Source organism: Lactuca saligna, chromosome 5 (assembly GCF_052625555.1).
Source record: "Lactuca saligna cultivar CGN05327 chromosome 5, ASM5262555v1, whole genome shotgun sequence".
In the NCBI taxonomy this organism is placed as follows: domain Eukaryota; kingdom Viridiplantae; phylum Streptophyta; class Magnoliopsida; order Asterales; family Asteraceae; genus Lactuca; species Lactuca saligna.
Window position 1 is genome coordinate 54,343,629 of NC_136421.1, and position 72,089 is coordinate 54,415,717.

Sequence of the window (72,089 nt, forward strand, 5' to 3'; positions counted from 1 at the left end):
TAACAATTGTGTTGTTGCAACGTTCATGAGTACTTTAAAAATGGAGATTTGAGTATTGGATAAACTCACACTCATAGAATTACTTCATGGATTATATCATGAGCAATTCTGAGATGATAATATCTTATATTCTTAAAATAGAGATTTATGAGTTTTACTTTGCAAGTCAGCTGTACAATGGTATTGCGAAACCACATCAGTAACTTGATGTCATAAAATTTTGTGTCATGTACGATTTGGTGAGTAAATGATACATGCATATTAGTCAAATTTTATTCATTCATTTTGCCCTGATGGGAAAAGTGATATCTTTGGGCCCCTCATTGATTTGGTGTTGACTCATAGTGTTGGGCTCAACCATGACTAAATTGATGTGTTCAATTAGAAGTCATATGACGTCATCACAAATTGGAAATCAAGAAACAACGTTTGGACAATGAGATTGATTCTATGTCCACATGATATCTTGAAGAACAGAGGAAAATTTGATCATTTATCTATGGACCAATATCTGATCGGATCAGAGATCGACAGTTGCTTTGGAAAACACACTTTGTTGGTTGATTTAGAAGTTATACCTGTAATTTAATTTTAGACTTATCCAATTGGGAGACTATTGGATTAGGTGTCTAAGCCAATAACTAAATTAGTATAATCTTGAATTATTAACAAAGTCCTTTTGGGTTACCCTTACACCTAGTAATTGATTGGAATGCTTTTTGGAGAGATGTTGATTTATTGATTTATTATATGACTTATAAATTAATTATAAATAAAAATAAATGATTTATTAATATAATATGAGAATTATATATTAATTAGAAAGAGTATTATTTAATTAAGAATTAATAAGAAATTAATTTGAATTGATTTTAAGATTAATTTAATTAATTAAAGGTAGAAGGACTAAAGGTAACAATGTTCAAAAGTTGAATATTGACCGATTCTAGAACCTCCCAAGAGGGGGACGGTTCTAGAGGCTGATTCCAGAGCTTTTCTTTGGATTTAAGGAAGATTAGAATGTCTCAGTGAGCAATAAAATGGATAAGGGTTATCCAAGGAAACTCGTCCTATCCTACCTTCCTTACTCACCAATATAAACCTCTTATGGGATTCATATTTTTGGTTATCCCTTCTCTAAGATCTTAGAGCCAAAAATTCATTCCCTCTCCTTGTAACAACCCAAAATTTTGTTCCCTCGTCGTAACTATTTCGTTAATAAAATTCATCTTAAGCGAGTTGATCCAATTTTGTCTTCGAGCTAGGTCAATTAAGTTAAAACTTTTATTTTGACCTCGTAAGTATCCAAACATGTTGGAAACATGTGAAAACGTCCCAAACTAGTAATTTGAAAAATTTTAGTTTCGACCATATCGTGTAACGACAACTTAATCGAGTGCGACCCAAAGCATCGGTTAACGTCGGTATCGGGTAGAATTCCACCGTGTATCCAATTCAAACCATATTTAAAGTGAATTAAGACTCATTTGGAGCCTTTTCACTCTCTCTCTAACCTCTCTCCTCAATTCAAGAATTTGGTCCAAAAATCATCCATTTCAAGCCTTAGAACACCAAGGTAATCATCCTAGCTCCTAGTATAACATCCTTAGCCTTCATTTTCATGTTCAAATCATGGAATAGGACCATAAAAATGTGTTTATGGCCCTGGAACAGCCTTAGGCCGTGAACACATGTAAATGGGGTTTTTGAGCCTTAAAACCCATCCAAATCACCATAGGAGCTTAGATATGGCTTAAGGACTTATTGGATTGGACTTAGAACACCTTGAATATCATTTTTGAGGAGTAAACATGAGTTTACTGCCCAAGAACAAGCTTGGGCCGTAAACACCATTTCATGGGGAGTAAACTCCTTTTTGGGTGTTAAAATGCAACTTACACACCTCATAAGCCTTGAAATAAATCCTAGAACCAACCAAAAATTATTTGGGGGCCTTAAACATAAAAAAACCCTCTATTTGAGAGTTTACGGCCATAGCATATGCTCTATGGCCGTAAACTCCTAAATATGGGTTATTTGATGCCTTTAAGTCACCCATTGGCTTGTAAATTGAGTAGAATCACTTGGAATAAATCAATGACCTTCAAAACAATTAAGAATGATGTGGGTGAGAGTTTACGGCTGTAAACACTTAGTTTACTGCCGTAAACTCATAAATTGGTCCATATGGTTGAGTTAATTCCTTGATAATGCCCTAGAACCAAACCTAGCAACACCCCTCATTTGATTTAAGGCCATTTAGCACATAAAACACCCCACCATGAGTTTACGGCCTTATGCTCATGGGTATGAGGTGTTTAAGGCCGTGAACACTCCCTAGAGTTTACTCTTGGAGAGTAAACTCCATTCCTTAGCCATTCATGTGCAGAAAAGTCACCCGGGTCACTCCAAACATTTAATTTGAAGTGTTTCGCGTCTTGGAGTGTATAATCGTATCTGATTAGTGTTTCAAAGTCTAATTAGATACACTTGTGTATCATCTAACATTACATAGGAACCTTGCACATATTCAAGCCTCGATCCGACGTTTAGCATCCCCATCGACACATTTCTCATCCGGTGAGTTCATACCCCTACCCTTTTTCAATGTTTTTCACTGTTTTCAGGGAGGGGGGGATACAAGCAAAGTACAAGTAAGACTTGTACTCAAAACTTATTTATAAGTGTTGTGTTTCATACTACATATGTTTTTAACACTGTTAATCATATCAGTTAACCGTTTGAACTTGCAGATTTCATTATCATAGTATTTGTGAAAAATGCTATAAATTGTTATATTTTATATTTTCACAAATGGTTTCCATATTATAAATAGTTAAAAACATAATCTTTGAACATTGAAATAGAAGCTTAGTATATCATTTTGTCCTCGGTAACACTCCACAGAGATACGCGAGTGGAGGATCGTCTTTGTAGATTTGTTATTCCTATAAATTGGAGACACGTCCACGGAGAACACTCCACAGAGATACGCAAGTGGAGGACCGCCTCTGTAACCAGAATCTCTTAGGTAGGGAGCGTGACTTGAGTGTATAGATATATACGGGACTGACTATCCCGCACCTGGCTGCTAGCTACAGCCGAACCGAAAGGTTCAAGGGTGACAAAAGTCATAGTGATATTAACTTATGACAAAAGTCATAAGTTAAACAAAAGAAAGACGTGACTTCCATTCGCTCCATCTTCTGCAAAAGGATGCGGGGTACCTGTCTAAGTAGAACCTAAGAATACAAGCATTTTAAAAATCAGCATAAAGCTGGTGAGTTCATAAGCGGTTTGTTTTTATGAAAATGTACAAGATTCCTTATGATTTCTGAAAATGTTACAACCCAAGGAAAATCCCATATTTTCCTAATGTGAAAGATGTATACTGAAAACCTGATTAACCCTGTAAAGTGTGTTTGTTTACCAACCCAAAAATGTAATGTAAAAGATGTATACTGAAAGTAAAGTTTAGTTGTTTTGTTATGTTACACTGTTCTGGTTATGAATTGTGATTACCCCAGGAAAATCCTATATTTTCCTAATGTGAAAGATGTATATTGAAAGCCTGGTTACCCTTGTAAAGTGTGTGTTAGTTTACCGACCCGAAAAGTAATGTAAAAGATGTATGCTGAAAATGTATTAGTTTTAACATGTTTATAAAACTAATATATACCTAGTAAACTAGTTACTTAACCCATTATTACTATAAAGTAAATCTCTGTTATCCAAATTGCGAGTTCTATAACCATACTAAAGAATAAAAACTTGTAACACTTTACTTTTCAACTGATGTAATGAAATCTATGTAATGTAATGTTTTGTGTTTTACTTCGCTTACTATGTACGTTGGTTATGATATTCTCATGAAGTCACCTCCGCCCCGAGATGTTTCCGCCTTCGGTTTCGGGGTGTGATAGATTGGTATCAGAGCCCTTGTTTATAGTGAACTGAGTATACCAAACCTTACATGGTATAAGACTATAAACATTAAGGGGCCTAATTGCTCTGAACTAAAAGTATATTTCAAAATATAAGTATTTTCAAAAACATACAAGTATACCTAACCGCCGAGATCCGTAACTACAAGTAGAACAAAACATAAGTAAATGGGTGTTGTATGCTGCAGTTAAACCTGGGCAGTTATGTAGTCGTGTCTAGGGTCAATATAGCCTGATCAACTATATTCATTCGAGACACGACCAACATGTGCCTGGGAGTGACTGTGGTGTTCAGCGTGCCTAAGACTCACCCAAATACCCCAAACAACGAACCTTCGTCGCAACAAATCATGAAATACTATGGGAGTATTTCTAGATCATTCCTTTAGCGATAGTTTATCTGCCCTGATAATTCATTCCTGCTTTTTCACTTAATAGAATTATATGTCTGTCATAAAGAGATATCCCTTGTATCATATCTCTTGATTTAATGTAGAGGACTTACCATCCTCTTTTTCCTAATCACTTTAGATCGAAATGTCTTTGAAGAAAGGATCCAGTTCAAGTAACAACAGCCCTCCATCGCCACCTCCTTCTCGATTCGACCCAGTGATGTTCCAGTTGGCTATTTCTGCTGCAGTGACATACTTCTGCCCCGACAGGTTCAGTGGACCAAGAAGTAACATCAACCTCCAAAATTATGAAAATGTTCAGGAGCATCAGAACAAGCGTAATAAGAGTAAGAAAAATTTCTGGAAAAAGAGAAAGGGTCAGAGTTCACAAGGACCCTCGAAGAGGCATGAAGCTATGGCAGTTCAAGATGCCGCTGCTCCTGTTGTTGTGTCTACAGTTCAAGCTACCACTACTCCATTTGTTGCGCCTACAGCTCAAGCGCCTACCACTAGATATGCGGGTAACCTCCCATGGTGCAACAAGTGCACATACCACCATTATACTTCTGGCCCATGCCTTGAGATGATCTGCAAAAGATGTGACAAAAAGGGCCACACTGCTCACAACTGCAAAACACCAGTTCATCTAATCAATCAAGCTTTCGGATCGAGTACTGTTCGAGCCTGCTATGGTTGTGGAGAGATTGGGAATTTCAAGCGAAACTGCCCAAAAATAGCAACCACCAACAACGTCAACAACGCCGAAATGGTTTTAGCTGTGAAGCAAGAGGAGGCAGCCGCTGATCCCACCACCGCCGCGGGTATATTTCTTCTCGACGATTCTTATGCCCATATTCTTTTCGAATCTATTACCAAGAAATTTTTATTAGTCATTCATTCAAACATCTTTGTAAACATAGCCCTCGTCTAATAACCGAAACATTTGCCGTCAATATGGTTACCAGTGAGAATGAGTGCACTAACGACTTATCCTCAAGCTATATCCTTACATTGAGTAATCATTCTTTCCTCATTGACCTGATGTCAGTTTCAATAAAGAGCTTTGATGTTATCTTGGGTATGTATCAGTTGAGTCCTGATCATACTGATACACTTTGTTATGAAAAAGTTATTCGTCTCAATTTCCTCTCTGACCGGACCCTCATGATATATGGTGTCAAGCATGGCCCAAATCTTCGCATCATTCCCTGTATCAAAGCTTGAAAACTTTTGTAGAAAGGAGTGTTAGGTATTCCTAGTCCATGCAATCAGCGAGAAACAAGAAGTTAAAGACCTCTAGAGCATCCCCGAAAACTGTAGTATTACTGATATATTCCTAAGAGCTCCTGAGAATTCCTCCCAAACGTCAAGTCGAGTCTCGTATCGACTTAATCCCTGGAACTACCTTCGCAGCCAAATCTCTGTACCATTTTTGCCCCAGCAAAAATGCAGGAGTTATCCATTCGACTTAATGAGTTGACTGTCAAAACCGATATCCTCTTTCACGAGTAGATGACTTCTTCGATAATATCCAGGAGCTGGTTACTCCTCGAAGATAGATCCTAGGTCAAAGCACCATCAGCTACGAGTTCGTGAGGATAATGCTTCCAAGACAGTATTTAGGACTCGATAGGATCACTAAGAGTTCGTATTGATATCCTTCGGTCAAACCATTTTCCCTTGGTCACGTAGTGAGTGATGAAGACATACGCGTGGATCCTCATAAGGTCAAAGCAATAGAGAATTGGTCGGCACCAAAGACACCCATAGAAAACCTGTTAATTCCTGGGTTTCGCCAACTATTATTGCAGACCTATTCAGAAAATTCTTCCAGAATCACCAAACCCCTAACCACTCTGACACAGAAAGGTGTACCCTTTTAATTGTAGTAAAAGGGTGAGATACATCATTCTAAGCATTGAAGTAAGACTAATACATCACACCTAACCTATCCCTGCCAGAAGAAACAAAGGACTTCATTGTCCTTTGCAGTACATCCAATCAGAGTTTAGATCATGTGCTTAGACAAGAAGGAAAAGTTGTCGTTCACGCTTAAAGACAAAATAGAGGCACACGAAGTTGACTATAGAACTCGCGACTTGGAATTTGGAGCAGCAGTCCCTGCACTGAAGAATGAGAGACATGATCTCAATGGAACCAAGTACACGAATTTCACTAACCTTGAGAGACTACAGCATAGCTTCGATCAGAAAGACATGAACATGAGGCACCCTTAGCCGAAAAGGAAAGCTTAGACAGCAAGACTAAGACATTAACAATGACCATCTAGACCCGTTTACTCGCTCAGACCTGAGAAGCCTAGTCAGAAACCCTCGGGACTGTCCCAGCAACCTAGATACCCAAATGGAAATAAAAGATGACCAACATGGACTTCACTATCAAGTTACCCAGCTTTCCCGAGTAATTACAATACCATGTGGAAATGGTCGATCCTTCGATAAAATCCGTTCACTTCCTTCCGATGAAAGAATCATTCAAGATGGAAAGACTCACACGAACCCACATCCAAGAAGTAGTCCGACTGCATAGTATACCTGCATCCATTATCTTTGGTTGAGATAGCAGGTTTACCTCAAGATTTAGGCAGATTCCTTCAGAAAACTCACGGAAACAAGCTAGACATGAGTACAACCTAACATCCTCAGACAATTGGACAGAGTAAAAGAGTTATTCAGGTAATGGAATACATGCTGGGAACATGTATCATAAATTACTGAGCGACTTGGGATACCCCTTTACCTTTGATCGAGCCCTCGTATAATAACAATTATCGCACCAGTATCCAGACTACACCATTTGGAACCCTCTACAGTCAAAAGTACAGATTCCTTTGTGTTAGGTCAAGATAAGAGACACGCAACTAACCTAGAGTCGATTCCCCCGGTAGTACCCACACTGGTTCTGAAATCATCCGCAAAACCTTCGAGAAGATCATCCAGACCCGAGAACAATTGAAAACTTCACTAGATCGACATAAGAATTAAGCCAATATATAATGAAAACCTCTGGAATTCCAAGTTGGATATCATTTCCAGTTAATGGTCTCGCTCTAGAAAGACATGACACACTATGGAAAGCACGAAAAGCTTAACTAGTGGTACATTAGACCCTTCGAGATCCTCATTAGGATCCACCCCGTAGCCTTCGAACTCTGAGTACCTTCAGAACTTAGAAACGTCCATCCTATCTCCAACGTTCCGAATCTTTAGAAGTACTTGTCCAATGAAACCTTAGTAATTCCTCTTGAACAAATCGAGACCATAGACCGAGAGATCAAACGTACAAAACAAAGCCATATCCTGTTAGTGAAGATTGGCTGGACTTTCAAGCGAGAACTTGAATTCACTTGGGAGCGCGAACACCCGATACAGTAGAAACATTTGCATCCTTTTCCATAAATTGTATCTTAATTCTTGAATTTCGGGACGAAATTCCCTCTAAGGGGGGATAATGTAACAACCTGAAATTTTGTTCCCTCGCCGTAACCGTTTCGTTAATAAAACTCGTCTTAAGCGAGTTGTTCCGATTTCGTCTTCGAGCTAGGTCAATTAAGTTAAAACTTTTATTTTGACCTTGTAAGTATCCAAACATGTTGGAAACATGTGAAAATGTTCTAAACTAGTAATTTGAAAAATTTTAGTTTCGACCATATCGGGTAACGACAACTTAATCGGGTGCGACCCAAAGCATCGGTTAACGTTGGTATTGGGTAGAATTCCACCGTGTATCCAATTCAAACCATATTTAAAGTGAATTAAGACTCATTTGGAGCCTTTTCACTCTCTCTCTAACCTCTCTCCTCAACTCAAGAATTTGGTCCAAAATCATCCATTTCAAGCCTCACAACACCAAGGTAATCATCCTAGCTCCTAGTATAACATCCTTAGCCTTCATTTTCATGTTCAAATCATGGAATAGGACCATAAAAATGTGTTTACAGCCCTGGAACATCCTTAGGCCGTGAACACATGTAAATGGGGTTTTTGAGCCTTAAAACCCATCCAAATCACCATAGGAGCTTAGATATGGCTTAAGGACTTATTCGACTGGACTTAGAACACCTTGAATATCATTTTTGAGGAGTAAACATGAGTTTACTGCTCAAGAACAAGCTTGGGCCGTAAACACCATTTCATGGGGAGTAAACTCCTTTTTGGGTGTTAAAATGCAACTTACACACCTCATAAGCCTTGAAATAAATCCTAGAACCAACCAAAAATTATTTGGGGGCCTTAAACATAACAAAAACCCTCTATTTGAGAGTTTACGGCCATAGCATATGCTCTAGGGTCGTAAACTCCTAAATATGGGTTATTTGATGCCTTTAACTCACCCATTGGCTTGTAAATTGAGTAGAATCACTTGGAATAAATCAATGACCTTCAAAACAATTAAGAATGATGTGGGTGAGAGTTTACGGCCGTAAACACTTAGTTTACTGCCGTAAACTCATAAATTGGTCCATATGGTTGAGTTAATTCCTTGATAATGCCCTAGAACCAAACCTAGCAACACCCCTCATTTGATTTAAGGCCATTTAGCACATAAAACACCCCACCATGAGTTTACGGCCGTAAACTCATGGGGATGAGGTGTTTAAGGCCGTGAACACTCCCTAGAGTTTACTCTTGGAGAGTAAACTCCATTCCTTAGCCATTCATGTGCAGAAAAGTCACCCGGGTCACTCCAAACATTTAATTTGAAGTGTTTCGCGTCTTGGAGTGTATAATCGTATCTGATTAGTGTTTTAAAGTCTAATTAGATACAATTGTGTATCATTTAACATTACATAGGAACCTCGCACGTATTCAAGCCTCGATCCGACGTTTAGCATCCCCATCGACACATTTCTCGTCCGGTGAGTTCATACCCCTACCCTTTTTCAATGTTTTTCACTGTTTTCAGGGGGGGGGGATACAAGCAAAGTACAAGTAAGACTTGTACTCAAAACTTATTTATAAGTGTTGTGTTTCATACTACATATGTTTTTAACACTGTTAATCATATCAGTTAACCGTTTGAACTTGCAGATTTCATTATCATAGTATTTGTGAAAAATGCTATAAATTGTTATATTTTATATTTTCACAAATGGTTTCCATATTATAAATAGTTAAAAACATAATCTTTGAACATTGAACTAGAAGCTTAGTATATCATTTTGTCCTCGGTAACATTCCACAGAGATACGCGAGTGGAGGATCGTCTTTGTAAATTTGTTATTCCTATAAATTGGAGACACGTCCTCGGAGAACACTCCACAGAGATACGCAAGTGGAGGACCGCCTCTGTAACCAGAATCTCTTAGGTAGGGAGCGTAACTTGAGTGTATAGATATATACGGGACTCACTATCCCGCACCTGACTGCTAGCTACAGCCGAACCGAAAGGTTCAAGGGTAACAAAAGTCATAGTGATATTGGCTTTCCTTTGCCATATTTAGTCTTCAGTATGGTTATAGAACTTGCAATTTGGATAACAGAGATTTACTTTATAGTAATAATGGGTTAAGTAACTAGTTTACTTGGTATATATTAGTTTTATAAACGTGTTAAAACTAATACATTTTCAACATACATCTTTTACATTACTTTTCGGGTCGGTAAACTAACACACACTTTACAAGGGTAACCAGGCTTTCAATATACATCTTTCACATTAGGAAAATATAGGATTTTCCTGGGGTAATCACAATTCATAACCAGAACAGTGTAACATAACAGAACAACTAAACTTTACTTTCAGTATACATGTTTTACATTACATTTTTGGGTTGGTAAACAAACACACTTTACAAGGTTAATCAGGTTCTCAGTATACATCTTTCACATTAGGAAAATATGGGATTTTCCTTGGGTTGTAACATTTTCAGAAATCATAAGGAATCTTGTACATTTTCATAAAAACAAACCGCTTATGAACTCACCAGCTTTATGTTGATTTTTAAAATGTTTGTATTCTCAGGTTCTACTTAGACTGGTACCCCGCGTCCTTTTGCAGAACTTGTAACACTTTACTTTTCAACTGATGTAATAAAATCTATGTAATGTAATGTTTTGTGTTTTACTTCGCTTACTACGTACATTGGTTATGATATTCTCATGAAGTCACCTCCGCCCCGAGATGTTTCCGCCTTCGGTTTCGGGGTGTGACACTCCTCCCTCCTCTTTAGCTTTTAATTGCTAAAGTTTGGGTGTAGACCATTAGAGGCACGAGACTTCTGTTGTTTGCTTTCTAAAGACCAATAAAAAAAAGGTATATTAATTTATTTGCTATAATAAACTAAAAGTATGTAATTTATAATATCCTTTTCTTAATTTCGAAAATAGCAATGTACTTTTAGGGTTCTTGATATTCAATTGTTTGTTGCACATCATAGTGAGAACATAGACCCTTTAGGTTGCATGTAAACTTAGGTTTTAAGTTTTTCCGCCAAAATAAGATTTTTGTAACCTATGAAACTCATCTGTTATATCCTCAACTACTGATCTCTTTCTCAATACTAGTGGTTAAACTTCAAATTTCTACTTGTTAAGTTCTTGATGACATATCTAAACAAACATATCACATACCTTTTTTTTTCTTTGACCTTGTTTGTTAATGGTAGTTATGGGTGAAAATTCTCGACACAACACGAGCCCGACATGCAAATAAAATGGTTTGAGTTGAGTTTTCCACCCACTATTATCCAACCCGTAACCAGCAACCTGCATAAGCTCTTTATTATAGAGGTTATGTCAACTCATTTATTTTATTAGATTAACAAGTAAAACATATTAATTAAACAAATGCCTAAGGGAGTTGAGTAAGGACTAATGACTAACATGTAATATCATACATCAGTAAACATAAGCAAGTGCGTTTCTCAGTTCATGGTTTCTTTTCCTTAGCCCGATGTGTTCATTTGTTGTGAGTTTGCATTAATGTTTTTAACTTATTATTTGGATTTGTTTATAAATTATTTTTCAAAATTTGGATGTGTTTAGTAGTTTCATTTTCTGGAATTTTCCCTAATTAAACAAACATGACCCACGAGCATGATTCTAACCCACGAATCCTTATAAATCAACGGGTTAGGCGGGTTGTGTTCAGATTTGATATATCTAGGTTACAGTTGAAAAATACAACACATTATTTATAGGGTTCATGCATGTCGGGCTTGAGCTTTATGGCCCACTAACCCGAATAGAACACAGTTGGCACACTAATGGTCAGTGACGGTTCCACTATGATGTCTGTAGTGGCACCAGCAACCCCTGTTTTTTTCGGATACAGTGTATAAAATTTGAAATTTTCGTTTTTTCTATATTTGTACCACTACGTAAAAGTAAAAATGTACCACTGGTAACACATACTAAGCAATCCTGGGTCCTTACCTGCTAATGGTAGTCATTTGGGGTCTTTTAGGTATACTATATTCGGTATAATCAGGAAGGTTGGACCTCATTTCTTAGCAAACGTCTGAGTATTTGCAAGGGTATGGCACATTGTTAATGCTACCTTTGACATTTTGAACTTGTAAAACCTCCATAGTCAAAGTCAACTATAGCTGCTATCATCCAATATTAATTTTATAATATAAAAAATAATATTGCGCATAACTCGATAAATATTAATTAAAAATTCCATATTAGATAATAAGCAATCTTGTGGATGGAAAAGGCTGTAGTATGAAGACCACACTTTTGTTTTTAGGTCGCCTTTGAGATTCTGCAACCGAAGAATCTCCATAGTCAATTTTATCTTAATTTTATAATATAAAACCTCTAGTCAACTCTAAAAATAATAACATTACTATAGATAATAATATTAAGATTAGGATAGTTAGAATTCCATGCTTGGAACCATATTATTGCTCATGCATCTTCCTTGCTGGCCTATTGCAGTTTTCTCATTCCACATCATGTCTAAGTTAGTAGAATTATTGTTCGGTATCCAAACAACTAGGATTATGTCCAAGATATGCAAGATTGTTAATTATATATTTAAAATATCATAAAATGAGAATGTCGTTGTGAAGGGGATGACATCTGTTAAATGCTACCTTTGACATTTTGGAAGTATAAAATCTCCATAGTCAACTATTGTTTGCCATCATCTTATCTTAATATTATAATATAAAAAAGAATATTGCCCATAACTCTACAAATAATATCAGTGTTTGCGAGGTATATTTGTACAAGAAATTCATATTAATTCGTTTTGGTTTCTTGAAACCAAATTCATCTCTCATGAATCTTCCTCTTTATTTGCTTTTCATTCTCATATTCAGCAATATCTATCTTGTTTCCTGTATCCATAGAAGAAACCATGCCCAAACAAGGTGCTCAGAGCGTGACCGGATGGCACTCTTGCAATTCAAAAAAGGGCTCGTGGACGATTACGCCCTTCTCAAGTCATGGAGAAATACCAACACTTCACGAGATTGTTGTAAATGGAGAGGTGTAGGATGCAGCAACAACACAGGCCAAGTCATTAGGCTTGATCTTCCTGCAGTTTGGTTAGAAGAAGCTGATCAATTGCTTGGTCTCAGTGGTGAAATCGGTTCTTCATTGCTTTCATTAAATTCTTTGACATATTTAGATTTGAGTGGAAACAGTTTCACTCGTATCCCAAACTTCCTTGGTTCCCTCAAGACACTACAACACCTCAAACTCACTAACATCGAGTTAACTTCATCAAAATTTCCGCATCAATTAGGCAATCTTTCCAGCTTACAAACTCTTGATCTTTCAGCTACATCGATCGTCTTAAAGACCACAGATTGGCTTTCCCATCTTTCCTCTCTCAAGTACCTAAATCTAAGTTATATAGACCTCAGTGACTCAGTTGGTTTACTGAGTAACGCAATCAAATTACCCTCCCTTGTAGATTTACGCCTTGTAAACTGTTTGCTTCCGAATAACACTGCCAAATCTTTCTTTCGCTCCATGACAAACTTATCCGATTCTTTTGCAGTTCTTGATATCAATTCTAACTATCTTCCAGCCTCTGAGATATACCCTTGGTTATTCAAGTTTAGTAGCAGCCTTACTGACATCAATCTTTCAGACAACGAGCTCCTTGGTATCATTCCTGAAGAATTTGGTACGTTTAAAAACCTTCAAACCCTAGATTTGACCAACAATGGCCTCGAAGGTGGTATCCCAGTTTCATTTAGAAACTTGGGCAAGATACGGGAACTTTCCCTATCTGGGAACAATCTCAACCAAGACCTTCCTAGTTTTTTCAGCAACTTGCCACAGATGTCGTTACAGGTTCTTGATTTATATGGGAATCAACTAAGCGGTTCTTTGCCTGATTTTACAACATTCACATCTCTCAAGGAACTGTACCTTGGACAAAATCAGTTGAACGGATCTTTCCCACGAAAATTTGAAAAAATCTCGAATCTATCGATCCTTGATTTGGCAGATAATAGTATCAACGGATTGCTTCCTGATTTTTCTGCCTTAGCTTCATTGCGGGAGTTGTATTTTGAAAGAAACCTATTAAATGGAACTCTAGCTGAAAAGTTAGATCCTCTCTCCATGCTCGAGTCTTTGGGAGCATCTTCGAATTTCTTTCAAGGAACGATATCTGAAACGCATGTAGCTAATCTTTCTCGTTTGAGATACCTTGATTTGTCGAATAACTCCCTGGCTATAGAAATCGGTTCCAATTTGTCTGCAACTTTTCAACTCGAAACCATCTCGTTGTCATCCTGCAAACTCGGGAGTTCTTTCCCGAGATGGCTAAGAACTCAAACAAACTTCTCCGTGCTTGATATATCTAATACCGGAATCAATGATTCCGTCCCCAATTGGTTTTGGGAATCGTTAATTCCAGGCATTCGATACTTAAATCTCTCCTCGAACCAGATCCATGGGATGATTCCGGATTTGGATTTTATATCCGGTAACCAACCTATAATCGATATGAGCTCAAATAACTTCTCGGGTAACTTACCATTGTTTCCTCTTGACGTCGTTACTCTAAAGCTCAATGGCAACATCTTATCCGGGTCGATTTCTTCCTTGTGTAACCTGACTACTTTAAGCCGTCTTGATCTTTCTAATAACAAACTCTCAGGAGAGCTTCCAAATTGCTGGAACACTCTTAATAACCTGGCTATTTTGAACCTTGAAGACAATGGATTTATTGGGGTAGTGCCTGAATCCATGGGGGCCCTGGAGTTTGTTTCTATGATAAGTATTCGAGGCAATAGTTTGACAGGGGAGCTGCCAGCATCCTTAAGAAACTGCACTTCGTTGCTACTTCTTGATCTTGGAGAAAACCAACTGTCGGGGAAGATACCGGAATGGTTAGGGGAAAGCTTGTCATTGCTGCTTGTTCTTAGCTTACAGTCGAATCAGTTTCATGGAGCCATTCCTACAAGCTTATGTAAGCTCGAGATGATTCAAATTTTGGACCTCTCTGTTAACAATATCTCGGGGAACATACCCAAATGCCTCAATAATATTACAGGGATGAGTATGAGGGATAGAGGTACCTTGCGATCAAGTTTTGAGTACAATGCAGTGGGGTTGGTACGAACAAGACTAGCTGTCAGAGCAAGGGTTGTGTTTAAAGTGTTACTGCAATGGAAAGGAAGGCGATCAGAGTATCAAAATACGTTGCGTCTTGTCGTTAGCCTTGATCTTTCTAGCAATAGACTAACAGGCGAAATCCCAGGTGAGATGACGAGTCTTTTGGGTCTCATTGCCTTGAATCTTTCGAGAAACTCGTTATCCGGATCAATACCTCAAGACATCGGTCGTCTGGGTCAGTTGGATTTTCTTGATCTATCGAGAAACAACCTGGGTGGAGGAATCCCTACAAGCCTTGCACAATTGAGCTATCTAGGGTTCTTGGATTTGTCCTTTAACAACTTGTCCGGAAGAATCCCAAAGAGCACGCAGTTACAGAGCTTCAACGGGTCGTCATATGCTGGAAATTCTAATCTTTGTGGGGTTCCGCTGCTGAACGTATGCCCTGGTGATGAGGCAAGAAGTACAAACCAAGATATTTCAGAACAAGAATCCGATGATGATAAGTTAGATAAGCGATTCATTGTTAGCGTTGTGGCTGGTGTTGCCTTTGGGTTTTGGGGTTTTTGTGGGTCGTTGATTCTCAAACATTCATGGAGACATGCCTATTTTGGGTTCTTGAATGTCGTCATTAACTCGTTTCTTCTAAGACTAGAGCTGAGTTTCGCTAGGCTCCGGAGGCAAACATCACCTTAAACATCTGCAAGAGTACAATTGGTTTCTTTTGGTGTAGAATTGTGGGACAGAACATTCGGAATATGTTTCTGAAATTATCAGGTAATTTCTATAGTCGTCTCTGTTTGTGCTTCCCTGCTGAGCATATCTTATCGTCAAGCAGCATGGGTTAAGCTAAAAGAATCAATATTCAGCACTATTATCCCTCATTGTTAATTTATATATAGAAATCTATGTTTTACATTCTTATATATGAAAATATGATTTGAGGATTATGAAAATATGATTTGGTTTTGACTTTTGAGCTTTCTTGTTGCACATTTTGTTTTGTTCCAATAAGGCTATGGGTATCAACACGCAAGAAAATCATTCTATATCATCCTTTATAGGTCTTCACAATTCATTTACTATTGATGGGGTGGTGTTCACTAGTGAACAAGAGTGGGACAGAAAAAAGAGAGAAAGAGAGACGGTTTTGATTGGGTGTGAGAACCTGTAATTAGCTTCAATCCACACCACCATTACTCCTATTGGGGGGCGGTGTTCACTAGTGAATATCTCCTCCATTTAGGCTCCACATAGAATTCTTACGCGTGAAAAAAAAACCATACCCCATTACCTAATACGCATATAGTCGTCATTGAATGTAACAAACCATCTTGAGCCAGAAATATTAATTCTTGAATCAATATGGTCACCATACATCACTAGTTAGAAGTTGTGAGATGCTTTAAAAGCATTTATTATTATTATTATCATTATTATTATTATTATAAAGGCAATAGGTTTGAGAAAATGATATTATGCTAGAACATAACATAATTTTTTTTACTAGAAGTAACATGGAACGAATAACCAAAGGGCTTATGTGGTTGTTCAACTTGCAGGAGATAAAGACCACCCCTCACCCTAGAAGTGCCAACTTCTTTCCCGAACTCGAATCCTGAAATCCAAATATTTTACGAAAAAGCTTAGTAAAATCATTAAACTACTAGGTAAGCCTACTAATCAACGGAATAATGTAATCAAGATTTGGGAAAAAGATTACCCAGTTCCCAATAACATCCTTAGAATATTAATATGAGAAATTAAATATACTTTTATTTTTTGTTTCTACAAATCTTTCTACCCATTTAAATGATGATACGTGTCATAATGATATACTAAAATATTATTAAATGAATATTAAATATTACACATGACACTATATATTTAATTTGATAGAAGAATTTGTAGGAAAAAAATAGAATTATATTTAATTCTCTAATAATATTACCAATACAATCAACAATTTCAATATCTCTCTCGAAATTTGGTTGAAAATCCTAAGAATCTGTAGATCTCATACCATGTGATTATTCAATGCTCATAGTTAACAATCTACAACTTATCTTGACGTCCAACAATTGTAGCTAAATAATCATAAACGGGACTGTATGTTTTTTGTTTGCAAAAATGGGGCCGTGGCCCCAATTCCTTGCATATGTTTTTTTATATAGTTACATAAATGGGTCTTTGTTGCTTTATGATACATTACATATTTATCATTTATATATATATATATATATATATATATATATATATATATATATATATATATATATATATATATATATATATATAATCATTTTATTATGAATATATTATTAAACTTTATATATAGTATTTAACAATTTATACAATATCTTATTAATATTTTCAAATCAATACTAATATTTAATATTACTAAAACTATACATACAACAAAATAAACACATAATTCTCATCATGATGATAACATTAAAAAATTACAAGACCAAATTAACATGAAATTATAAAAGTAAAATACATAAGTTTTACAATATCAAATAAACTTGAAATTTCGAGATCAATAAAAAAGACATGGTTTACATCACATTATACCTTGGTTAAGAATTCAAACAATTTTTCCGATTATGACTAGGCTGGTGACATTTCACATCTATGAGGTTCATCAGAATGACGAATTTCCATTTCATTACGAATACGATTTGTAGGCATCCGACCTCGAGCAGTGCAAAGTTTTTAGTAATGTGCTTCAATCGCGCAATTTGAATCCAACCAATATTCAACATGAGGAAGTGGTGCAAAACCAACATTATATTGTTGTTTATATGTAACACTAGTTCACACCACATTCACAATGGAAAAATTGCAAAATCATGTGAACATGGAAATCTTTCCATTTGCCACTTAGCACATGTGCACATATGTTCGAAATAAGGAATAGTATGCTAAAAAAATTGCAAAATCATGTGAACATGGAAATCTTTCCATTTGCCACTTAGCACATGTGCACATATGTTCGAAATAAGGAATAGTATGCTAAAATCCACTGCTTCTATTTATTTGTGGCCTTGTAATGAGCATGTACACACCTTCATTATAGTCAAAGTTTGACTTTGTGCTTGAGTGCCTCGCTTAAAAGAGACGTCACATACGTGATGGTAGATGTGTATTGCAATTTATTCCAATATCATTATGCTTTATAAATAGTTGCACGATTCTATTGAATGTAAGGTCAATACATGCCCTAATTGGTAATTATGTTGCTCCTCACAGTGTATTATTCATACTCTCAGATATATTTGTTGTTAAGAAACCCTATCAGTGATTTTTTTAATATAAAAGACACCCCTGAATTTTGTCAATTTGCCTTAAATATTGCCATGCCTCAAGACCGATTGCTTTCATTTTGTTGATACACTTAATAAATTTTCTTTTTTGTATATAAAGCTCTACAAGATTTATTAAGTCTCAATCTCTTTTATTTTTCATGAGATTACTTATGATGTGTCGCAGACAGAAGCGATGATCTGCTACCAATAATTCACCATTGCATGAATTATTCCTTGATGCATGTTGGAATAACGCATAATTGTCTATTTTGAGCAACAAAATTTCTAAATTGATCAAAAAAACAACACAAGGTGTGCACAATCTTCTCATTGATAATAGCATAAGCAATCGGTAATATATTATTGTTAGCATCTTTTGAGACATAAACTAACATTTTTCCTTTATACGAACCCTTAAAGTGAGTACTATCGATGGGAAATCACATATCTACACAATGACTTAAATTTCCCATTTGTCACATTATTTCAATAATTGGATGGTGTCACGACATATTGTGAACCATCGTGGATACGACTTATGTGATTTAGGCCTGGCAATTGTGTAGTGGAGATTCGTGTGTTTGGTTTGTTGGTCCTTTGGCATATGTGAGTGTTTGAGAAGTATGGAGATACTACCAGTGGCTTAATAAAAAGGCAATTTTGGTCAAGCATATGTAGAATGTTGACTTGTTAGAAATATTATCGGTGTGTATCAGTACTTCCTTGTTGGTTTTCTTCTTAGCGGACCCATGTAGTTCTATAAGAATCGTTTATAACATCCCAAAATTCAGGACCAAAAATTTCATTTTTAGTATAACTAAAACACTATTGTAACTTTGCTCACACATAGAAAAGCATTTCAACTAAAACATTTATCGGAGTTCATTCTCAAAAATCACACATTGCGGAAAAACACAGGTGTATGCACTACGATCGTCCCGAGCTCCTTTAATTGAAAATTGGAGGTACCTGAAACCAAAACTGAAAAACCGTAAGCACGAGGCTTAGTGGGTTCCCCAAATATCACATACTATACAATAAACATACTACCTAGAATATCCGGGTGTTGGCCTACCCCTTCAGTCTTTTTCAATCGGATACTACCATACATAACTGTGAGCCATACATATCATTCATATATAATAATCAAATAAAATGTTGTGTGCCACTACATAGTCTTACCATTATGCCACGGACCACCACGTGGCCTTTCTTGACAAGTCGGGGGCCACCCCCTCGGTCTTATAGACAAGTTCCAAGATCCACCTCTTGGTCTTCCATGTAAGCATCACAAAGACAACTAGCATACATACTAATCTACTTAGCCAATTAGTATACAGTATGCCAGGAGCCACCTCCTAGTCTTTCATACATAATTCCTAGGTCTAACCCATGGGTCTTCCTACCGTAGATAATAGCATACAATGTGCTAGGAGTGGCCTCCTGGTCTTTCATACATAATGCCTAGGGCTAACCCCCGCGTCTTCCTACAATACATAAACCAAATGGGCCGACAATGGTGCCTTTGACCCATAAAAACAGTGAGGAGACTCACCTCGCGCTGTTGAAGTCCCAGAGTTCAAACAATAGTTGCTGGCTGACAGATCCCCAAACTGTCAACATCAAAACAACATCCAATTAATAATAGGGTTCCAATGCATAACCATAACCCCACACTTGGGGTAAAGAGACTATTTTACCCTTAACCTAACTTGGTCCAAACCAAGGCCCAAAAGCAAAATTATGGCCCAATTTCCAAATTGGGCCCAAACCCCTCACATGGGCCTTACCCTAAAGCACATCCAATATTCTAGTCCATATACTTGTTCTTAGACGGCCCATCAATAGCCCAATCACCAAAGCCCAATAGAAGGCTCAACATGAAGCCCAAACATAATTAGGGTTTTCACATAAAATGATGATTAGGGTTAATTAAAACACTTAACCCATTAAGGACTTAATCCATTAATTCCATCATTCTACTATGTCAATCATGCGGTGTGGTCGGGCGTAATTCGTAATTCAATTCTAATCGTCCAAGATGCGGGTCCCGATACTCCAAAACTAACATATCCAAAATTAGGGTTTTCTAAACCCTAATTAGGGTTTTCAACCTAGTCACGTGCCAATTAGTCAAATGGTTAGGATTTTAGATCAATTAGGGTTTCATTAGGTCAACAGGGATTTCATTAGGTCGGGCACTACCCACTGCCACCTCAGGCGGTGGTGGTCGATGGTAGCTCACAGCGACATCCACCACCTCATAGTGGTGGTTATGATTCTAGTCCAAATCATGCCTAAGCATCCCAAATAGCCATCTAATCACTCATAAATGCACACCGCCACCCAACATGGGAGCTGGTGGCGGCAAAAGGCGGCAGCCACCACCTCACGAATTTCCTTGATTATTCCAGCCAAAAAATACAATTACAAAACATAATATCCAAAAAAACATGCACACACACAATAAAACACATGCATACACATAGCCACCCTCGTGGAAGTCGGTGGTGGTACAAGGTGGCAACACCATGGCTGGCCTTCATGGCGATTCCCTTACAACTTACAGCGAAAAGTAAACGCGCACACAATTGTACAACAACACCAAAACATGCCGCACACATGAACACATACTCAAATGTGTCAACAACAACCTTCTTCGGGGGTGGTATGACAATCGAAGCAGCGGATGGGAGGGTTGTACGAACGACGACAGTGGAAACTAGCTTTTGCGGAACATTAAGAAGGCAAGGGGCGGTCGGACTGCCGTGTTGTGGAGGATGAAAGAAAAGAAAAAGTGGTGAAGGAATGATGGCAATGATCGTTCACAGTCGTTCCGAGACCCGAAGACTTCCCTTGCAGCATTGGTCGTTGCTGGTAGAAGAATAGTTACAGTGGCGGTTCAATGAAGGGGATAACAAAGCTGGGATGGGAGAGATAAGGTTGCGGCGGTTGGAGTTTTAGGGTTAGGGTTTTGGGGTCACATGACCCTCAAAAACGGGAAGGAAAGTGACGAGTTCAATCTCGTGTTCTAAATGAATCCTTGATGCATTTTTACAAGTTTAGTCCCTCCTCCATAAAGGTTTTTCAATTTATATCCAGAATTCACCCTTTGGCCCCTGCCTCCAAAAATCCTTTCATAATAAGTCCAAAAATTACCAATCATACCCTGACTTTTGAAATCGTTTTCAAATTAAATCCATAATTTACCAAACAGTCCTCAACCTTCAAAATTCTTTAGAAACTAGTTCAAAAATTACACTCTTAACCCTAAAGTCCAGATTTTATCATTTAACCCCCAAAACCAACGCCTTGCTAAATTATTCCGAATTTAGGGCTACTATTCATTTATTAATTTTATCTATTTATTTATTGAATAAACGAAATGTTACATCATTCCATATGAGTTCAATTAGCAGTTATAGATCTCATTGTATGTCTCTTAAATGATTGTAAGATGGTTGTGCACTTCAGCTAGTATGAAAGTTTGTATGTCATGTGAGATTTTTTTGGATTGATAATGGTAACGTTGGTAAGAGCGGTTGGTTAGTGATGACATATCAGGAAGTAAAGTATGTATTTCAGGTCTTTTGGGCATAATTTTTGAATTTAGGATTGGTTGAAATTGACGATCGAGATGTTTTGAGTGTTTGTTATACACGGTTTGATAGTGTTCCTAGTTAGAGACTAGGGGTAGGTATGGCGAATGGATGGTCATCTGTGACACTCCAAAAATCACAATAAATTTAATTTTTTTTTTAAAACCAACCATGAATCAATATTGTTTACAAAAAGAGTCATTGTTTCAAATCATAGTTATCCCCAAGATCCAGTGACAAAACAGGAAGTTGTGTACAATTACACATTTTCCTTCCCATGATCCTCTGAAGTACCTAAAACCATAAACTAAAACTATAAGCCAAAGATTAGTGAGTTTCCCCAAAGTACCAACACACCCTAACAAGTAAGCATATAATATGAACAACCAACCTAACTGGACCGCCTCACAGGGGCTACAGCCTACCTAGACCGCTCTACGAGCCTTCGGCATGACCAGACTGCCTCGTAGGCCCTAAAACTTATCCAGACAGCTCTACAGGTTGTCGGCGTGACTAGACCACCTTGCAGGGCCTAAATCCTATTCGGTCATGCCCGAGTGTCTTGGCCTACAACACAAAGCAGAATCGCCTCAACCCAACACAACCTGTCGACATATAAAACAAACAAACATAAACACAGAACCAACAAATACAAATAATCATATGGATCTACTAAATAGGTAAAACTATCATATCACTATCCTGACCAAGATAAATAATCTAGTGGGCCGATCTTGGTGCCTTCGATCTATGGGTACAGTGAGGAAAACTCACCTTACAATCTAAATGTAGTTTGAATAACTCCCATATCCGACAACCGGATCAACCCAAATCCTAAATGTCAAAACATTTCTCATTCTAAATTAATAACATTTTCCTAAAATACCCTTGGTTAAAACTGGTCAAAATCAACAAGTCAACCGATTCAACACAAGCGAGTCAACTCAAGGCTCGTACGCGGGGAATACTCTTGATGTACGCAGGGGGGTACTAGCGATCCAAGACATTGGGGCCAAATCTGTGTACACGTAGGATACCACTTGGTAGCCCTACGTGTGCAACATTTTTCCTTCTTAACCTATTAAGATCTTATCACTACAAATTAATACGTCCAAATGCATAGCCAAGGCTAAAATACCCCTAAGAGTCTTAAAGTTTCTGACTTTATGACTTTGCATTCCCAATAAGTGCTTAATACACAAAATCCCAAATTCTTACACCTTATGACATTCTAGAGCATGCATGGCGAAAGACTAAGCATCAAGACCACATTTTTATGACTCAAGACCCTTAATTAGGTATGAAAGGACGAATTATTTGATTAAGAGCATGTCATGCTCAAGAATCATCATAATTGCGACCAAAAGTGCCTTAAATGAAGAAATGGCTAGGTCTACAAGATAAGATGATCAAGCAATGAGCTTTTTACCTCTTGGAGGTTTCTAGCAAGGAAAGAATCCTAGATCTAAGTTGATTCCAAGCTTCAAGGTCTATATACTAACTTCTTTTTGTTCAAGAACATCACCAAAGCACACAAATGAACTCAAAATGCACTCTTTTGACTTATGGTTTGCTAGAGGGACATTTTCTTAGATAGAGGCTAATGAGGGAATGAGAAATAGGGTGATAATGATGCTTACATATGGACCAAACCCTAAAAATTAGAGTTTGAGGTTTCTTTACATACGCCCTACATACGCGGTATACGCTTAGCATACTAAGGTCCACCCTAATAGCTCAGTATACACAATGTACGCCCAACGTACTAGGCTTTTGGCCAAAACCACCAAAATGCCAATATGGGCCATTCTTGCAAACTTTCTCAAGCCTAATGGTCAAAATGCAACATTCTTTCATACATAGGGTTAAATTTGAAAATACCTCATGATCGAGATGTTACAATTCTACCCCACTTGAACTAGAATTCATCCTCAAAGTCAGCTGCTGCGAATAACTAAGGATAATGCTCCTGCATCTCCACCTCCGGCTCCTACATCCACTTGGAGCCTCTCCGATGTTGCCACTGAACCTTTACCAAAGGCATCTCCTTATTGCGTAGGACCTTCACCTTTCTCTCTAATATTGCTATCGGCCTCTCAATATAATTAAGGCGCTCATCGACCTAAATATCATCCAAAGGGACTAATGCCTCATCCTCTAACACGCACTTCCGTAACTATGAAACATAGAAAGTGTTATGGATCTGATTGAGCTCACTCGACAACTCCAACCAGTAGGCCACCCTGTTTACCCTGCCGATCACACAGAACAATCCAATAAATCGGGGACCTGATTTCCCCCTTTCCTGAAGCGTATCACACCCTTCCATGGTGATACCTTCAGTAGTACCATTTTGTTGACCTAAAACTCCATATCTGACCGGCGCCGGTCAGTATAACTCTTATGTTGACTCTGAGCGGTCTGCAATCTCTGTCTGATCAGTTGGATAAGCTCCGTGGTCTAGAGGACTACTTCAGTCCTTCCCATTACTCTGTCACAAAATCCCCCCCCCCCCCCCCAACAAATTGGGGTACGACATCTTCGACCATACAGGAGCTCAAAAGGTAGGCCACCAATGCTGGAGTGATAATTGTTATTGTAGGAAAACTCCGTAAAAGGTAGGTAGGAATCCCAAATCCCACCAAAATCTATGACACAAGCCCATAACATATCCTCAATTGTCTGGATGGTCCACTCACTCTAGTCGTCAGTCTGCAGATGATAAGCAGTGTTGAAATGTAGTCTGTATCCAGTTCCTTGTGGAACTTCTGCCAAAATAGAGAAGTGAACCAAACATCTCGGTATGATGGAAACTAGAACCCCATGACGCGGAACAATCTCTCAGACATACACATCAGCCAATTTCTCGACCGAGGAGCTCTCCCGGATGGCCAAAAAGTGGGAAATCTTGGTCAATCAATCCAAGATGACCTAGATAGCATCAAAACCTTGGTATTCTTCAGTAGTTTGGTGATAAAATCTATGGTGATCTATTCCCACTTCCACATGGGAAACTCCAAAGGTTGCAACTTGCCATGCTGCCATTGATGCTTAGCCTTGACCATCCTACATGTTAAGTACCTCTCAATGTACCTGTAACACCTGATATGTTTTCTGCAGTATATGTATTTATCTCTGAGACTCAACGAGTTGGAGGATCAACTCGTCGAGTAGGGACGTGGCTGCATACATTTTAATTGACCGGCTCGACAAGTCGGGAGACTGACTCGGCGAGTAGGTGTTGGTTAAGTGAAACCCTAAATCTAAGGGTTTGCACCCTATATAAACAACTTAACTCAGCCTCCTTTGTCCCTAACACTCTCTTGAAAGCTTCATATCGAACCCTAGCTGTTTGTGTGTGAGTTAAGGCCATTTTTGGTGTTCTTGTGTGGATTGTAAAGCTTGGAAGGAAGAAAGGAGCTTGGAAATCGAGTTGGGGCTTGTAGATCCGGAGATCTTACTTCATTTTCAGCAACTTTAAGGTATAATGCCACTGTCTTGACTCATCAATGTGTTTATTCATATTTAACTTCGGATCTCCATGGATTTCTAAGTCATTTTTCGGATTTGGAAGTGTTGAGTGAGTTTTGACTTCAGATATGGGCCTTAAGAGGGGTCTCATGGCATAAAGGTGCCAACTTTAGGGCCATGAGAGCCCCATTCACATTGTAGGACACTTTATATGGATTTTTGAGCTAAAAACCCCATGCATGTGCATCAAGTTTGGAACTTTACATATAAAATGGACATTAAGAGGCCAGATCTATGGTTTTGGTGTGTTAGACCTCATTTAAATCGACTGTATGGAATTGGTCAAGGTCGGACTCGACGAGTTGTTATTGGCACTCGACGAGTCGGTGAACATTGTGCACCAAACCCTTTCGGTGAATGGGTAAGTGTTAGGAAGGAAGTCCCTTGTGGGTTTAGAGGAGAAAATGGACCTGGAAGCCATGGGACTCGGTGAGTGGTATGAGCAGACTCGGTGAGTCCATAGCAATCTCCTAATCTTTGAAGATGGACTCAACGAGTTGTTCATACAACTCGGAGAGTCATAGACTAGACAAGTTCTTAAGTTGTAGATGAACTTGATGAGTTCAAGAAGGAACTCGACGAGTCAAATGAAGATGGTCCCGATGTTATGAGTAAAGGATAACCCATCGAGTTTTTTCTAGACTCGACGAGTGGAGCTGGGGCTTTGTGTGGGATTAGAGAAGTATGGACTCGATGAGTTGGTAGGCCAACTCGGCGAGTTAGGTCAACTAAATGTTGACTTTGACCAATGTTGACTTTGACTGAACTTGGACTGACCCTGTTTAGGGTTGTATGTGATGTATGTTGACTTGAAGGTTGTCGTGTAGGGATCAAGGAGTCGTAGGGAGTCGACTTGTGCGCCAAGCATAGTTCAGACGCTGCACGATATTGAGGTGAGTTACCTTCCAGTAGGGGTGGGTCTATGGCCACAATGCCGGCCCACCAAAAAGGGGTATTTAGAAGATAATGGTCTTTGTGATAATTATTTTGGTCTGGTTATGTGTTGGTTATGAGGTTTATCTAGATAATATGTTATGTGTATGGTAGGGATTAGTTTCCCTGACAGTGGTCCTTAGGACCCAAGGGTAGGTCAGTACCCGGATATGCCTGACTGTATGCTTATATCTGTTAATTGTATGCTACTAGTAGGGGGTGAAATAGTCCCCAATTACCAGTTGAAAGATACCGATGTTAATTACTGGTTGAAAGATACCGATGATGGTTACCGGTTTAAAGATACCAATAAAGGTTACCGGTTGAAAGATACCGCTGAAGGTTACCAGTTGAAAGATACTGACGATATTGTATGGTATGTGGTATGATGGGGGAACTCACTAAGCTTTGTGCTTACAGTTTTGGTTTTGGTTTCAGGTACCTCTTCGTCGAAGGGGAAAGAGTCGGCGGTGTAGCAGCGCATCACACACACACACACACACACACACATGTTTCCGCAAGAAGTTTTTGGGATTGTACTATGATTTTCAATACTTATGATGTTATGGTTTGAAATACAACATTATGATTTTGTAATGGATGTTTTATTTACAATGTTTTGGCAAAATGTTTGTTAAATGCGTTAATTCAAAAATGAAATTTTTGGCCGTGAAAATTGGGTCGTTACAAGTTGGTATCAGAGCCCTAGTTTGAGGGATTCAGACATTCCCTCAGGGGTGTCTGGACTCAAACCGAGGGACAAAAAAATCTTTCAAGGAAAATTATTTTCTAAAGTCTAAACTAAGAAGCTTTAAGAAAGACGAAGTGTGTGATGCGTGCGACCGGCCGGGATCAAGTAAGTTTTCCCCAAGATACCCATACTTGTTATGTTATGTTATATGGTTTTGATTCAGAGAATTGCATGCTAGAATAGGACTAAGGATCTAGGAGGATGTCGTGTGTGCTTGATATATGATTCTGAGAATTGCATGCTAGTTAGGGCTAAGGATCTAGGAAGGATGCCTTATGTGCCTGTTGTATGAGCTGTATGCTAGGATTGTTTAGTTAGCAGTAGGATAGCTTGTGTAGGTTATGCCTGGTTTAGTTACTCAAGGCACGAATGTTGCTTGCTTTGTGCTACGGGGGTTCTGACCAGCTTCAACTAACTAAAGAGCGGATATATAACAGTATCTGCAAACTAGTTAGGGGGAGGTGGTGGGGACTCTTAGTGCATCTGATGGCGGAGAGTAGGTCGGAGAGTGCCCTAGGGAAGCCTAGGATGAGGTCAATGGAAGGGGTATCGGTAAAAGGGACTTGGTGAAGTCGAAGCAATTCTTGAGGAAAGTACGGATAGATGTGGAAGGTAGTATGGGTTCGTACTATTGAAAGCAGAGGATCTGTACTCGAACCGAGGAGGGCCTAAATGGAATCGGGAAACTTGGAAAGTGTGTGTGACCTCCAGGAAGTATATGTGACCCTTCCAATTGGATGTTATTGTTTCAGAATGGTGGTCTCGAGACATGGAGCAGGAGGTTCAGGATCCAGGTCAGGATTGGGCTTGGGGGAAGGATCTGAGCATGTGGATGATGAATTACGCGATTTCATCGTGTCTGAGATCATGAGGGGTATCCTTGATGCGATGCCAGTTATCTTCGGGTCGATCAAGGAGGGGATCATTGAGCTGATGGAGGATCACCTCAGGGCGTTCCAGAGTGACATGGCGACCAGCCAGTCAGGACCACGCACACTGTCCTTTAAGGACTTCAGAGGGAGTGGTGCGCCATATTTCCACGGGGTGAAGGACCCCATTATTGCCAGACGATGGATTGCGGAAATTGAGTCTACACATCTGACCAGCTTCTTCCCCGAGGGGTGGAAGGTACGATTTGCAGCAGGGTATTTGAGGGACCGGGCTAGGGACTGGTGGGAGTCGGTTGGTGACTCTCTAAGAGCCTCGGCTGTTGAGGCTATGACATGGTCGGATTTTGTGACCCGGTTCAAAGCAGAGTTTGCACCAGCTGTAGAGCTTCAACAGCTGGCCAGGGAATTCTTGGATATGAGACAGGCTACGGAGACTGGCAGAGATCACCTCCAAGTTCTGGGAGAGGGCTTTGTTGGTGCCCCAGTATGCGGGTGATGAGGACATTAAGAGGACCCACTACCATGACATGCTACGAGCTGACATCCGGTAGCATGTTAGTTTTTCAGCTTGCCCTACCCTGTATTCCATGATTGCCAGGGCTAGGGAGAAGGAGATTGATCTGGAGCACATCTGGAAGAGGAAGGAAGAGGAGGGGAAGACAACGGGGGCTTCGGGGAAGAAGCCCAAGGGATCCGATGGTAGGCCGAAAGGCCAGTCAGGGTGGGACCCCTATGGAAAATGCAGTCGGTCACACGAGGGAGCTTGTCGTACTGGGCCAGGTTTAGGCTGTTATAAGTGCGGCAAGGTTGGGCATTTTGGGAGGGATTGTACTGCCCCTACTTCGACGATACAGATGTAAGACCTGATTTGCTTTCATTGCAATCAAAAGGGCCATAAAAAGGACAATTGCCCTAGATTGGCAGCAGCAGCGGCGCCGACAGTGGCGCCGACTATAGCGACATGATGGGTTGTGGATGGCCGAATGGTCAAGTTGGAGGCTCCAGTGGTTCGGAGCCGAGCATTTCAGGTGACAGCCGAGGAGGCACGCGCTGCACCCGATGTGGTGACGGGTATGATTTCTTATCCTTATGTTTTTATAGTATGTCGCTGTGATTTTGATATATCATGTGCCTTGTTTAGGATCGTTCCATGTGAACGGAATCCCAGTTCAGGTATTGTTTGATTCGGGTGCCACCTGATCTTTTGTCTCTCTTGTGCTTAGCAAGAAGTTTCCGGAGTTTTCGGGCATGTTGGATTGCCCTCTAGAGGTCGAGCTTGCGGATGACAGGTCAGTACGAGCATCGGAGGTCTATCGGGACTGTGTTTTGAGGCTGTTCGAGGAGCGTTACCTGGTAGAGCTGGTTCCTATTCCGTTGAGGTAGGACAAGGTGATTATAGGCATGTATTGGTTGAGCCCCAATGGAGCAGTGATAGATTGCGTGCATCAACTGATTCGGATCAGAACCCCAAGTGGGGGAGAGTTGGTAGTTCAGGGCGAGAGGCCACAGCAAGGACCAACGGTATGATCAGCAGCGAGAGCTAGGCGTAACCTTCAGCAGGGTTGCACAGGATATGTTGCCTATGTTATGGAAACCCGAGAGGCGGGTAAGGAGACGGTGGGCGATGTGCCCGTGGTGCATGAGTTTATGAACATATTCCCCGAGGAGTTTCCTGGGATACCTCCGGAGAGGCAGGTGGAATTCAGGATCGACCTAGTCCCCGATGCGGCTTCGATAGCCAAGGCACCATATCGGCTAGCTCCTCCTGAGATGCATGAGTTTTCTATACAGCTGCAGGAGCTGTTAGACAAAGGATTCATTAGGTCGAGTAGTTCTCCCTGGGGAGCCCTGATTCTGTTTGTGAAGAAGAAGGACGGGTCGCATCGGATGCATATAGATTATCAGGAGCTGAACAAGGTAACGGTGAAGAACTGTTACCCACTCCCAAGGATTGATAACCTCTTTGACCAGCTTCAGGGAGCATCTTGGTTTTCCAAGATTGATCTACGTTTAGGATACCATCAGATGAGGGTCAGAGAGAAGGATGTGCAGAAGACTGTGTTTCGGACACGCTATGGCCACTACGAGTTTATAGTGATTCCCTTCGAGCTCACCAATGCTCCTGCCGTGTTCATGGACCTCATGAACCGCGTGTGTAGACCGATGTTAGACCGATCTGTGATAGTGTTTATTGACAACATCTTGGTTTACTCCAAGACGCAGGAGGAGCATGAGGAGCATCTGCGGGAGGTTCTGGAGACTTTAAGGAGGGAGAACTTGTATGCTAAGTTCTCCAAGTGTGAGTTCTAGTTGCGTGAGGTGCAGTTCCTTGGGCACCTCGTCAACCAGAACGGGATCTCAGTGGACCCGGCCAAAGTGGAGGCCGTGATGATATGGGGGGTTCCGAAGTCTCCATTCGAGATTCGGAGTTTCCTAGGATTATCCGGTTACTATCAGAGATTCATCCAAGATTTCTCCAAGATAGTCGTACCTCTGACTAGGCTAACAACGAAGGTCGTGATCTTTCGTTGGGGGCCTGAGCAGCAGGCTGCGTTCGAGACATTGAGACAGATATTATGCGAGGCCCCAATCTTACCTCTGCCAGAGGGCATGGAAAATTTTGTTGTGTACTGCGATGTGTCCATCTTAGGTTTGGGCGCAATATTGATGCAGAGAGGTCATGTCATCGCCTACGCGTCAAGGCAGCTGAAGCCTCACGAGGCGAACTACCCGACACATGATTTGGAGTTGGGGTCTGTTGTATTCGCCCTCAAGATTTGGTGTCATTACATCTATGGGGTTCGCTTTACCATCTACACGGACCATAAGACTTTGAGGTACCTCGTGAATCAGCCGAATCTAAACATGAGGCAGCGTCGGTGGATGGACGTGGTAAAGGATTACGATTGCGAGATCCTTTATCACCCGCGTAAGGCCAATGTGGTGGCCGATGCGCTTAGCCGCAAGGTAGCACCGATCAGGGATATCTACCTGAGGATGACAGTGGTGACTCCGCTGTTGGAGTGGATGCGGGAGGCCCAGCGGGAGGCCATGAAGGAGGAACATCGGAAGAGCGAGCGGATCGTGGGGCAGGTGTCCTCCTTCGCCTATGACAGCCTAGGATTACTGACACTACATCGTAGGGTGTGAGTGCCATACCATAGGCATGTGTGCCAGGTTCTGATGGAGGAGGCGCACAAATCTCGGTTCTCCATTCATCCCGGGGCGACGAAGATGTATAGGGATCTTCATATGGACTATTGGTGGCCCTGCATAAAGCGGATGTGGCATGGTTCGTGGAGCGGTGCTTGACCTGCAGAAAGGTCAAGGCTAAGCATCAAAGACCTCACGACAAGATGCAGCCGTTGGATATTCCATTGTGGAAATGGAAAGACATCATGATGGATTTTATCACTAAGCTTCCCAGGATCACTCGGGGAGTGGATTCGATCTGGGTCATCGTCGATCGATTGACCAAGAGCGCCCATTTTATCCCGATTCAGGAGAGTATTTTGGCCGAAAAGTTGGCCGACATTTATATCAGGGAGTAAGTGTAACTCTGGGTACGCCCAGCGTACCTTGGCGATTTGCGTCCAAACTAAGCACACGAGTACGCGCAACGTACCCCTCTAGTACGCCTAGTGTACTCACTTGCTAACTTTTCTCCACACAAGGGCTAATCATGACTAATGACAAAGAATAAGGGTAAAAGAAACGCACCTGAATCTCGGGGTGTTACAGTTGCGATGCTCTTGCCGAGATATTCAACTTTCGTTTAGATGGCGTCGGCTAAAAATGGCTCGAACTCTATTTCGAGTTTTTAGCCGTCTACTGCTATTCTGAAACTTCTAAAAATCATAACTTCCTCATATGAAGTTAGATTTGGGCGTTCTTTTTATGCATAATTACAGCTTAACGATATCTACGACTTTTATTTATAAGCCTAAGGTTGTAAAGTATTTTATTGAAACTTTGTATTTTACGCTTAACAACGTTTTACCGGTATTGTTACGAATCTTAAAATGGTCATAAATTCTTCGTTATAACTCGTATTTTTTTGTTCTTTATATTGTTGGAAACCACATCACGCTATTTATCACATGGTATTCTCAAATTGGGCCTTTTGAACACTTTAATTTTGATGCTATTTCTATTAATTCACACAAGATTACAAAAGAAGTTGACTTTTAGTCAATATATTTATTTGAAATAACAGGTTGTTACAGCTGTACACTCTTCATTTATGCTCAAAACGTCGATTTTTAGGTGTTTTAAGGCTCAAACCAAGTCCAACTAGAAAATAGGGGGCCAAACTCTCACTTTGGAGAGTCTTTAAGGTGTGTATGGCCACCTTATGGAGGTGTGTGACTGTACACTTTCAAGGAAATGAAGAACATGAAGAATTTAGGCTTAGATCAAGATATCTTACCAGTATAACAAGTTAGATGATGGAATACTTCACGTTTTTTAGGCCTTTAGAGTGTTCTTGGATGAACTTTCTAGAGAGAGAAAGTAGACTGCAACCAAAGAGGGAAAAGAATGAATGAAGGGGTCTCCCCTATATATAGAGGGGAATGTGCAGCTGGGGGGTAGGTGTGCGGCCGCACACCCGTGTGTGCAGCCGTACACACCTCCCAAGAGGGTGTATGACCCGGTTTTGTCCCTATACGACTTGTTGACTCATTCCTAAACTCATTACCAGTTGTACTCAAGCTTAGAACACTTAAACAAATCCTTAAACTGCGTTAAAAGATAACAAAATCATGTTTAGTATTGATAAAGTTGACCAATCATACAGAATAAAAGTTTCGGGTTGTCACAACATAATATATGAGGTAGGGAGAGAGAACAGGACGGTGTAGGGATACTACTGTCACCGGTATGAGTAATTTTGAGACCCATACCATTGCGAAGAACAATTTCATCAGGCCCTCCATAGTCCATTGGAGGTTGCAGGTTAGATGGATCCGATGTAAAGTGATGTGATACACCGGTGTCAAAGAGCCAAGTGGGTTGAACTGGGTTTATTCTAGTTGTTGTGGTGTTGGCAACGGGTCCTTTGTTTATTTCAATGTTGTTCTCACGTAGAAACCGTGAGAGTTTACAACATTCCTTCGTATCATGGCCATCGATGGAGCATAATTGGCAGTGAGAGTTCGAGCGTGTGGTGCGATTTCAGGTGTAGGAGTTTGGCGGTTTTGACCATTGTGGGCGTGAGTTATGTGATCTCGGATGATACCCATGATTTGACCGTTGATTGGAGTCAAAGGAAGCATGGACCTGTTTGGAGGAATAGACCCATTACGTGAAGTGTAGGTATAGTTGGTTGTGACAACTAGGGATGAGCATCGGAACCGGGTACTCGCTTTTGAAACTGGAACCGCCTTAATCGGTTCCGGTTCTAATTCTCATTTTTTTCGGAACCGCTACCCGCTGGGTACCCGCCGAAACCTATATATATATATATATATATATATATATATATATATATATATATATATATATATATATATATATATATATATATATTAGTATTTCATATAAACATGTGTGTGTTACTTAGACCGGTTTAGAATATATTGGTCCGATTCTGTCCCTCTTTGATCTGAATTGATTCGATTTGGATCGAACTAAGTTGCGGTTTTATCAACAAAAGTTAACAAACTTAATGTAACCAGATTACCTGCTCTCGGAACTGGAACCGCCGGTTCCGGGACTGGTTCCAAAAATTTAAGAACCGCCTAGAGCGGTTTCGGTTCCGGTTTTAACTTTCTAGGAACCACCAGTTCCGGTTCCAGTTCCAGTTCTTGTCAAATGAGGCGGGTACCCGCCTATGCTCATCCCTAGTGACAACATCAGGAGGAGGAATTATTGTTTCCTTCAAAAGTCGTTCAAAGTCTACTAATTTGTCATAGAGTTCGGAGTAAGTAATTGGGTTTTCCTAGACTTTGATAGCAGCGAAAATGGTTTTGAAGTCATCTCTTAGTTGATTGATGATGTGAATCATCAAGTCTTCATCAGTGACCGGGCTTTGGGCTAAGGTCGGATCGTCGGCAATTGATCGCATGTCATGAAGATATTCGGTAACAGTGCGTGATCCTTTTGGATTGGTGGTAAGTTTAGATTTAAGTGAGATGATTCAGGAATGGGAAGCATTGGCATAGCTTGTGGTGAGACGGGACCAAGCTTCATATGATGTTTCAACAGAAGATAGCAAGGGTTGTATAGCATCTGTGCAACTACCGAGTAAGGCGCCGAACAAGATTTGATCTTGCCTATACCAGTGAGAGTACTCAACATTGGTTTTAGTGGGGGGTTTTGAAGAACCATCGATGAAGTGGAGGAGATCAAGTCCGATGAGGGTGACGAAATTGTTTTCTCCAAACAGGAAAATTAGATGCAGTTAGTTTGATAGGGAAGTGGGTAGTGGCTGTGAGATGAATGATGGTGGTAGAAGGAGTTGATTTTTCTGACATGATTGTGATGATTTTGCAGGTTTGAGAAGAAGGATGGCAGTGGGGATCGAGATTTCTTAGAGGAGAAAGAGAGCACTTGATACCATATTAAGATATTGATTTTAATATTGAATTGCTCAATTACACCTAAAATAACTATACATGGTGAACCTTGACTAACTAAATATGGTAAATATTCTAATGGAGATGATTGTGGAAATATTTATGCGATTGCGTGATACCACGAGTGGACCAAAAGGTATACCAAAGTATAGGGACTGAAACAAAAATTCACACCATCAATGTATTTCTTCCGAAAGCTGGTTTATACCTTTTGTTTTTTTTAACGACGCAAATAGTTCACATTACAAACAAACAAATTGATTGTTCTTTATATTATTTTCTAAAATTTAGAAGGAAAAAAAAAAAAAAAAAAAAAAAAGGAAGGAAAGATCCCCTTTGGAATTAAAGATCTACCATATTACATAAGAAAGTTGCAAAATAATTTGATCTGGACGTTGAATTTGTAAAGTAGTCTGCAGTACTTTCCTATTTCTTTAGTCCAATTAGGGATCTTCAAAGTATTGAAAGATTTTTTTGGTACTTTACCAACATTTATGTTAATGAAAACACCATCTTAACTTTTCTTTTCAAATAATCAAGGTGGTATTTGCTTGCATTTTTTATTACTCCAGGTCAAAATCAAAAAAATGTTACCAATGTGGATGTGTGTCACAATGATGTGGAGATTTTATGTTTTTGATTTGGAACTCTACTGATTTACTTGGTTGATTCTACGCTATTTTTTTATTCTTTTTTATCAGAATTCTAGCAAAAAATATTGGAAATGAGATGTATGCTAACCTTGTTTTGTTGTTTCTCCTGATACAATGTTTGTGCATTTAATTAGATATCATCTCATGACTTCACCCTAGAATTCCTTTGTTATCTACCCCATGAAGCTATTGATTACCACTTGATTTGATTTTATATTTTTTAGAAGAAAAGATAAAGAAAATGGACTAAAACATTTCAAGAAATCAACCAAACGATCTTCAAACTTGACCTAAAACTAACACTAACCTATAAACTTCTCTCTATAGGGGTATTAATTAGATAATGTATTTTTCACTATACAATGATTTAAGCCATTAAATTATTTTTTACAGGTTGCCTTTTTTGTAGTGAAGAAATAACAAAAATCTTTGTTTATTATGTAGCTTATTTGTCTTCTACCGGTGGTCTTTTCTACGAATGTGAAATTTTCTAAGAAGGAAGAACATGCTAAAAGGAGGTGGGTTGTGGAAAAAATTTCAGTTTTCTAGGAAAAAATTTCAAGAAAAACAGAAATTTTGAAAACGCGTTTGGTTCGTTTAATTTTTGCAAAGTTTTCTAAGAAAATGAAAATTTTTAGTTTTCCAAATTGTATGTAATTAGAAAAGTGATTTTTACAGTTTTCCAAATTTCTAAGATGGAAAATGAAAATTCCACCCGTTCCTACCAAACACGTTTTCAATGAATATTGAAAATGAAAACTCAACTCTATTTTCTAAAAACATTTTCATAGAAAATAAAAACAGTCTTCCACAACCAAACGCACCTTTAGCCTTTTTGGTTTTTACAATTTTTTTTGGCTAACTATGGACAACTTGTTGACATTGCATCCTAAGACTCTAAAGACCACTTCGACTAGAAAGGAGGTCGCAAGGCTCGAATAGCAGCTAGATGTAAACAGGTCATTGGCATTGTAGGTCTTCATTATTTTATACTTTTTTACCATTATAGCAATGCACTTTTATTTATAGCCCATAATAGCAATGTACTTTAATAAATTCATCTTGTTATCCACTTCAATTAAAACCTTACGTTATTTGTCTGTTCCCCTTACTAGTATATTTATATAATGATTTTTTTATGCACATACTTTACTTTGAATGATTGAAAATTGAATGAATGGTTACAGAATATAGTGGCATATAATATTATACACTCCACTTTAAAATGACCAACCTAAAGCCACTCCCACTTGAAGCTTGATAGCCATATAAATCAATTTTTATATAAGCATATGCTCCACTTCATTCACGATCCCAAATTAATCATAAAAAATTGCATTCACACCCAAATATAATAAGAATCCAATAAATAACATGCAAGTAATTTTTCGGGTATTTCCAAAAATACCCATCCCTACATAAAACCCGACAATCCGAATTGAGATATAGATCGAGTATCGGTTATTACTATTTTAAGAACAATCCAGAACTATTCAAAACCCGAAAGTTATACATAAACAACAGGACCTAATGTAAACCATCAGTGGAGTTTATGTTATTCTCTATGAAAACTAAATAACAAATGGCTTAGAATTTGTTTAGCAAAAATAATATAGCTCATTGTTATTTAAGGTTTGGCAAACCATATAATAGTAATTTATCGATGTTTTGCAATAGTTTATAATCTAATTTGAAACAGGTTATTGACAAAGAATAAAAACATTCAGTCAAAATTCAGAAAAATCATGCACTATTTTCTTCAGTTTTTTTCCTAGTTCTTTCTTTTCTCTTTTAGTCCTCTTTCACCTTAAAAGCTTTGGATGAGTTTAAGGAGCAAAGCATCTTTTCGTTTACTTTAATCGAAAAAAGTACAGAACTAGCTCCCTCTATATTTGGTCCAATTGTAGAACATTCATCAACCACATAGATTTCTCCCAGAAGCTGAAGATCATCGTACTACTAGTATTCCAACGTAACATATTGGTGTTTAATCTAAGCATCGGTAATGGAGCTCAAACCCAATTGCTAAGCTACGCCGCTGTTACTGAACAACATATACAAATGACAGCGATTAATGCAATCTATAAAGCCTTGAAAAGGGCATTTGCTGGTATATTCTTAGAGAGTTCTCACAGCTTCAGGAAAAGAAGAGGGAATCAGCGATTTTCCGACGAAAAGTCCACCGGATCAGGTGGTGGTGGTATGACAGTGTTTGATAAGCTCACTGACGAGCTCTTAATCGAAATCCTAATACGTCTCCCTCAAAAGCAAGCCAATATCTGTAAGTGCGTCTCAATACGCTTTCGTTCTTTAATTTCACGTTCGTATTTCATTCGACTTTACGTGAATTATCATCAAAACAACAATTGCTTCGGTCTTTATTATCAATCGCAACTCTCGTTCCCCAAAATTCGTCCTTCCGATAGCGTTCGGATTTCCCAGTTTTGAATCTCCAGGGTTTTCTTTATCTTTCATTAAAAAAGAGATTTTACAGTTTTTGGCTTCAAACAACGGATTGGTTTTATGCTGTGCGCCTCTTCGCAATCCAATTGTTTACTTTGTTTGTAATCCATTAACGAAGCAATGGATTCCTCTTCCTCCACCTCCAACCAATATCAAAACAGTGTACATTGGGTTTATATGTAATCCCCGATATTCATGTAACGATGACGATGAACGAGGAAGTTTTAAAGTTGTTCGTATTGAAGTAGTTAACTGCAATTCGCATTGGGATCTATCAGACACATTAAAATTAGAAATCTTTTGTTCGGTGTCAGGGAGGTGGAGGGAGGAGTACTTCATGTCAAATTCGACTCATGATCATGGATTTTTCTGCGGATGGGATAGTTGGTGTCCTAGTGCTGTGGTTTGTGATGGATTGCTATATTGGAATTCTGTTTCAAATAGTGGTATTTTCTGTTATGATCCTTATAATGGTGAATGTAGAACCATTAAGCTTCCACATGAGATAAGAAATCAAGTACGCCATTTCCGCTACATCTCAGGGAACTGCTGCTTAGGGGAGTATGCTGATCGACTTAGATATTTCTATTTTTCTCGGAGGAGTTGGAATTACAGAGTGTGGGAAATGAGAATGGTGGTGAGTGTGAGTGGTTGTTGTTGCATAAAGTTGAGTTGGATGAAATGAAATGTGGAGATAAAAATATCGACAAGAATAAAATGGGTCTCCTTTCGCCCCATCCGCTTAATAAAGATATTCTCTTCTTTTGGTGTCCGGCTGACCTTCCTTCCTTTACGATTAGAATTGTGGAATATGATATGGAAAAGAAGCTTCTGACGTTACCTTGTTTGCTTCGAGATGCCAGAGTTATAAGTTTCTTCTTCCCTTTGTTCTCTCCATTTGTTCTTCCCTGCTGGCCTACCGCAGTTCCTCCCATCCAGCAGCATGGCCTAAGCTAGTATGCAGCCCTTATTTATTATTTTAAATATAGTAATCTATCGGACAATTGATAAGAAATATATGGTTATATTTTTAGCATCTTGGTGTTTCTAATACTAATCGGATATATGATGTTGCTGTTTATTTATATCTTACTGCTGTTTAAATTTATGGGAAAATGACTGTTGAGGATAACTAACTGTTCTGTTTGTTTTTATTTGATCAATTTCTTTTTTTGTACTCAATATACCATCGAAATTGTTGTTTGTGTTCACCATAACCCTTTTGACCGACTTTTGATCTGTGATAACCGGTCAAAGGGTTATAGTGAATACAAACAACAAGTTCGATTGTATATTGAGTACAAAAAAAGAAATTGACCAAATGAAAACAAACAGAACAGTTAGTTACCCTCAAGAGTCATTTTCCCTTTACTCATTTACAGCAAATCTTATGTCATCTTTAGCTGATATGAATGACTTTATGAGATTCATTATTGCTTTCTTCGAAACAGAACCCATAAAATAACATTATTCATATATGTACAACTTTGTAATGTACTTGAATATTTATTATGGAATCTTGACTAAGCAGGTACATTTCATAACTACATTTACATTTTCAATCAAATAATTTATTGTATCATGGATTTTAGACAAGTCTATAAACGAATGGAATCACAAGTGCTGTAATTTTTTAGTTTACTTAGCTTTAAGATCGAATTTATGGGATAAGATACAACATAAATATGTACAATATCATGCAGCTTTTACAGACACATCACCATAATATATCTTAAGGTAAACATAACATAGACCATGTTTTAACGAAGTTATCCCTCCAAAACGTTCTTCATATACGTTATGGCCAAAGAAGGTTGTAGTCTTTGATAATTTTGCAACTTTAATTTCATTTAACTTTTCGGGAAAAATGACTTAGGAGGGTAACCAACTATTGAGTTTGTTCTCATTTTAGTCATTTTCCTTTTTTTGTACTCAATATATCATCGAACTTGTTGTTTGTGTTCATCATAACCCTTTAACCAATTATCACAGGTCAAAAGTCGGTCAAAAGGGTTATGGTGAACATAAACAACATGTTCGATAGTATATTAAGTACAAAAAAAGGGACCAAATGAAAACAAACGCAATAGTTAGTCACCCTCAAGAGTCATTTTTCCTAAATTTCCGTGTAGATCTGCATTATTGTTTATAATACAATTGCAATCAACTGCCAATTAGTTTTGAGGTTTCAGAAATCATTGTCAATGGTGGCTGCTTGCATAGTGTCTATTGTCCCTTTTGATGTTTATCGTTTTTTATATAGATGATTTTAGATGGCAAATCCTGCATCTATCACTCAACTTTGAACTCAAACCTCCGTATACTTGTGTACTTACCAAGTTTATCAAAACAAATCTTTTGATTTAAGAGTAAAATTATATGAATGGTCCTTGTGGTTTGGGTTAATTTGAGTACTTGGTCCCTAACTTATTTTTTGAACTCGGAAGGTTATTTAAACTTTTTTTTGTTACGTATTTGGTCCCTAACCGACTTGACTTGATGGAAATTTTCTTTTATTATTGTTTGTTACTTATTATTAAAAAGAGATGGTAATTAGATATTGGGGCTCACACAACCCCCCCCCCCCCCTCTCTTTCTTCCACCTTTTGTTTTATCTCATGTCAAACCAACATACCTCTCAAAACTTACTATCTTCGGTCGGTGAAAACCCTCTATTGCCACCACCCTCCATTGCCATCATATGTTGCCTTCTTTGCCGCCCTACCACCACCGACCACCCTTTCTCACTCTTTCTCTATGTAATTTTATTTTCTTCGATCCCTCTCTACAAGTGACCATTTTCCCATTGATGACCCTCCATTCTCGATCTCCTTCTCCAACCAATCTCAACATCTACAAAACTATTTAATTAGTTTAGACAATTGTTTTCATCCGATTTTAAAATCAAATTTAGCATCTCAAAACTTGATCTTACAACTCAATCTCGATCTGCAAAACAGAGAACAAATTTGTTTATAGGAATAAGATTCAAAAAACAAACAAATATACAAAGAGCCATTTTAAGTTCAAATCTATCCCCTTACCGATTTAAAATATGATGAATCATAAATATATCCCCGTCGAACATTTCAGACAAGACTCCACCAGAATTACCACCCTTGGATAAGTTTTTGAATGAGATAAAATGTTTTAATTTGGCTTAAATTTTATGGGTGTTACAATAAGTGCTTAATGGAGTGGATTGGTAATCTGGTAAGTATGTTGGGTGTACTCAGTTGGTACGTTGCGCGTATTGGCAGGCATACTTAGTAGATTGACTTTTGGGTTTGACCTTCATGGGTTTGGTCTATATTTTAGGCTTTTAAGGTTTGGGATTTGTTGGGCCATTGGACTTCTGACTTTGGGACATGTATAGACTATGGACTTTCTTAGGATTAGGTCCATGATGATTTTGGGCCTAATTTGGAAGTTGGGCCTTATTGGGCTTTGAGATGCTATTAATGAATTTTGGCCTTTTGAGCAACGGGACGTGTGACATCCCCAAAATCTCGGCCAGAAAAGACCGATTTTCATTTATGCTTTTAAAATAATTTCAGAGTAAATCCTTTTGATTTGAAAGAGTTCAGGAATTTGTTCCCAAAAACAAAACATGATAAAACAATGTTTACCAAAGCATTTCATAAAACAAATGTATTTTCATTATATAATCAAAACTCGGGGTGTCATGTTCCGATACAGACCAATACGCATAAACGATAACATTACAAGTCATTCAACAAATATATACATATGCAGACTTGTAAAAAAAACAACTTGATGGTTCATCCATCTTACGCCCTTGCGCCACTTCCTGTAATACAAATAAAACTGAGTGGGTCAGGCTTGGGAGCTTGGTGAGCATATAGGGTTTTCAACCCACAACAAATAAATTATATTTAATTTCACCAACCAGTCACTATCCCGATTACCCATTCCCGTTATCCTCACTTTACGTCCCTAAAACAACATCTATCTCAAGGGACCTAATCTAGGATTTTTGTGACATCCCCATTTTCACGGCCAAAAAAGACCGATTTTGTTTATGCTTTATGAAAATCAGAGTACTTCATTTTATAAAAATGTTGCGGAATTTGTTCCCAGAAAAACACGGTAAATACGTTATTAAAACATTTTCGAAGAAACGTATTTTTATTCATCTTCAAACGTTTGGGATGTCATCGTTAATACAGAAACATAAGCATAAACATAACTTACAATTATTTACACTAGTGATCTACAACTCTTTAAATCTCTCAGTGTAATGTCACTTCATTTCGTCACTTGTGATATACATAAACTGAGTGGGTCAGGTTGGGTAGAACATGGGTAGATAGTTGGTGTGTAATAAACAGATGAGAGGCCTCGATGTTGTTATTGTTGACCTAGTTATTCAGCGGAGTATGGATAACGACCACAGACTCCTTCTAGACAGTCTCGTGGAACGCTAGCAGGTTCATAACCTGTAGGTGTTGTGAACGATGTGTTCAGCGGTGTACTCTATCCCCTTCATGGTTGCCTTTAGGATATCTATTGTTGAGGAAACCCCTTAGCAGTAATGTCCGTCCCGATGAAAATTGTAACGCCCGTAGATCCGGGCTAGTCAAGTTAGAGGCAATAGGGGTTGAAAATGGATCTCTTACTGGACTAGCCGACTAGATGTGGCTCAACTATACAATAATACCTATAACAAGCTTTAAAAAATTGATGCCCCACTAGAATTTGTTGCCTTGGGTCGTGGCCCAACTCGCCCTGGGCTTGGATCTGCCCTGTTTCCATCCTATGCAAGATGATCAATCGGCGAGAAAAAAAAGTTTATGTTATTCAAATTATAAATTGCTTTCATTGCTATCTTTGAGTTTGAAAACAATTTTTTAAATAAAACCCGACAATGTGTGTGTGTGTGTGTATATATATATATATATATATATATATATATATATATATATATATATATATATATATATATATATATATATATATATATATATATATATATATAATATGACAAAACTATTATTTCATTAACTGGTTTTGATGCTACACATACTTAATGTAGTGAATACGATAACTGTATTGAATATTTATTGATAATGTTTGGATCCTTATATATAAATTTTAAGCTCGGCCACTAATTTACGATGGATTAATGACGGATGTCGCCTTCCAAAAATGGCCCTTTTTAGTGTCTCTTGGCATGCTTTGGCTAACTGTGTGCTCCTCGAGACAATTGAGTTTTCTTTGGTTCGACTTGTTCAATCATAATTAATCAAATTGGCATGGTCGGGTTACTTGCAAACTACAAAGTGATCTTTTACCGAAATCGCAATCACCAACACCAAACATAAATATTGAATAGTAAAAGTGAATGGGTAGAAAACAAAATTGAATCTTGTTTTTTTTAACTACAAAACCCATAGAAAATTGGTACTCATTTGGTATGCAGAAAATAATTAAAACCTTGAAAATAGATACAAATCAAACTTGATATATTTTCACAATTAAAGGGTTGAAGTCTACGTCAACTAAACAGAAAAAATAAAAAATAAAAAAATAAAAATTGACATATTATCTAAGAATTAAAAGAATAAATAAATAAATAAATCAAACTTCAGCCACACTCTGGTTCCTTGTTGCATTGGTCTCCGGCATCCTGCGCTTTGACAGCTTCATCACCACCCAAACAACAAAATAAATGGTATGAATCAACGCGGTGATCCCACAACCCAACAGCAAAACCAAACAAACCCAAACACTCGTCACATCCACATACCCATCTGGCGCCATCATCGCTATCGACTGCAGATAAGTAGCCACCATAAACACCACCGTGAACAGTGTTCCAAGCGTAAGCACCCACATTAAGAACTTGTTTCTCAGAGGAAATCCGGTGATCAAGATAACAACTATGCCCAACGAAAATATCATAGTGATTGTATTATACATCACGAAACTGTTGAACTGATCCATATCTACTTCCGTTTGAACTGCGTTTCCAAGAGAATACCGACCATTTTGGGTGTCAGTAATCGCCCCTCCGGGAGGATTGATACCGGAATGGTAAGCCATCGCCGCCGCCACTAAGGCGGCAACTATGAGAATCCCACGTTGCTTTTCCAGCCATTGTTTGTCGTCGTTTAGATACCGAGCCCATGTTCTTGATAGGAAACCCTTTCGTTTAATCTGAGAGAGAACTGCTGATGGTTGTAAAGGCTTAGAGAGAGGTCGAAGACCATTTGCTCTTAAAACACCCGCTTCCATAAGAATCTGTTGTGTTTCAAACCCTTTGAGATCTTTCGGGGATTGATCTAAAACATCTAGTGCCGTTAATCCATGTCTGTTTACAGCATTTCCATTACTTTTGATACTTTGTATACTCAGCAAATAGGTTAAAATCTGGACAAAATTTATCAATTATTAATAGAACCTAACAAATGTATAATTAACCTTGACTTGTTTGGGCTTAAAGATTAGAGAATATACCTGTATCTGTTTATTGATAGAAGCAGCATGCAAGAGAGTGTTTCCATTATGATCTGTGATCTTGGCTAACTCCTCTTCGTTCCACAGCTCCATCAACACTTTCAAAGCTTCAATCCGATTATAATTAACACACATATGCAATATGGTTTCTCCACTCGCCGGCGTCTCCTTAGCAGCTTGAGGATTCGCCTGAATCAGAGCCTTCATAACCTCCAAATGCTCGTTCATGGCTGCCAAATGAAGAGGGGTTAACCCATCTTGATCTTGAAAACCACACACGCCGCCACTTCCTAACCGTATAAGTTCTTGCACCATCTCCAGGTTACCATTGGCGGAGGCAAGGTGGAGTGGGGTTCGTCTTTGGCTGTCTAAGGCCATGGCAAGTTTCGGCTTTTGGGTCAGAACCACCGTGGCAAAATTGAGATGGCCGCGCATGGCGGCGATGTGGAGGGGGGTTTCATTGAAGGCGGTGAGTGAGAGTCTGTCGAGGATAAGTTGGTCTTGATGGAGTAGTTCATTGATTGCTTGTACGTCGCCTTTCAAAGATGCCTCGTAAAGCTTTCCTTCCATTTTTTCTGATATCGATAAAACACTCCTTTACATGGTGTTATATACTGGTTCGACAAGGAGGTGGACTTTCCACGATGTTTCTTACCAATATGTAGAACTTTGACCAATAAAATTTCAAAGTCAAAGAGACTCAAAGCGTGAGATAGTGGTTTAAACACAGGGCCACTGGATTTCTAAGGATAAGGTTCGGATTTCGGAACGATGATGCATCATGGCGTTGAATGGGATGAGGACCATCCGAAACCGCGTTTGTTTTTGTTGCTTGTAGTTCAGCACACTGATTCAGCAACTGCCTTATTAGGCCAACTTTCCTCTTTTGCAACTTGATCACATTAAAGCAAAGATCCACATATATTAAACGTATAGATATTAAAGTCCAAAGGCCAAAACGAATTAATAATGCAAAAAAAAGTTGTGTTAGCCAATGGTTACCAATTAAATTTGGTTTTGAAAGTAATGATCCCCATATTAAAACAATTGGTTAGGTGTGGAGTGGTGGAGTTTGTAATGATCAACCTAATTGTCTTTGGAGATTATTATATGGGAAAATGGCTTGTACAATGAAGTTTTCATTCAAAAAATCTCAATTATGTTTTGTGAGTTCAAGAAAACTCTACGAACTTAACGTTTTGCTTAAAAAACCCAACGAAATTACACTTTTATTCAATTCTATGGAAGTCAAAGAAGAGAAATAGATAGCGTGACTTATTACTATATCGGGAAAATGATTTGTAAGATCAATTTGCTAGGTGTGGAGTGGTGAGTTTGTCATGATCAACCTAATTGTCTTGGAGATTATTGTATACTTGGATAGTTGGATGTTAGCTAGACAATATACTTTTCCAGTATATAAATATCGCTTATTTGATGAGTATACATGGTGTATAAACTATAAATTTGGTTTGTTGACCAATGTTTTAAAAACCGGTTTGAACCAAACGGTCGAACCAATTGGACCGAAAACCAGATGAGAGAACGGTTCAACTATCACCGGTTTTATGTCGATTTCTGAACCAGATTGAACCGGCCGGCTTTTAGAAAAACCCGATTGAACCGGTCAAAATAAACCAGTTAAACCGAATAAAAACACATGAGAAAGAACAATTTCCATAATAAACTTTGGTGATTTTTTTTCAAATCTATTTAATTTTCTCTAAATAAAAACATATGATATATGTTATAAAGTTAAAGTTTTTTTATGTGTTTGTATTCATCTAAAATTATATTTTGTTTCAGTATTATATTATATTTTCTTTTTAACGTATATAGATTGATATAAAACACTAAAACTTATGGTTATGTGTTATTTTAATGTATTTGAATTGATCAACAACTTATTTTTATATATATTTTTAATATTTAAACTGGTAACGTCAAATTCATGATTTATATATGTATGTATGTGTAGGAAAATAGGAAAAAAAAATATGATAATTATAGAAATCGATTGAAACGGCGGTCGAACCGGTTGAACCGGGAACCAGTCACCATACCGGTTCAACTAAAAAACCGGTTTTTAAAACGGTGAATTATAAGTTTCTTGGCATGGTAAGAACAGAAGTTTTCAAATAGAACAAGTCCAAAAATAAAGTTAGCACAATTGCAATATGTCGTTTTGAAGAAATTGAAATGCCAATGTGGAATTGGTGACTTTGAGCAAAATCGAGAGAGCACATGGTAAAAATAGGGTGGTTTTCTTAAACTATATTTATTCATCACAAGAACTATTAAAACCAGATGAAGGGCCGTAGGTTACATTAAATATATTTATATAATTAAATACTTATAAATATATAATGAAACAGTTAAATAATTATAAAAATAAATTATTAAAAATAACTATATCCTCGAATTAACTTTAAAATAATATTTTGTATATTAAGGACATGGAAATTTATAATTATTTTAAACTATATGATAAAATAGATATTTATTAAAACCATATAATATCAAATAGTTAACAGTCTCAACTTATAAGTTGCGTTGTGAAAAAAATTAAGTATAACTTTTGAGACTGTTGACTATTGATATTATATAGATAGTTGAATATACTTGGATAGTTGGATAGTTGGATGTTAGCTAGACAATATATTGATGTTCATTGTCTCTAAATTGACTGGTCCGGATCTACAGGTGTTAAAATTATCTCCCCTTAGGATGATTACGTCCCAAAATCATCAACGAAATAGGACTTGTATAACGACTCTCTACGTTAACTCTTCATCCTAGATAATAACCATAACTTCTATGTTGCTTCGAACGAGTATTTAACTCTTGGACTCTTTGACTGCAGGTGGTGCTCGATCTTGCACCTACTCTTTATCTCACGTTAGACTCCAAATTTTGACCTTCAAGTCACAATCTCGATCCTTACTGGAGACTACTTCTTCTTCTTAACAAACTTAAGATACGTTCTTTTATTGTTACAATGGACCGATGTGTCATATTCTAATGACATATCATCGCATGTTGCAAGGCTTAGACTCAGGTCTCTTAGAGTTAAATTCCAGAACAGACTATAAGTTCCTTCATGTTCTAATCACATCTTAAAAGGTAGCATTTCTAGCCACAATCAACTATCGTGATACCTCTACTGATCGCTTTGATTATCTTTTATTTTAATCTTCCGACTTAAGTCAGATATTACATCGAACATTGGTTCTCTGAACCACGTAACATACTCATCGTAGTCGGACTTAATTTGATATGACCACTAGGGTCGGAATAACAATCATCTTCTTAGTCATTAACGAAACAATGGTAATGACATATATGAACAAAACGGAATCAACTACTAGCTTCTTGGTAACCTTGTGACTTTCCCTAATCTAAGTGTGAGTCTTGTGCTTCCGGTAGTATAGGCCTCTACTACCATTCACACCTACTCATACTTGTCCCAAGTATTGACTCACAACTTTCCATGTCACCATACAAGAAAATCACATAACAACTTAACACATCAGATAGCAAAATGAAGGTTTTATATTATTCCTTGAAACGATTACATAGGTGTTCAAGTTCACCCTAGACTATGCCTCTAACAGGCTACATCATATGATACTATGGCTAATGCATAACTCGATCTTCGGATATAAAGTCCTCATCCTTGATTCCTCACGTTGTTATTTTCTTCGTCGAGGATCATGTGAAATGCCCTTGGCTTTGGCGGTGCATTTTACCTTGCTGCTTCATTTTTCTTTGGGCAGTCTCTAGAAATATGTCATTCTTTGTTACATCCGAAACATACCTTCTTGTTGAATGTACACTCGTGTGACAACCCGATATTTTTCGAATCGATGTAATGACCTAAAAAGTCAAGGATTGTAATCTCTTTTAATGTAATGAAATTTGCATCAAAATTTGAATGTTCAAAAGTCTCTATTGGGTTACATAAAATAATAAACATCGTATCAAGGGTTTCAGAAATATAAAGAACACTAAAAACTGAGTTATAACGAAGAAGTTATGACCAATCTAAAAGTCATAGTAAAAACCAGCAATACTGATAAACATACAACGCGAGGTTTCAATAAAATTATATTTAGCCTTAGGTATCTAAATGAAAGTTGTAGATATCATTAGACCGTATACGTATATAAAAGAACATCCAAATATGACTTCGCATGAAAAAGTTATGATTTTTCCAAGTTCCGAATATAGCAGCACACAGCTAAAATACTCGAAATAGAGATCGAGATATTTTTAGCCGATACAACCTAAATGAAAATCAAAGATCTCAATAATAGTAGCACAACGGTATAAAGTCTGACAAGAACGGACATCGCATGAAGAAGTTATGGATTTTTAACGGACTTTTCGTGTTCCGGCCCGTTAAAAATAAATAAAATTAAAAATAAAGTCAAAATTTGCCGACGGAGTCTAAACGAGAGTTGTATAGCATAATCTCACCTACACGTGGATATAAAGAACGTTAAAAACGGAGCTCGTACGCGGAAGTTACGAATTTTACAAGTTTTCGGCACAAAATCTGGGGCTGTTAGGCCTACCATGACGTGGTATTGTGATTGATGGGTGCCAGGTGCGTCAAAAAACGTCTCATCAACGGAAGATGATAGAATCCCTCACCACGACGCGGTGACGTGTACCACGATGTGGCGCCCAAATTTGGGCTATAAATAGCAGTCGAAGGTGTTGGGTTCCATTGCTCATTTCTTCTCTCTCTCGTGTCGAAGCTCTGCGTTTAAACCCCCTGAAGCCATCCCGAAGCCCCAGTCTTCATATCGAAGTTCCGAAGGAAGGTTTTTCACTCCCGAGAGTCCCGAGATTCCCGAGAATCCTGAGAAATTCAACTTTCCCTAGTCGAAGTTTTGCTCAGTTTTCGTTTCACCTTCTTCTGTCTATCAAGTGAGTTCATACCCTTACAACTACGTTTTCAAATACTATATAAATGCTTTTATACACTTTCAAGGGGGGAATACAAGTAATCACACAGTTACTCTCGTGTGGAAAACATTAAACTCTTACTACAGTTATCTTTATGTAACAAATCATATGTGATTCATAACTATCATATGAAAACGTTCGCATGCAACACCTATTCAATAACATTTTGTCCTTTAAGAGTAAAAACAGGTTGTTATACAAATATCAAACACTTTATTTATATTTTGGTGTATAAATGTTCAATAGCATTATTACAAATGTTATACTTACATACCAAGCTGATACTGCACTAGGGTTTATCATACAACGAATCATACATTTGAGAAAAACTATATAAGGTATAGTTTACTAGATATTCAAGAGATTTTACATACTAGCAATTCCTAGGCTAAGGCATCACAAATCAGGCCACTCTAGTCCTAAGATATGAAATACCTAGCCTGTCTCTAGCATGCAATAATATCTCATAAAGTGCATCATAAAGATCTTAGAACATAGAAGCAATGGTATTTTAGGAATTCACCGTTTGAGCTCTGGCTGATTGTACACACTGCTCTTTCTCGCTTTCTCTTTGAACTCTTATTGGCTTTAGAAAATTTATTTCTTTGAAAAATTTTCTTACTTCCTCAGTTTGAGTCTAGATTTACCTGAAGGTGCATCTGAATCCCTCAAACCAAGGCTCTGATACCAACTTGTAACACCGTAAATTTCAAAACAATTTTTCATTTAAATATAATGGTTTAATTCTTAAAAACACTTTTCTTAAAATCTCATTCATAATCAAATTACATAACATAACTCCATTTTCACTTGCATAATAAACCAGGATCCTCAAAACATGACTCTTTCGCTGGTGTGTACAATCAAGCCGATGTCGTCCCGTGATCCTGAGAGAAACCTGAAACACATAACACAAAACATTGTAAGCACGAAGCTTAGTGAGTTCCCCAAAATACCACATATAATACATATTAGCCACTCGAGTCTATAACTTTGTGGGTCCGTGCACCCAAACTCTGTGAACCCTCAGGTTCTAACTCTGCAAGCATGCACATCATAAATCACATAGAAGAATGCAATGCAACAACAATATATATAAAACCCTATATCACATAACTCTATTTACCTACTCAAGGTAAAGTATACTAAGAAGACTCACCTCGCGTATCTCGGTAACTCGTAAATCCCTGAAATCACTAGTGCTCGATCTCCCGAGCTATAGTCCTCCTATAACACAATACATCTTTAATTAACACTTTCCTAACTAAGGTTGACTAACCCTATCAAGTCAACACCGGTCAAGTCTGGTCAATGGTCAACGGTCAACCCCAACACGTCGAGTCTGGCGTGGACTCATCGAGTCTCTATGGGGACCCGATGTCACACCCCCAAACCAAGGATGGCGGAAACGTCCGGGGGTGGGGGACTTCATGTATAGTATCATAACCACAATTTCAATAGTAATTTAAGCAAACACAACCAACATATATATAATTGAAAAAGTTACATCACTTGTATGAATTACATGATTCGAAATCAATTACAATATGTTGACAAAATATGAAAAGTTTGACGCCTTAACGTCCCATCCTCAAAAGCAATTGATTACCTGGTTAGTGTTTTCCTGAGAATACAAGTTGTTTGAAAAGTGTCAACACAAAGGTTGGTGAGTTCATAAGCTTTTATTATAAAACTTAGTAGAAGTCTTTCACATATAAATGTCGCGTTTGTTTTAGAAAAATCCGATATTTTCCTTAAAATCCGTATAATGTAGCCTTATAACCAAAGACCAAAATGTATAAGAAATCATCCTTACATAGTAGAAATGTCGTGAGTTTGAAATGATATGGAAAGTAAATTTTTAAATCAACCTAAAACCTACTTCGGTTTTATGAAATCCCGTAAACTTTATGAATTGTTATCTCCCTAGGTGAGTCGCTATAATCATACTATGACTATGTGAACCTGCCACAACGTTTCTCAGGCGTCATGAAAATGAAATGACATTTGTCACCCGTAGACCTGCAGGTCCCACTGTAGCTAGTAGCAAGGTGTGGGGTGTCAAACCCAATATAGATCTATATACAAGTATCACGTTCTCCCTCAAGGAGATTCTGATTATAACTACCAGGAATTATATCCCGCACTCGGACGTACGGGGAGAGAGAGAGAGTCTCACAACATAGGTTAACAAGTTTACGTGAAATGTGTGTGAATATAAACCTTTCTTGTATGTATATACCCTTTTTATACGAGTGTGTTGAGTGATGTATCATAAACTATACCTATTATAGTTTATCTAAAATGTATGTAATATGTATGAACTCTTTTATAGATATGTATTAGTGTTATGAATTTATCAAACTATACTTTTTATAGTTTAATATACGCGTTCTAAATGAATGAATAATATTTATTATGAATTACTTAGTTTCAATTCATGATGACAAACTAACAAGGAAACACATTCAATAATTAGAACTCATGATTATACACTTTGCTCAACATAATACAAAGTGTTATGATATTTACATGCTGTTGGCTAGCTTTAGCCATTCTGCCATGTTTTGGAAAAATCATAGAAAAATCATACGAAGTCGAAAACTAGATCCGTAAATTCTGAGAGTTCACAAAATGTGTCTAGTTTACTTATAATTTTTATCACGATTTTTAATGACCTCCAACCTGGGTGAATAAGTCCAACATCACAAACTGGTCCGGATTGTTGTTTGAAATGATAGGCAGTTTTGTAAAAATCACCATAAAAAGTGGGTTAGATCTGATCTCACATCGGCTGGGAAGGAGAACTAAGCATTCCTTATAAGGGGTGTGGATACCTTCCCTATCACAACGCGTTTTAAAGCCATGAGGGCAGCAGATCCCATAAGAACTCTGCAGTTAAGCGTGCTCGGGCGGGAGTAGTACCGGAATGGGTGACCCCCTGGGAAGTCCTCGTGTCGAGTGGTCCAAAGCGGACAATATTGTGATACGTGCCAGAGGGGGGTGTTACAAATGGTATCAGAGCCAGGGCACGGGTCGATGTGTTCGACAGGGACGTCGAACCCTATAATGGGGGGTGAAAGTGGGTTAGATCTGATCCCACATCGGCTGGGAAGGAGAACTAAGCATTCCTTATAAGGGGTGTGTATACCTTCCCTATCACAACGCGTTTTAAAGCCGTGAGGGCAGCAGCTCCCATAAGAACTCTGCAGTTAAGCGTGCTCGGGCGGGAGTAGTATCGGGATGGGTGACCCCCTGGGAAGTCCTCGTGCCGAGTGGCCCAAAACGGACAATATTGTGATACGTGCCAGAGGGGGGTGTTACACCCGATTTGTCTGAGTCCCTTCCGACTCACCGAGTCACTCACCCAACTCGGTTACTCAACCCCTGGTTCGAAATCCCTGAACAACCCGCACCAACTCGTCAAGTCTGCAAATGGGCTCGGTGAGTGCATTCCATGCACAACCCCAAACGACCTTCTGAGGTCAGATCTGTTCCCCTAACTCATAGATCCAGTCCTTCCAAGCTTATTTATCACGTAAAGTTCATGTCTTGGCGCTCATATCACACCTAATGACTCATAAATGGTGTTTTGACCTCAAGCACAAAGATCCCAACCCAAAACCTCCATGGATTCATAAAAATCTTGGACAAAGGGACACTCTGGACCTCCAAGGGTCCAGATCCAGAACCTAACTCGCTTAAGGGACCAAAGGAGCACTAGATCTAGCCACAAAAGGGCTTAATAAACCCTAAATCAACATGAACATCACCTCAACAGAAAATGGTTCGAAAATAGTACCTCAAATGTGATGTTATGGACCTTAGATCTTCTGGAAGTTAACCTTCTTACTTCCTCTTGGCTAAAGCTTTCTTTCCCTTGCTAGACAACACCTCCAAGGTTGATAATGGCTCTTTCTCTCACTCTAAATGCTCAAGTGCACTAGGGTTTCGCTCTGGGGGCTGGTGAGCACAAATGACGGCCATAAGGCCCTTTAAATAGGCCCCAAACCCGAGAAATTAGGGTTTCATTAAACAGCACGGACTCGTCGAGTCCCCAATGCGACTCGTCGACTCCGGTCATTAATCCGGATGAGAAATCGCGTCTCTACTCGGCGAGTCTACGCACCAACTCGCCGAGTTCTTCCACAAAACTCAAAATAAAATGAATAAATATAATACCTGCAATTCCGGATGTTACATATCTAGTTTTTAGTTAAGTAGTCTAAGTATTAGTTGGTAAGTTTCTAGTCTTGCAAAACTAGAGAAACCCCCTTTCTATTACTTGTTTTATTTATATAATATTAGCATTTATTTTAATTTTTTACCATTCCCTGTGTTTGATACCCTACTTGCTTGAACTATATTACTAATCGATAGGTACACTGCCTTTTGTGTGTTTATTTTGTGTTTAAGTTAGTAGGATTAAAACTAGTTCGTTTCACACACATCAAGTTTTTGGCGTCGTTGCCGGGGAACGGTTCTAAATAGTTAATTCTTTATGCTAATTGTTATTATTTTTTTTATTTGTTGATTAATTTTTTTTTAGTTTTTTTTTATGTATTTTCCAAATCTCGATGCTTTTGATGCTTTACTTGAGGAAGTAGTGTAGGAAATTGAGCAAGAAGATGAGGAGTATGACTCAGATGATGATTTGAAGAAATTTGGAAGATGGTTAGATAACATCTTGCCCAACACACAAGAGCAATCTGAGTTACAAGAAATAAACTTACAAGATGAAGAATTTAATCCAGAAAAAGATTTGGAGGAGCTGGAAAGATTGCTAGCAGAGAGGTCAGATGAAGAACAAAAAAAAAAGCTGAATTGCAGGAACCAACCTGTGGTTTGACCATTACCACGACGTGGCCCCCTGTTCTTCCGGTTTGTGTTTCGAAGCATGGGGTGACGACTCCAACTTTGGAGAATGTTCTGAAGCACGATCCATTTTTGATTAGTATCCAACCGGTTCCAACCCTTATCAAGATTCTTGTGTTATATGAATTGAAGCTCATTTGGCCAATTTTTGAAGCAAAGAGCCAAATTTTACAAATTCGTCCACTAAAGACGATATTCAATGCAACGGATGGATTGGCATTGATTTTATTGGAAATTTATTAAGTTGAGAGTCCAGCTAAAGACTCGCACAAAAAGAAGCGCTTGCGGGAGGCAACCCGTCATTAGAGTTTTCTTTTCTTTTTCTTTCTAAACTTCTAGTGTTTAAGGATAATTTAGGATTTTTTTTATTTTAATGTTTTTTTTATTACTTGGTTTTTGTTTTTGATCTTTTCAGTTTGAAGATTAGGATTGCATGTGAGGGTCTAGAGTCAAGGCTAACGAAGCGAGAAATCAAGTCTAGGCGAGAGAGGAAACGAAGTTTTGAGTCAAGCTATGAGTCCAATTAATAGAAGGGTTATAGAGTGTTTATTCCCAGAAGAAAAATGAGGGAAATTATTAGTTTATATAACCCCATACATCAGAAACGGACTTGGGCGGAATAAAATTTTTGTCACACAACGGTCTACTCGCCGAGTGCATCTTATGGACTCGCCGAGTCCATGTGAAAATTCACGATTCTTCTGCCATTTACGCTTCAACTCGGCGAGTCTACATACTTACTTGACAAGTCACTCATTCTTCTTACTTTTGAGCTGAAGATTTGATGACATCTGATATGGGCATTGGTTCTATTCTTTGAAGATCATTTTCCGAGCATTTCCAAGAGTTTTTCCCTTATATTTGGAGCTTTTATGAAGTCTGTACCACACGAGATTTTGACACCCAAGGCATGGATGCACTGTTCCTATGCCAAAGACGGCTCAAGTTGGAGCTTTACATGAAGAATATCAACCTCGCGACTACTATCCTAGGGGAGTTTGTTCCAATTCTCTCTTTCCTTTTATGTTTTTTTTATCATGAGTAATATGCAATGGGGACATTGCATAAATTTAGTGTGGGGTAGGGGGTTGGTTACATTAGTAAAATTTTAGTTAATTTTGAAATTTTTGCATGCAAAAATACTTAGGATTTAATTTAGAAAAATTTGGTAAAAAAGTAATTAGGATTCCATGTTAGAATTATGTTGATGATTGCATGAAGATCCAAATGTTTAGTTGAGCCTATATACGTTCTAGTGCATTTGTGGCTTCCTTATTCCAGTGAAATCATGGGACAAAAACACGACATCGCTTAGTTTGAAGGATGTAATATGTTTAGCACCGTGTACCAGAAATGTATCCAGAAAAATTATTATCGTTAACCAATAAAGGTTGAAGTTGAGCGCCCCTGCTTAAGCATGTAGGATTTTGAGTTAAAAAAGTGAGTTACATGTTTAAAAAAAAGAAGAAAGAATTACAAGAATAAATTGAAGAATTTTTGGAGCATCAAAGTTAAATGTGAAATTAAAAGATCAAAAATTCTGAAAAAATTCAAAAAAAAAATTAAAGATACCAAAAATCAAACAAGGTGGTGAATTCAAAGAAATTAAAGATCAAATGTAAAAGAAGTGAAGAATTCAAAAGAGCTTCAATGTGGTATCATAAATGGTAATGTCTAGATTATGTATGCTTGGGTTGATCAACCAAAAATACCTTGAGGTTAACAGGTTTTCTGAGGATGGATTCGGAGGGATGCATAAAATGAGCATTGTTCGGAAAAAGTGGGCGAATGTTTATGAGGATTGTGAGTATTTGGAGTATGGGGGGTTATTAGGAAAATTTTAGACATAAATTCATGCGTTGCGATCTTGACATAATGGATGGGTTCGATTGGGATTATCTTATGTGATATTGGTGTGCTAAAATTTAGTTTTGCTTGGGGGCAAGCAAAAGTCAAGTGCGGGGTATTTTGATATTTACTCATAAGAATCATGCATGATCTTAATACTTTATGTTAATTTTATCTCAAATAATGAACCAAAGGTGCTTAATTAGCTTAAATATTTCATTTTCAGCAACAAAGACATGCTCGAAAGGAAAATGAAGCGGAATTGGCGATTGGAGGCTTGGATATTGGATTTTGAAGAAAGAAGGATGTTGCTGGACAGCTTGACCCCTTGTCCGTGTTTTGGCCATATCTCATGAACCGTAACTCCAATTAACAAGATTCAAAATGTTCTGAAAACTAGACACAATTTCGGATGACTTTCATGTTTTGAGAAAATGCTGATTCCAAAAGGACTCGACGAGTAGGCCATCCACTCGACGAGTTGGTCAGAAGTTTCGCGATTCTTGACTTTTCCTTGCCGCACACGGGATTTTAAGTGATGGACTCGGCGAGTAGGTCACTGGACTCGCCGAGTAACCCTTGTTTTCATACTATATATATATATATATATATATATATATATATATATATATATATATATATATATATATATATATATATATATATATATATATATAAACGCTTCTCATTCGAACCCTAACGAATGGGGGAAGTTTAGGACGATTTTTTTAGGCCAGAAGGGTTCTTAGAAGCTATGGTTTTCGAGATTTCAACTTAGATATCAATTTGGAAGAAGATAAAATGCAATAACACACTACTTTTATCTTAATCTTTTGCATAAACCATGTTTCAATCATTAGATTATGTTTTTAGTTTGTTATTTGTTGTAGATATGAGCTAAAAACTCATAACTTTTGTTTAGGATATATGATTTTGTGATTATGGTTTGATTTTATGGTAGGATTGATTTAATATTGGTGATTTTGTTGATTTTAGCTTGTTAAAGAACCTTATGTGTGAATGATAACTATTTTTCTATTAACAGGAAGATAATTAAGTTGCATGAACATCTCTTAATTGTTTACCTCATATGATTTATGTGAACACTTTATTATATGACTGGGATTAGCGAATGTAAAACTAGATTTAATAAGTAAATAGGTAAATACATGTGTGAGCTTGTGTGATAACCATCTACTCTTTCAAATCTACTTGTATTTCTCAGGGATTCAGTAATACATGTAAACTTAAGCTTTTGGAGAAATGATGTTATGGCATCAGGTTTAAACTTATTTTGTCATCATGTTGTAATTTGTTTTTGAAACAAGTATCATCCGACAATGTAACTCTTAAATTATATATATATATATATATATATATATATATATATATATATATATATATATATATATATATGATGGTTGTGTTTACTTTCTTTACTATGTATTCAACTGTTACGATACTACATGAAGTCATCCACCCTCGAATGATTCCACCATTCTGGTTTGGGGGTGTGACAACTCGTTGGCGTAATGGCCAGACTTTCCACGCTTGAAACATATCACCTCTTCGCCACATTTTCCTAAGTGTTTCTTCTATCACTTATCACACCATCTTGCTTCGCCTCTTCCTCCTCCCCCTCCAAACTTCGAGAATTTACTCTCCTTGTTGGGCCTTGAAGATCCTTCAAACTTCCTCTTTTCTCCTGCCTTATATTTTTCTTCCATTTCTTTAGGTTCTGAAACTCGTTGTTTAGGTCTATTTGATCTGTCTCTGAGCAGTACTGCATTTTTAACTGCTCCGTGAATGCTTCCCAAGACATTCGTATGGCTTCTCCTTGTGGCATTGTATTTGCCAGCAACTTCCACCAACGTAACACTCTGGTCTTTAGTTGTCTACCCACAAATACTATCTTTTGCTTATCATTGCAGTCGCAGCTCTCAAATGCCATCTCCATCTCGGAGATCCAGTCCATAATCTCCACTGGTTTTGGGCTTCCATAGAGACTCGGGGAATTTGCACCCAAGAAATTCTTATACATCCCCCCATCCTTGTCATTTCCCTTCTCCGGGCCATTCCTCCTTACCCCTTGGGTTCCAACAGGACTCACAGTGCGGCTATAATTTCCTTCCTCCGATTGTTCAGTGATCAACTCAGGTTGCACAATGGGCACCGTAGGTTCATCCCTATTTTCGTGCAACATCTGCCTCATCTCTTCTCTTTGGTCAGCCAGCATAGCCCGAATCATGGCTTGTACTCCATCCATTGTGATTGGCTTAGGAGTGGCTACTACAATAGGTATTTGCTCAATCACTAGTGGTTTAGGAGGTTGATTTCTATTTCCATTCGTGTTTCCACTCCGGGTTCGTGCCATTTCATTCTATACACCAAATCAGACGTTCGATACGAAATGATGAGAATTAAGATAGGAAAGATTTTATTTACGATCAACATGTAAATCTCCCTATTACTCCAAAAAGTTACATGCTAGTTCTAATACAGTAATTAAACGTTTAGAAGTCTAAACACATAAAGTTTCCAGATGCGGTCGGCAACAGCCTATAGATCTGATCATATAACGCATATCATAAATCATTTAGCACATAAAAGCATGTTAGGCATTTTCCTAAATAAGCTAGTGCTTGTGTCTATTCAGGTGTATTACCTAAATTTATTAGACACACTCCTCACGATCATCACTTAGCATTCTAAGTTTAAGTCTAGAAATAAATCCATATTCCTAGTTCGCTTAAACTAATGTTCTGATACCAACTGTGACACCCACATTTTTACGGCCAGAAAAGACGGATTTTGTTTATGCTTTATAAAAATCAGAGTATCTTTTTTAATAAAAATGTTGCGGAATTTGTTCCCAGAAAAACATGATAAATATATTATCAAAGCATTTCCGAAGAAATGTATTTTTATTCATTTTAAAACATTTGGGATGTCATCGTCAATACAGAAACATAAGCATAAACAAAATTTACATTCATTTACACTAGTGATCTACATCTCTTTTAAATATCTCAGTGTAAAGTAGCTTCATATCGATACCTGTGATACAAATAAGCTTGAGTGGGTCAGGTTGGGAAACCTGGTGAGTACATAGGGTTTTCAACCCACAATAATATAATTATTATGTTTAATCATCAAACAATTAACCCGATTACTCATCCCCAATATATTATTTATTCTTAAGGGTCTACCCTAAGAATTATTTATCCTACATTCCTTCAAACCGAAGTCTATTTCTTCCAGGGTTTATACGACATGCACTAAGTCTATAGCTGCCAATGCTCGTTCGTAAAGAACTAATTCCATAGCTGCTAAAGTTCATTCATCGGGTACTAAGTCCATAGTTACCAGTATTTATCTAATAGGTACTAAGTCCATAGCTACCAACGTTTATCTAATAGGTACTAAGTCCATAGCTACCAACGTTTATCTAACAGGTACTAAGTGCATAGCTACCAGCGTTTGTTCAATTGGCACTAAGGCCATAGCTGTCGATGTTATTTATTAGGCACTAAGTCTATAGCTGCCTATGTTCACTCATATCATCATTCATCTCTCATCTTTCATCTACCCATGTTTTACCCAACATATTCGTAGATATAAAATACATATACATTTTAAATCGTTTAAAACTTGTATAAAATCGTTCATCCAGCATAGGTAGCAAGTATACAGATAATATGCACACATAACACGTAGTTTATATAAAATACTTCATATCTATGTGTAAGATGAAAGTAACTATGCACTCACAACATGTAATTGATATTAAATACTTCATATATATGTGTAAGATGAAAGTAACTATGCACTCGCCTGATTAGGTGGTGATTCGGCACTCGGACAACACTTTGTTACTCTTAAAACAATTTCCTTTGACAAAACCTAGTATCATTACCACTAGGGTTTAGTCTATTATTCACCTAGACTAATTAATAGTCTAGCTATTATCACTATTATATAAGCATTAAAACAATAGTTTTCACCCACGATGTATACATCACTTCTGAAATCCAACAACCCAAGCGGCTCTTCAAACTAGATTCCCCGAAGCGCGAGTGGTTAAAAAGATATTATAACGACACTTATATAACTCATAATAATAGTCCAAATATTTATTATAAGTTCTTAATAACAATATTATATTTAAATAAAAGCTATATTTAAAATAGGGTAGGTGTATCTTACCTACGAGGGGGTTTGGCTAGAAGTCAGGCTCTGCAGGAGCAGAACTTTCGAGCTGAAAGTTCTTCTTCTCGGAGCCGTTGAGCACTCCGGGGCTTTCTTCTAGCGCTAGGGTAGGTGTATCTTAATAACAATATTATATTTAAATAAAAGCTATATTTAAAATAGGGTAGGTGTATCTTACCTACGAGGGGGTTTGGCTAGAAATCGGGCTCTGCAGGAGCAGAACTTTCGAACTGAAAGTTCTTCTTCTCGGAGCCGTCGAGCGCTCCGGGGCTTTCTTCTAGCGCTAGGGGAGTTTTGGGAGGTTTAGAGAGAGAGAGTAGAGAGAGAAGGGTGAAGGTGTGAAGAAATGAGGGTGGAAGGGGTGGTATTTATAGGGTGAAGTGTGACTGAAATTGGTGTCACATGTCACCATCTAGTGCCAAGTCTTGCGGATAAAGCAATGGCCAACATTGTGCCACGTCACCCCTTTTGCAGCAACACCTTGCCGACTTCTAAACACCGTAACTTTCGCATACAAGCTTTGTTTTCGACGTTCTTTTTATCCACGCGTAGGTAAAAACAAGATCTACAACTTTCCTTTTGACTCCGCCGACAAACTCTCAACCAATCTTAAATTTAACAGTAGGAGGAGATTATATTGTTAAATAATTGCGTAAAATTCATAAATTCTATATATGGACTCCGTTTTCGTCTGTCTTTTTATCGTTGCGCTGCAAATAATGAGATATTCAACTCTCATTTAGGTTGCATTGGCCAAAAACCGCTCGATCTACAATTCGAATTTCGGGTTGCGCACTGTTAGGCCAAATCTTAGAAAAATCATAACTTCCTAATACGAAGTCAAATTTGGGCGTTCTTTTTATGCACTCTCTCGGTTTATGTCACACCCCGAAACCAGAACGGCGGAAACGTTCGAGGGCGGAGGACGTCATATTCAGTATCATAACAGTTCATAGTAAGGAAAGTACACACTACTATATATATAAAAGTTTCAAAATGTTTACATGATTGTATTTGTTACATGTTCAAAAGATAAATACATAAACATCTTTCAAAAGAAGTAATTAACGTCAGAGCGTTAATCCCCAAAAGTTGGTTTCCAAACCTGTTTAGCAGTTCCCTGAGAATACAAGTTATTTCAAAGAAAAAGTGTCAACAATTAAGTTAGTGAGTTCATGAGCGGTTTTGTGAAATGTATGCCATTCCAAAGTTTGTGTGTTTTCCAAGAAAATCCCTTATTTTCTTATAAAAGTATGAAATGCATATGAATGTTCATGTAATCGTGTTGTGAATTGTAAATAGTTGCACTAGGAAAATCCCTTATTTGCCTATTAGTTGATTGTTTTTGGTGCAGGAAAATCCCTTATTTTCCTAAAGTAACAGGCATTCTCTAAGACCGAAAATCGCAAGCAACTGACATGCTTAAAGGTTGACGCATAATTTTATATGATAAAGCTATAAGAAGTTCGCACTTGTTAGACGAAGAATAGTTTTAATAGCTACTCGTTCATAAAATCAGAATACCATAATAATTGTCTATCAGGTGAGTTTTATAACCATACTAAACATAATATGTCTATAGCGACGGTCTTCAAGCGTCGAAACGTTTATGACAAACTGTCACCCAAAAGACTGTAGCTAACAATCAGGGCGCAGGATCATGACTTCCCGTATAGATGTATACACATTTGACACGCTCTCCCAAACAGGAGACTCTGGTTATAAAAGACAGGACTTTAAGTTGTACCTTTTTGCAAAAAGGTAGTGTTGAAGATGTAAATGTCTCACGGGTTCTCAACTAAGTCTGTATCAAAGTGATAGTTTTGTATACAATGTTTATTATCTCTTACAATGTTTGACTAAGCATAAATCTGAAGTCCTTTGAATGCATAAAATGGTTTAACAAGGATGGCTACCCTGAATACTATGCATTTTGTATAAACCTAGTGCATGCAAGATATAACAAGAGTTTTCACGTTTTCACTCGGGATTAACCAGGTGTTTACTTGTATTCTCCCTCGAAATGTATTAAAAGTATATTATAAAGTATTTGAAGGTGTATAAAGGGGATATGAACTCCCTTGAGTGAAGTGGTTGCTTTGAAGTAGTCGAGAGAAGAATCGACCAGAACTTCGACAGGAAAAGCTGAAAACGCAGGAAAATCTCGGGATTCTCGGGAGTGTAGAATTTCCTTCGGGACTTGAGTATGAAAACTGGGGCTTCCAGATGGCTTATCAAGGTAATTATGCAGAGTAACAGCACTTAGATGGAAAGAGATGAGCACCAAACCCGACACACTTAAGCTTCTATTTATAGAGGCATATTTTGTGTGCCACGTCGTGGTGAGTAATCTTATCCTCTTCCATTGATTGGACGCCCTTAGTCACTTGTCGGGTCGCGGCCAACCTGACAGCCTCGGATTTCGGGTCTCGAACTTGTAAAATTTGTAACTTTCGCGTACGAGCTCCGTTTTTTACTTTCTATATATGCACGCGTAGGTGAGAATATACTCTACAACTCTCATTTAGACTTCATCGGCTAATTTTGAATTTATTTTTAAATATTTATTTTTAACAGGCCGGGACTGGAAAAGTCTGTTAAAAATCCATAACTTCTTCATCCGGCGTCCGTTTTTGCCTGAATTTTTACCGTTGTGCTACTTTGGTTGAGACCTTCGATTCTCATTTAGGTTGTTTCGTCCAAAAGTATCTCGATCTGTGACATCCCCAAAATCACGGCCAGAAAAGACCGATTTTGTGTATGCTTTATAAAAATCAGAGTACTTCATTTTATAAAAAGGTTGCGGAATTTGTTCCCAGAAAAACATGGTAAATACGTTATTAAAACATTTTCGAAGAAATGTATTTATTTCATTTTAAAACGTTTGGGATGTCATCGTTAATACAGGAACATAAGCATAAACAGAACTTACAATTATTCACACTAGTGGTCTACATCTCTTTAAATCTCTCAGTGTAATGTCACTTCATATCAACACTTGTGATATAAATAAACTGAGTGGGTCAGGTTGGGAAACCTAGTGAGCACATAAGGATTTCAATCCCACAATGTTATACCATATATAAAGTTTAAAATTCACAAAATATACAATTACACCATACATATATATAAACAACTCTTATCCCACCCCGTCGATCCTTGCAACGAGGCTATCCATACTCTCGAACCTAAGATTAGTCGTTTTACCTACTCCATACTCTCGGATCAGAAATGAACGAATTTACCAAATCCATACTCTCGGACTAGGGACGAATGACTAATCCATACTCTCGGATTAAAGATGAATGATTATGCCTAATCCATACTCTCGGACTAGGGACAATAGCTAATCCATACTCTCGGATTAACGACGAATGATTATGCCTAATTCATATTCTCGGACTAGGGACAATGACTATGTCTAATCCATACTCCCGGATAAGTGACATATACTAACTTCTATTCTCTGAGTTTAACTCACTTGTACTGGTAAGAATATACTACCCAATATTCCTCATATTTAATTTAGGTCTACTCTTTATCCTAAATTATCAAATATAATCAGGTATGTTCTTTAACACGAATTTCAAGCAACATCAATTAACTCGCACATAAACATATAATTAATACTTCAATCAATACTTGTATTAAAATCATGTTCATGAAAGGGACTATGCACTCACAACACGTAAATTATATAATAAATACTTCATATCTATGTGTAAGATGAAAGGGACCATGCACTCACCTGAGAAGGTGGTGACTCGGTACTCGGACAGCGTTTCGTTTACTTTAAAATAATTTCCTTCGATGAAACCTAGTATTATCACCAATAGATTTTAGTCTATTATTCGCCGAGACTAATTAATAGTCTAGCTATTATTACTATTATATAAGCGTTAAAAAAATACTTATATAACCCATAATAATAGCTCAAGTATTTATTATATGTTCTTAATAACGTTAATATAATTAAATAAAAACTATATTAAAAATAGCGTAGGCGTAGCTCACTTACAGCGGGTTTTATAGAAAACCAGGTTTTGCTTGGAGCAGCGTTTCCAAGCCGAAAAGCTCTTCTTCTCGGAGCCGTCGAGCACTCCGGGGCTTCCGCCTCGTGCTAGGGAGGTTCCCTAGGCTTTTCGGGGGATTTCGGGGCTAGAGAGAGGTTCTAGAGAGAGAGTAAAGAGAAGAAAGAATGGGAAAGGTGTGAAGAAAATGAGGGTGGGAGAGGTGGTATTTATAGGGTGAAAATGGCTGAACTTGGTGCCACATGTCACCATCTAGTGGCAAGACTTGGGGAGAAAACAATGGCCAAGATTGTGCCACATCACCCATTTTCGCACAACACACTTCCGACTTCTAAAATCCGTAACTTTCACATACGACCTCCATTTTTGACGTTCTTTATATCCACGGGTAGGTAAAAATAATATCTACAACTTTCATTTTGACTCCGTCAGCTAGTTCTCGACCGATCTTAAATTTAACAGTACGAGGCGTTTAGATTGTTAAATGACCGCGAAGAATTCGTAACTCCTTCATACGGACTCCGTTTTCGTCTGTCTTTTTACCGTTGAGTTTCTATTAATGAGATCTTCAACTCTCATTTATTTCACGTAAGCCAAAAACTGCTCGAACTAAAATTCGAGTTTCGAGTTGTACACTGCTAAGCCGAATCTTAGAAAAATCATAACTTCCTCATACGAAGTCAAATTTGGGCGTTCTTTTTATCGACCCTCTTAGTTTAACATATTCTACGACTTTTGTTTAGATTGCTAAGGCTAAAAAGTCTTCTATCGTAAATTCACTATTTACGTCTTCCGGTGCCGTGTCGGTTTTGCCGTAAAACTTCGGCGGGCCATAACTTCTTCGTTATAACTCAGATTTCGGCGTTCTTTATATGTATGGAAACCTTGTGACATGTTCTAAAACTTGGTTAAGACTATTCATTCTAAATAATCTTTTGTCGAAAAGTCATTTTTGACACCTATTGCCTCTAAATTGACTAGCCCGGATGTGCGGGCGTTACAATTATCTCCCCCTTAGGATGATTACGTCCCGGAATCATCAACAAAACAAGGATCGTATAATGACTCCATACGTCATCTCTTCATCCTAGGTAATAATTATAACTTCTTTATTCCTTCAAGTCTATCTCTTAGACTTATTGACTGTAAGCAGTACTTGATCGTGCACCTGCTCTCTACCTCATATTAGACTCCAAATTATGACCTATCATCATGTGATGTATGTTTAGACTCAGGTCTCTTAAATTCTAAAACAGACTAAGCCTTCCTTCATGTTCTAATGTGATATAATCATACTTTAACATGTAGCATTTCTAGCTACCAACGAGCGCGATACTTCCATTGATCGCTTTGATTTTTAATCGTTTGGTTTAAGTCGGATGCTATATCAAACTTGGTTCTCTGAACCACGTAACCTACTCATCGTAGTCGGACTCAAGGTGATATGACCACTAGGGTCGGGATAACAACAATCTTCTTAGTCATTACCAAAACAATGGTAACGACATACTTGAATAAAACGAAATCAATTACTGGCTTCTTGGTAACCTTGTGACTTTCCCTGATCCAAGTGTGAGTCCTGTGCTTCCGGTAGTATAGGCCTCTACTACCATTCACACCTACTCATACCCGTCCCAAGTATTGTCCCACAGTTTTTCCAAGTCACCATACAAGAAAACCATACAACAACTTAACACATCAGATAACAAAACAAAGGTTTTATATTATTTCTTGAAACTGTTACATAGGTGTTCAAGTTCACCCTAGACTATGCCTCTAACGGGCTACATCGTGAGGTACTATCTACACGATTACTCCATAACTCGATCCTCGGATGTCAAGCCTTCACTCTTAAATCCTTGCATTGTCATCTGCTTCGTCAAGGATCATTTGAAATGCTCTCGCCTTTGGCTTTGGTGGCACATTTGGCTTTGTAGGCCCTTCTCTCTTTGGGCAGTCTTGTTTGAAGTGTCCTTCTTCTCCACACTTAAAGCAGACTTCTCTCTTGGTTGTGCATTCGCTGGCGTAATGACCAGTCTTCCCGCATTTAAAGCATGTCGTATATTTAGAGCATTTCCCGATGTGCTTCTTTCTACACTTGTCACACCATTGCGTTCCTTCTTCAAACTTCGAGAATTTTCTCTTCTCGCTGGACCTTGAAGATCCTTCAAACTTTCTTTTCTCGCCAACCTCCATCTTGCTGGAGGCTCTTCCCTTGATCATATCTTCGACAGACTTGGCATCCCAGATAGCTGCCTCTAGAGTAGGTTCTTGACGCACTGGTACCGCGTACTCCCATGGAAGTCCTTTTGCGTACTTGTCGATTTTCATCAGCTCATCCGGAACAAGACGCAAGGCGAACTCCATCTTCTCTGTGAATTTGTTGGTGTATTCATTGATTGACATGCTTCCCTTCTTCAGGGTTAGAAACTGGTTCTCTAGCTCAAGCAGGTTTTGAGCTGAGCAGTACTTTCGTTTGAATTGCACCAGAAATTCTGCCCATGTCAGTTGCAGAGGCTCATTAGGGCTCAGAGTCTTCCCCAAGGTATTCCACCAACGTACAGCGCCTCCTCGAAACTGACGCACTGCAAATGTGGTCTGTAGCTTCCCTCTACAACCGCATGTCATGAAGGCTAACTCCATCTCCGAGATCTAATCCATGACCCCGATCGGATCCTCCTTTCCAGTGAAAGTCAATGGCTTGCAAGTCAGAAAATCCTTGTACTTGCATCTATTCCTCTCGACCTCGTCATCTTGGTTGTTTTGTCGAACTATTGGTGGGTTGACTTGACCAACAGTCCCACTGTAGTTTCCTTCCTCAGTCTGCCCTTCGTTCAACTCGGGCTGTTCGATCTGAATAGTGGCTTCCTCACGATTTTGCTGGAGCAAACGTCTAGTTTCCTCCATTTGACGATCCAACATCGCTTGGATCATCGCTTCCACTCCGGCCATTGTGACTGGCTCAATGGTGGCTTCCATCACCGGTATTTGCTCAATCACTGGGGGTTGGTTTCTGTTCCCATTTTCATTCACGTTTCCGCTACGGGTTCTTGCCATCTTGATCTATACACCAAATAAGGTGAATCTAGATCTTTACTTAGGATTGACGGTTAAATCATCTTTATCACTCTGAAACGTTTATATACTAGTTCTAATATCGTAGTCGTACGTTTAGAATCCTAAACACATAAGGTTTCCAGATCCGGTCGGCAACAGACCATAGATCCGAACAACTAACAGCATATCAGGCACAAGTATTTAGCACATAAAAGCATTTTAGGCATAATTCCTAAAATAAGCTAGTGCTCACACCTCACAATCATCGCTTAGCATTCTAAGTTTAAGTCTAGAAATAAATCCATATTCCTAGTTCGCTTAAACTAATGCTCTGATATCAACTGTGACATCCCCAAAATCACGGCCAGAAAAGACCGATTTTGTTTATGCTTTATAAAAATCAGAGTACTTCATTTTATAAAAAGGTTGCGGAATTTGTTCCCAGAAAAACATGGTAAATACGTTATTAAAACATTTTCGAAAAAACGTATTTATTTCATTTTAAAACGTTTGGGATGTCATCGTTAATACAGGAACATAAGCATAAACAGAACTTACAATTATTCACACTAGTGGTCTACATCTCTTTAAATCTCTCAGTGTAATGTCACTTCATATCAACACCTGTGATATAAATAAACTGAGTAGGTCAGGTTAGGAAAGCTGGTGAGCACATAGGGATTTCAATCCCACAATGTTATACCATATATAAAGTTTAAAATTCACAAAATATACAATTACACCATACATATATATAAACAACTCTTATCCCACCCCGTCGATCCTTGCAACGAGGCTATCCATACTCTCGGACCTAAGATTAGTCGTTTTACCTACTCCATACTCTCGGATCAGAAATGAACGAATTTACCAAATCCATACTCTCGGACTAGGGACGAATGACTAATCCATACTCTCGGATTAAAGATGAATGATTATGCCTAATCCATACTCTCGGACTAGGGACAATAGCTAATCCATACTCTCGGATTAACGACGAATGATTATGCCTAATCCATATTCTCGAACTAGGGACAATGACTATGTCTAATCCATACTCCCGGATAAGTGACATATACTAACTTCTATTCTCTGAGTTTAACTCACTTGTACTGGTAAGAATATACTACCCAATATTCCTCATATTTAATTTAGGTCTACTCTTTATCCTAAATTATCAAATATAATCAGGTATGTTCTTTAACACGAATTTCAAGCAACATCAATTAACTCGCACATAAACATATAATTAATACTTCAATCAATACTTGTATTAAAATCATGTTCATGAAAGGGACTATGCACTCACAACACGTAAATTATATAATAAATACTTCATATCTATGTGTAAGATGAAAGGGACCATGCACTCACCTGAGAAGGTGGTGACTCGGTACTCGGACAACGCTTCGTTTACTTTAAAATAATTTCCTTCGATGAAACCTAGTATTATCACCAATAGATTTTAGTCTATTATTCGCCGAGACTAATTAATAGTCTAGCTATTATTACTATTATATAAGCGTTAAAAAAATACTTATATAACCCATAATAATAGCCCAAGTATTTATTATATGTTCTTAATAACGTTAATATAATTAAATAAAAACTATATTAAAAATAGCGTAGGCGTAGCTCACTTACAGCGGGTTTTATAGAAAACCAGGTTTTGCTTGGAGCAGCGTTTCCGAGCCGAAAAGCTCTTCTTCTCGGAGCCGTCGAGCACTCCGGGCTTCCGCCTCGTGCTAGGGAGGTTCCCTAGGCTTTTCGGGGGATTTCGGGGCTAGAGAGAGGTTCTAGAGAGAGAGTAAAGATAAGAAAGAATGGGAAATGTGTGAAGAAAATGAGGGTGGGAGAGGTGGTATTTATAGGGTGAAAATGGCTGAACTTGGTGCCACATGTCACCATCTAGTGGCAAGACTTGGGGAGAAAACAATTGCCAAGATTGTGCCACATCACCCATTTTCGCACAACACAGTTCCGACTTCTAAAATCCGTAACTTTCACATACGACCTCCATTTTTGACGTTCTTTATATCCACGCGTAGGTAAAAATAATATCTACAACTTTCATTTTGACTCCGTCGGCTAGTTCTCGACCGATCTTAAATTTAACAGTACAAGGCATTTAGATTGTTAAATGACCGCGAAGAATTCGTAACTCCTTCATACGGACTCCGTTTCCGTCTGTCTTTTTACCGTTAAGTTCCTATTAATGAGATCTTCAACTCTCATTTATTTCACGTAAGCCAAAAACCGCTCAAACTAAAATTCGAGTTTCGGGCTGTACACTGCTAAGCCGAATCTTAGAAAAATCATAACTTCCTCATACGAAGTCAGATTTGGGCGTTCTTTTTATCGACCCTCTTAGTTTAACATATTCTACGACTTTTGTTTAGATTGCTAAGGCTAAAAAGTCTTCTATCGTAAATTCACTATTTACGTCTTCCGGTGTCGTGCCGGTTTTGCCGTAAAACTTCGGCGGGCCATAACTTCTTCGTTATAACTCGGATTTCGGCGTTCTTTATATGTACGGAAACCTTGTGACATATTCTAAAACTTGGTTAAGACTATTCATTCTAAATAATCTTTTGTCGAAAAGTCATTTTTGACCCCTATTGCCTCTAAATTGACTAGCCCGGATCTGCGGGCGTTACACGATCTCTATTTCGAGTTTTTAGCTGTCTACTGCTATATCCGGATCTTGGAAAAGTCATAACTTCCTCATACGAAGTCAGATTTGTACGTTTTTTTACGTACGTTTACGGTTTAATGATATCTACAACTTTCATTTAGATACTTAAGGCTAAAAACTATTGTATTGAGACTTCTCATTTTTCGTTTAATCGGTATTGTCGGTTTTGTCGGAAATCTTAGAATGGTCATAACTTCTACGTTATAACTCGGATTTTAGTGTTCTTAGTATTTTTGTAAACCTTGACACAATATCTAGCATAGTAAGTAACCCAATAGAGACTTTTGTACATTTTATTTTCGAAGTTAGTTTCATTATTTCAAAAGTGGTTACAATACTTTACTTTTTAGGTCATTACATAGAGTCAAAATATCGGGTTGTCACATCATCCCCCCGTTAGAGGGAATTTCATCCTGAAATTTAATGTAAGAAAAACACTTGTGGATTAGGAAACAAGATGTGGGTACTTGTGTTTCATCTGATCTTCGCATTCCCAGGTGTATTCAGGTCCTTGCTTTGCATTCTAGCGGACCTTCACGATGGGTATGCGACTTTGTTTAGTTCGTTTGATTTCCATATCCATGATCTCGACGGGTTCTTCCACAAAGTTAAGATTTTCGTTTAATTCGATTTCGTCTAGTGGAATCACAAGAGTTTCGTCGAACAAACACTTTTTCAGGTTAGATACGTGAAACACTGGATGTACTTTGTTAAGCTCGATCGGAAGTTGAAGTCTATAAGCCACTGGACCAATCCTTGAAGTAATTTCGAAGGGTCCAATGTACATTGGATTTAGTTTTCCACGCTTCCCAAAGCGTATCATGCCTTTCCAGGGTGAGACCTTTAGTAGAACGCGGTCACCAACCTAAAATTCCAAGGGTTTTCGTCTTTTGTCGGCATAGCTCTTTTGCCTATCCCTCGAGGCTTTCAGAAGTTCTCGAATTTGAACGATCTTTTTAGTTGTTTCTCTAATGATCTCTGGACCAGTGAGAGTGCTATCAGGGACTAGACTTTTTGCCAACTGCGTGTCACCTACTTCCGCCCAGCACAGAGGTGATCTGCACTTACGGCCGTAAAGAGCTTCAAATGGAGCAGTCTTGATACTAGTATGATAATTGTTGTTATAAGAGAACTCGACTAATGGTAAGTGAACATCCCACGCTTTACCAAAGTCGGTTACACATGCTCGCAACATGTCTTCTAGGGTTTGGATTGTTCTCTCACTCTATCCGTCAGTTTACGAGTGATAGGCTGTACTCATATCCAGCCTTGTTCCCATGGATTTTTGCAACAATTGCCAGAATCTGGAAGTGAATCTACTGTATCTGTCTGAGATGATAGACGTCGGCACTCCATGTATTCGCACGATCTCTCGGATGTAGGTTCTCTTTAGCTTTTCCATCTTATCAGATTCCTTGATCGGTAAGAAATGAGCAGACCTGGTTAGTCTGTCGACGATCACCCAAATGGTGTCGTGACCACCTTGAGTCTTGGGTAGTTTTGTTATGAAGTCCATGGAAATTTGTTCCCATTTCCACTCAGGTATTTCAGGTTGATGGAGTAGGCCTGGCGGCTTCTGGTGTTCTACTTTTATCTTGGCGCAAGTCAAACACTTGCTCACATAGATAGTAATTTCTACTTTCATGTTTGGCCACCAGTAGAGTTTTTTGAGATCCAGATACATCTTATCTGAACCTGGGTGTACGGAGTATGGGGTGTTATGTGCTTCGTTCATAACTATCTCTCTGAACCCACCAAACTTTGGTGTCCAGATTCGGTCCATGAGGTAGCGCACTCCGTCACTCTTGATTTCTAGATTCTTGTCCATCCCTCTAAGGGTTTCAGCTGTCACACTTTCAGGTTTCAAGGCTTCTATTTGAGCTTCATTGATTTGTGTCGACAGATGGGAATGGATCGACAGGGTTAATGACTTCACTCTTCGACCAGAGTACTCCTTACGACTAAGGGCATCAGCTACTACATTCGCCTTTCCCGGATGGTATCGAATCTCACATTCATAGTTGTTTAGCAATTCGACCCAACGTCGTTGTATCATGTTCAACTCCTTCTGTTCGAGTATGTGTTGGAGGCTCTTGTGGTCCGTAAATATGGTGCACTTGGTACCGTAAAGGTAGTGCCTCCAAATTTTTAGAACGAAGACCACAACTCCAATTTCTAAGTCATGCGTGGTGTAGTTGACTTCGTGTGTTTTCAGTTGTCGTGAGGCATACACAATAAACTTTCCTCGCTGCATTAGCACACATCCCAACCCTTGGTTCGAAGCATCTCAATACACCACCAAATCCTCGATCCCCTCTGGAAGAG

The 72,089-nt window shown here is 38.3% G+C and overlaps 2 protein-coding genes and 1 pseudogene across 2 annotated transcripts; 2 read left to right on the forward strand and 1 right to left on the reverse strand.

The window, feature by feature from the left end:
- The first annotated feature begins 12,699 nt into the window (after positions 1-12,699).
- LOC145045294 (receptor-like protein EIX2) lies at positions 12,700-15,582 on the forward strand. The gene has a single exon (XM_078993630.1). It carries the CDS (start codon positions 12,700-12,702, stop codon positions 15,580-15,582), a length of 2,883 nt encoding a protein of 960 aa, XP_078849756.1.
- Positions 15,583-36,923: 21,341 nt separating this feature from the next.
- LOC145047125 (F-box protein At3g26010-like) lies at positions 36,924-38,631 on the forward strand (annotated as a pseudogene).
- A 4,402-nt stretch (positions 38,632-43,033) lies between these two features.
- Positions 43,034-44,739, reverse strand: LOC144996930 (uncharacterized). The gene is made up of 2 exons (XM_078956722.1): positions 44,076-44,739; positions 43,034-43,988 (listed from the first exon to the last, which is right to left on the reverse strand). Exons 1-2 carry the CDS (start codon positions 44,643-44,645, stop codon positions 43,197-43,199), a joined length of 1,362 nt encoding a protein of 453 aa, XP_078812848.1. The 5' UTR covers positions 44,646-44,739; the 3' UTR covers positions 43,034-43,196.
- Positions 44,740-72,089: the final 27,350 nt, after the last annotated feature.

What these genes read in the sequence shown, in the direction of transcription:
- LOC145045294 (XM_078993630.1), top strand. Translation starts at nt 12,700, where the DNA reads ATGGCACTCTTGCAATTCAAAAAAGGGCTCGTGGACGATTACGCCCTT.
- LOC144996930 (XM_078956722.1), bottom strand. Translation starts at nt 44,645, where the DNA reads ATGGAAGGAAAGCTTTACGAGGCATCTTTGAAAGGCGACGTACAAGCA. An exon ending in CTATCAATAAACAGATACAG is followed by an intron (nt 43,989 to 44,075) that starts GTATATTCTCTA and finishes AATTTTGTCCAG; the next exon opens with ATTTTAACCTATTTGCTGAG.